This window comes from Phytophthora infestans, genomic scaffold (genome assembly GCF_000142945.1).
Source record: "Phytophthora infestans T30-4 supercont1.6 genomic scaffold, whole genome shotgun sequence".
Classification (NCBI taxonomy): Eukaryota; Oomycota; class Peronosporomycetes; order Peronosporales; family Peronosporaceae; genus Phytophthora; species Phytophthora infestans.
The window spans coordinates 2,358,382-2,423,781 of record NW_003303753.1 but is presented as its reverse complement, the minus strand read 5'-3'; the positions used below and the strand labels follow the sequence as shown (position 1 = coordinate 2,423,781).

Here is a 65,400-nt window from a genome sequence, read left to right as displayed (position 1 = left end):
TTCTCGCTCGATCCTCGTCTTGATCCTTGCCCGTGAACTCTCTTCAGATCTGATATGGCTGAGATCCGTACCCTCTGGATCATGGACGATCCACCCGCCCCGGCTTCGGCTGTTGCTACCACCGCTGACGAAGGGGATGGTCCATCCAGATCATCTGGGTCGAACTCATCATGGGAGTGGTCTCCCTCCACTGACTATATCTCCACGTCTCGTGCTCCATGTTCGTGGAGCACTGGCGCTTGTGGCACGGGCGCTCTCATACCCTGTTCGGCCAGAAACCGACTCATCGCAGCTTCGAAGTGTTGCTGCAGGGTGCCCGAGGAGGTATCGGAAGAGCCTGTGGCCGGCTGGTCCACTGGCGAGACAGGATCCGTGAGGCGATTACCTTGAGCCCGATCTGACGATAACCCCACTGGCTTCTTGCCGGATCTGGCTCGATCTTGGCTGGATTGTATCAGATTACGGGTAGGGCGTACTGGATCCCGAGTTTTCACGTTCACAGGGACTTCTTGTCCTCGGATCCTCGCTCGCATTTCCAGCATGGATGCCTTGGAGGGTCCTAAAGTCATGCGTCGGGGCTCGGACGACGTGTCGGAGCCATCTTCCGCCGCGGATTCGTAGTTCGAGGACGCAGCTTGGCTGATCCTCGGTGACGACACTGGATCTATAGTGCGCGACCTTTCTCCGATGATGGACTAAACTCTGGCAAAGAGGTCCCGCGTCGCGGATACTATGAGATCCAGGTCTAGCTCGAAGATATCCTCTGCGTCGAACACGCCAGCTACGATGCCTATCTCCGTAAGCAAACGTAATAGATCTTTGACTGCCACCAACTTGTTCGCCGTTTTCGCTGGTGCTCTCACCGGTTCCCTTGGATCTACGATCTGTCGTGGATTCAGGATCTGCATGACAGGATCTTGATGCGGGAAGTCGCGTAAAGCTTGGTGGCGATACACAAACTCGAGATCCTTGTCGGACCAGCTTGACCTGGATCCAGCTTGGACTTCTTCCGACTCTGGAGTTTGCATCTTCTTCCGCGTAGTCTTACTCGTTTTCGTCTTCTTTCTTGTTTCTTCGACTAGCGGGGTTGGGTTTAGGTACGGGGTTGGCTTAGCCGGTGAATCTGCAAATGCATACCGTTTCGCCTTCACTTTCCCTTGCTTTGTTAGCGGATCTTGACTTGCTTCAAGATCCGCAGGGGTCCCCGAGGGGACCTGGGGAGGATAGAGAGGTTTCTCTTCTAGATCCGGATCCACATCTCTTCCGTTGACAGCGTTCCTCTCAAAACTCCATCGATCCGCGGATCTTGTTTCATTCAGCGGCGTCTTTGTCGATCCGACCTCCGACGACGCCTCTTCCCCTGGCTCAATCTTCACGTGAGCATCTTCTTGGGACTCACGGTGAAATCCCGAGTCACCAAAAGATCCGGGCACGCTCACCATTGTGGTGTAGCGGGATCAGCAAAATCTGCGAGATTGCTGGATCCAACTTACCAACTGCGCCCAGACACCGACTAACGGAGGGGGTCCCCCGATAATCCGTGTTCTACTGAACTTTCCTCACCTTGTGTACCCGTCGGTAGGGCGGGATCTTGCTCTCTCGGTAACTTCCGAAGTGCTCAAGTGATGAAGCTTGAGTGTCTTGGCGAGACGTGGGAATGGGGTGGAGCAGCAGTGGAAAATCTTCACTCTGCGTCCGTGGATGGTTCCGAATCCTAAGCGAATATTCGAGCTTATGGATCCGGGGCCTAGATTGTGGATCTGGCCGTAGGGTTGCCTTGTGGGTGTGTTCCCTAGCCTTTGCGTTGTACTTGCCGCCTCCTGTGACGGGATCTTGAGAGTTGAGAACCTCTAGGGTGTAACCGACCAAGTAGTAAATTCGGTTAACCTGTCGGATCTGCACAAGTAAAGTAAAATCTCACTAGGTTGTAGGATCTGGCCAATGTATTATCCAGTTATCACTACCAACACTAGATTCGCAATTCCCAACCTTCTCCGAGCTCGTACGGTCAATGTAGTTCCGGTTCTTGAGGGCAGGAAGGCACTTGCGTGTTACTGTGCAAATAGAAGACTGTATTGATACTTAAGCCTATACCTGCCTGGATTTCTACCTTCTATGTCTTTCACTTGTTAAATCCCTTACCAGGCTCGGCTGCATGTCCCTTCTTTCCTTGACCCATCATCCCAGCTGTATTATCTTCAGATCCACCGAATCCATGGCGTAATCATTATGGTCACCCTATTATGGGTACACTCATCCGGATCCAGGTCGCTTGGATCCACTTCACTGTAAGTGTACACTCGTCGTGGATCTGAGCTCTCCAATCATCCAACATCATCTTGCAACCGTCTGTGATCTCCATGGTCCCACGAAAGTTCGTGATCCACTACCTCCATCATCCCTGTATCCCGGATCCAGGTCGTCCTATGCGGGATCCTCCCTCCTTGGATCCGAGCTCGGAAGTATGGGATTCGGGACACCTCGCGGTGGATCTTGACGTCTTGTTAGCCGTGGTTACTAGATCCACCTTCAGATGGCACCTACCATCTTCCCTTTATAGGATCCACACTCGATCCACCCGTATATAGTATATCCCATATCCATCTAAGTGAGTCCAGGTAAGGGTGGACCCGAGATAGGTCTTGGTGGATCTTGCCTTCCCGTACATCACTCATACCAGATCCACCGTCATTTCATACGGGGTGCTGCTCGTCATGGCTAATCCACCACAGGCAACTTGCATCCGTGCCAGACAATCCAAATCCTCTCTAATCACTTGAAATTGTCACTGATTCGGGATAGTGACCCTGCGTCAGGTCCATTCTCTTATTTCTGAGAAAGCACTTCACCACAGCAGTGTGGACCTATGTTACCCACCTGGTGACTGCCCTTCGGCACCGCCACTGTCGAAGCACATACGGTGCGACAACCTTCGGTATCGGGATCAGCTGGCGTGGCAGACCCGCACACACACCGGGCATAGTTGGTGTCCACCGACCGAGTCAGTGGAGTTCGGGCTCTGGACTCCGAGTTGCTTGAAGCGACGTCGGTCAGAACAAGGTTCCGGCCCGACTTGTGGCGGTGAACGGGATGTGGCACTTTGTAACCCAATTCGTGATGTCTCGTTGAGGACATCAGAGGCACTCGAGACCTCGTGTGGCACTGTGTTATCCACACAGGAAGCGCATTCAGCGCCTTCCTCTTCAGTTAAGGTATGGGCGACCGTGTGTGGGTCCGTGTTAGCCACACAGGAAGCGCATTCAGCGCCTTCCTCTTCCGTTCAGGTATGGGCGACCTTGTGGTCCTAAGTTATCCACCTGGTTAGCGCTTATACGCATAACCACTGTCGAAGCCCGTACGGCGCGACGGCCTTCGGCATTGGACGCTGCTGGTGTAGCAGGTCCACCCGCCGGGCAAAAGACTCATGCGTAGCATTGCCGCAGTGGAGCATGGTCTTGCTGTACGCACAACTGTCAGCGCGTTGACAGCTCCAAAGCGCTTGTGCGTCCTGGCGGTCTGTATCGGACGCCTAAGTCATGACGGATGTGGGAACATGACTCACCAATGCTCCGCCATAGACCTAGACTGGTAGGCCCTTCTCAGCCTTGCCACACCAAAGTCCGGGCTGTGCTTTATGTTCGGCACAGCCATGCTGTTCATGGCGAGAACTGCAAGCGACACCGAGTGCGCGAGTTCATCGAACCCAAACGCTCAGGTCCGTCAAGGACCATTGGTACTTCCTTCACCGTACCAAAGGCTAGTCCACCAAGGACCAGCCCACGCCCGCCACTCTGACATAGAGTGCAGTCGGATGTCGCTATGCCAAGCGACGTTCCGGCGGCGTATCAATGCCCCAGAACTCGTCAAACGTTCAAGGGGTACCGTACCCCGGTACACCGAGTGTACTACCAGCAGCCCCTTACTGCCCTTTACCAGTTTGAGAGAACCACGTCTCTCTGGGCTAAGTCCCGTGGTGCGCACAACCTGCACACCCATCACAAAGGCTTAGCGCTCTTCAGTAGGGCATACTGCCTCTACTGGTGGCCGGGGAGTCTTCGTCCACCTGGCCGTGGCCTGCGCCACAGGACCTGGAGTCCACGGGCTGTCTTCTTCCCGAGGACTGGCGAGGGACACACACGCTGGTAGTGTCCATGCCCGCCGCATCCGTAGCAGCAGACCATACACTTGATCGAGCTTAAGTCATGGGCTCGGGCTCGCTGCACGCATCGGTATCAACGGGCTGCGTGACAGCAGGAGCAACAGCGTCATTGCGGCGATGCTCCGCCTTCCGACGAATGCCATCCTCATCATGGCGACGTTCCTTTTTCCGAGGAGTACCAGCCTGCTTGTGGCTGTACTCTTCTTGGAGGGCGATTTGAATCGCCTCCTCCATAGTTGTCGCTTGCACCCGGAAAAGCTGGGTGCGAGCCGGACCGACCTTCAGGCCATCCATGAAGACTGTTGTCTTGACGTCTTCAAGCAGAGGATTCCCTGCCAGAGATGCCACCAACGTGCGCATCTCTTGCGCGTACTCTTGCAGCTCACGTTTACCTTGCTTGCACGCGAGAAAGCGTGAGCGCTGACGGAACTCATTGTTCGCCGATAGAAACGCGGACCGAAGCTGCCCACACAGCTGAGCCCAGGATGTAAAACATCCAGGAGATGTCGTCTCCCTGGTGTATGCCCAGTGTTTGGCACGTTCACAAAGGCTGGACAGGGCAAAAGCCACCCGAAGTGGCTCGTCCGAGATGAGACCAGCCTTTATGGCAATCTCAGCCACCCGGACCCAGAAGTGACGGTTCTCCCCTTCCTTCCCCTCAAATGCGGGGACCTTCAGCCATACCGGCTTAGGCCTGGTTGCCTGGGGAGCGGTCATCGAGGCCTCCAAACACCCGCGGACATGAGCGATGAGACCACGCTCGTAGATCTTAAACGCAGTCACGCGTTCGTATTGCTCGACAGGCGTCGCCGCCGCCAAGCTGCGAAGGACATCTTGTCCAAAGATGCCTCTCATCTTCCGAACAGACTCGTACTGTGAGTCGTTTAAGCGAGCTAGCTCCCTTCGGTCCATCGTGGCTCAAACGCTGAGCGCAGAGGATTCGGGGTAGTTCAATCTACCCGCGAAGGTGTAGGATTGACTACGAGAGCTACCGTGTGACGGGGTCACACAGCACCTTGCACAGAGGAAGTGCTTAGGGGTATTAACTACCCGAGTGAGTGCCAGTCCACGTGTTGCCGGCCTCAAAAGAAACGGTTTGCTAGTTAGAGGGGTAGATGTAAGACTGATGTATTTATAAGTAAGATAAGCTTGGGTCTCATACAAACTAGGGATACCTATAGTGGAGCTAAGTAGTTATGCACTGACTGGCCCCGAGAGCACCTGGTACCGTGTACCAGGTGTCCACAAGAGTGACGGGTCACACTTTATATAATATGGGGCACACTGGATTGTACCCCGCTACAGAGGTCCTGCATAGTCTGGTGGGGTCAACACCGGCCGAGCAGCTCAAGCGCGTCAATGCGTTTGACGTTTACGAGCAGGGGCTCATCGCACATGTGCGGGAGCGCCTGCAGGCTCCGGCGGCGGAGACAAATCCGCCACACCTAAGCTAACACGGCTGAAGGCTAAGCCGTATGGAGGGAAGGAAGGTGAGAACCTTCACTTCTGGGTCCGAGAAGTAGGCCTCGCGATGGATGCGGCTCTAATCTCGACCGAGCAACTTCGTGCTGCTTTTGCACTCTCCTTAGCGGTCGTGCTAAGAGCTAGGTGTACACGCTCAACCTTAGCGGTCGTGCTAAGAGCTAGGTGTACACGCGGAAGGCAGCATCCTCTGGATGTTTCACATCCTGCCCAGCTGTGCGAACAGCTCTGAGCCGCGTTCCTACCGGCGAGCTACGAGTATCGCCAGCGTTCACGCTTCCTCTCATGCAAGAAAGGGAAGCGCAAGCTGCACGAGTACGTCCAAGAGATACAGGAGCTCACGGCGTCCCTAGTGGGAACCCCACTCAACGAACACGTCAAGATGACTGTGTTCATGGACGGCCTTCGAGTGGGCCCAGTGCGCACTCAGCTGTTTCGAGTGCAGTCGAGCACCCTCGAAGAGGCGATTAAAGCCAGGCGCGCACGCCGGCCTCAGCATGGCCTGGGAATTCCTTGTCGAATCCCGGTCGAGCAAACCCCAACAGACCAGTTCCCTTGGAGCTCGGGTCCGCCGAGCAGCGCGACGTTCGCCGCTTCGGCTGCGGGAAGCCGAGCCACTTCAAGCGCGACTTCCCCGCAGAGGACTCCGCAGGCAGACTTTCACCAAGCCCGTCCTGAAGGGTCGCTGGCAGTAGCGAGGATCCCGGGGACAGGGTAACGCCGGAGGTCAGTAGGGGCGGGGCGCCCTACTGGGGAAGAACTAAGTATTCGTGTAGGGTGCGCGGGTGGCGCGTACCACGGAAACTTAGCCCCTGAGAGTCTTCGCACTTTCGAATCGGCGAAGAGCAGCGGTGGGTTGCTCGTAGTACACGAATGTGTACGGGGATACGATCACCCCTTTAGAATCTTGATCGATTCTGGGGCGTCGAAGAATTTCGCACGCCGCCAGACGGTTGCTCGTAATAGCAACAAGTTGACCAATGCTTTGAGAGAAAGCAAGAGCAACGGGACGGTGTCAGTGCAACTGGCCGACGGGAAGGTCGTCACTGTCCCCAACGTCCAAGTGGATCTGGCCGTCAATTTGAAGGCTTTGACAGCCTCGAACAGCTTACTGTTCTAGATATGGATACGTACGATATGATCGTGGGCATGCCCTGGCTCGAGAAACACAAGCCCTGGATCGACTGGCGAGGCAAGACAATCGGTGCCAGCCGCCCTGCGAAGTCGGACAGAGCATTGGTGAGTCATGTTCCCACCTCTGTCAGGACCCGGGGCGCCCGCTAGGATATCCAGGGTACCAAAGCATCCGGCAGATGCTTGGGAGTCGTCGACGTATATGACGACTCCGAGGATACTTTGATGGTGGCCGCGCCCAGAAGAGGCGCCGGCCAAGTGGGTAACTTAGGTCCACAGGCGAATAACTTAGTTTTGCAGACAGCTGCAGCTGTAGTATGATGATGGCAGCGCCCAGAAGAGGTGCTGGCCAAGTGAGTAGCTTAGGTCCACAAGCGGGTAGCATAGTTCCGCAAACAGCTGCAGCTGCAGCTGTCACGAACGCTGACAATAGCGTGTTCAAGGTGGGTAACAGAGCTCCACACACGGTTACCAGACCTTAACTGAAGTGGGAGACGTCGGATACGCTTCCTGTGTGGGTAAAATAGTGCCACACACGGTCGCCCAGTCCTTAACTGAAGCGGAAGACGTCGGATACGGTACCTGTGCGTGCCACACGCGGTCGCCCAGACCTTAACTGAAGAGGAAGGCGTCGGACACGCTTCCTGTGTGGCTAACACAGTACCACACGAGGCCTCGAGTGCCTCGAATGTCAGCCTCCGACATCCCCAGACGTGGGTAACAAAGTTCCACGTCACGGTCCCCGTCGACGACGACGCCGCCACCGCCGAAAGTCGGATCTGAACTTTGTTCAGATCGACGTCGCTTCAAGCGACTCGGCGTCCAGGGCCCGGGTCCACTGACAACGCCGGCGGGAGAGTGTTATCACATCTTCGATGGCGAGACCGGCTTACCCGTCAAGGCATCTGGTTTTCACTTGTGTAACGGGCTAAAGACAACCCGTTACTAAGCACACACTGTTGTGACAGGAAGCAGATAAATTAAACTATGATTGATGGGCGTGGCGGCATCAAGGCCGTCACAGCCATCAACGATAGTCTTGGGATCTGATTGGCCACCATGCGCTCACGATGGCAACCGTTTGACAGAGCCCCGTCACAACTTGAAACCGTTGCCAGAGGCTGCACAGATACTGAACCTCGAGGAAATGACGGTCGAGTCTTTCCTGGCCAACCTCAAGGCTGGAAAGGTTTCCAAGATGGTACTCATGAGACCTGAGGCCACTCGGGAGGAGCTGAACTCCTCCTCTGTCTTGGACGAGAACGTCCTGGAAGACCTGAACAAGCAGCGTCAGACGCGCTTGGATTCTGAGATCCTTAAGAACCCCAAGGATCCGGTGTATCCTTTGGTGACGGAGTATGCGGACGTGGTGAACAAACACCCACCGACCCAACGTCCACCGGATCGAGACGTACGGTACAAAGTATTGTGTCACGAGGCAATGGCATCTCCCCCGCGAACAGTGCGAGGTCATTAATGCCTTCTTCGCCGCGAAAGCGAAGGCAGGCATGGTGCGGGAATCGAAATCTCCGCACTCGACGCCGACTTTCTGCGTTCGGAAGCCGAACGGAAAGTGGCGTCTGGTTCACGCTTATAACAAGCTGAACAACGCAACGGTGCCGGCCCAAACACCGATCCCACGAAAGGATGTGTTGTTGAACAACATGGCCGGGAGCGTACTGTACAGTGCGCTGGATTTGGTAGACGGATACTACCAAATCCTGATGCGAGAGAGTGAGGCTCGTCATGCCGCAGGGCTTGTCTAACGCCCCGGCGACGTTCAATCGCCTGGTGACGCAATTGTTCCGCCCTTTGCGTACCTTCGTACAGGCGTACTTCGACGACATATTCGTCCATAGCCGTGCCGAGGGAGGCAAGACGGCCATGGAGGTGCATCTAGGACACCTCCGTCGAGTGTTGGACGTGATGCGAGCGAACAAGCTCTACGCCAACATCGACAAGTGCGTTTTCGCGTCACCAGAGATTAAAGTTCTCGGTTGCTTCGTCAGCAGCGTGGGCGTTCGGGCTGATCCGGACAAGGTCAAGGCCATAGCAGCATGGCCGACGCCCCGATCCCAGAAGGATCTTCGAAAGTGGTTGGGCTTGACCAGTTACCTTCACAAGTACAGCGCAGGGTACGCGGGCTTCGCTAAGCCCATGTCGGACCTCCTTCCGAAGGACGCCGACTGACGCTGGGAGAAAGAGCACCAGGATGCATTTGACAGCATCAAGGCCAGTCTCCAAGAGACCCCTATCCTGGCCCTGCCGGACGAGACGAAGCCGTTTAGCGTCGTCTGCGATACCTCCGACTATGCCATCGGGTGTGCACTGCTGCAGACCGACACAGCTGGACATGTACGAGTCATTTCGTTCCAATCCAGGCAGCTCAAAGCCGCCAAACGGAACTACCCTGTTCACAGCAAGGAGCTCCTGGCAATGAAGTATGCCCTTGTGAAGTTTCGGGTTCACCTTCTGGGCTCACGGCCCTTCATGATATACACAGACCACGCATCCTTGAGGACGACGACAAATTCGCCTCCCCTCTCCCAACGGATGGTGAGGTGACTGTCTTTTTTCACGGAGTACAGCTTCCGCGTCGAGTACAAGCCGGGCAAGGTTAACGTGCTTGAGGACGCCCTCTCTCGGCGTCCAGACTACGAGTTGGCCCACATCACACGGGTGACAACAGATCTATATGAATGGATACGCACGGCGTATCTGGACGATGCGGCTGGCGCGCCTATCGTCAAGTTCCTCACGGCAGTAACGAGCGCGAAGTCCGACTGGCTTTCATCCCGACAACGCTCCCGGCTCCACCGATATGAGCTGAAGGATGGCCTCCTCTATTACCGGGTGGAGCCCGATGAACCTCCACGGGTGGTCGTACCCAACGCCGAGGATCTGAAGCTCGACATCCTCGCGGAGGCGCACGACGCGCCCTCCAACGGCCACTTGGGCCGCGAGAAGACAGCCTGTCGGTCTCTCAGGCCTTCTGGCGGACCCACATGTACAAGTGGGTAGCCCGATACGTGAAGGCATGTGAAACATGTCAGTGGGTCAAACCCGCCGGGTAAGCTTCGGCTCCACTACAGAGCAGCCGGCTCCGGCTAACTGCCGGAAGTCTATGAGTCTTGACTTCATCTTTGGATTTCCCGCCGACGGACACGGCAACACCGGGATTTGTGTGGTCGTGTGTCGGCTGAGCAAGATGTACCATCTTGCTCCAGTTCCCGTTACCGTTACTGGCGAACAAGCCGCAAGGCTGTTCATCGATGGCGTGTTCCACTATCCCAGTCTCCTGAAACGATTTGTCTCGGACCGAGACTCGCGGTTCACGGCTGCGTTTTGGACAATGCTGTTTTCTTTATTGGGAACTCGTCTGCAGATGTCCACTGCAGACCCTTAACAGACAGACGGCCAGACAGAGTGTCAATCGAGTGCTCGAGGACAATCTGCGCAGTGTGTGCGCGGAAGCACCACGTACGTGGTCGACGCAGCTTCCAGTTGTTGAGCTTGCGCTCAACAACGCGGTGCACGCGTCCACGGGGTTCACGCCGTTCTACTTGAGCGGCTTCCGTCACCCCAGAGTGCCTATCACTCTTCGAGGAGACACTGACTCCTCTATTCTAAGTGAGGGAGAGGCTCGGAAAGCCCTTTCCTCCCAGGTCTCGGATGTGAGACCAGTTTCGCTGCGGAGACAAGTGAAATCCTTTGTGGATACCAAGCTGACCGTTATCAGTAGGGTCCGCGATGCCATGGCAGCGCCTCAGGACAGACAAAAGGAGTACTCTGACAAAACATGGAAGAGGAAACTTAAGTGTAATTAAGGTGGGGGGTGGGGGCTTAGTGCTATTAGACACGAGGAGCCTACCGCTAGACACTATCAGCTCTGTCGGCAGCAACAAGCTGAAGCACGGCTTCATTGGACCATTCGCAGTACTGGCCAGGCATGGTGTGTCGTACACCATCGACCTGCCTAAGTCAATGACGACACCCGACGTTCTATGTTGGACGTCCTAAGCGGTACTTTGATCCGCAGGGGGATGCTAACTCGCAGACCCACCTTGGCCCAGCTCCTCGAAGCGAGGATCGGCCACAGACGTCGACGAAGGCGTCGGAGCAGGCACCCAAGCCTCGGTCTAAACGGCAAAGCTGCGGTCAAGACCGTACGCAGGAGGGGCTCCGTACGAACGGACCCCGGAGCCATACGCCGAGTACGTTGACTACGCCAGGTACGCACCATACGCGTATGACTAGGAGTGCGCCGAAGGCGGCTCCGGACGTGACAGCAGAGCCTCGATACGTCGGATCATGCGAAAGGCCTCGTCCAGATCGGACGGAGAGGCTCGTCGGTCCACCCGCAGATGCAGGCTCGCGACCTCACGCTTCAACAGGTCCAGGCGGCCCGCAAGACGGGCGAGCACGCCCTGATTCCCGGTCTGGGCGACAGCATCCCCGCCAGTCCTAACGCCAAGTGCAATCTCAAGCACGAGGACGCGTTGACGAAGGCGGTCAACCTCAGGGCCCTGAGTCGGACCCGCAGGAAAAGCACTCGGACGAGAGTAGCGTTCGGGAGGCGCCGAGTACTCGTACTACGAGGGCACCTCCACCCCTGCTTGACCGGAATGAAGAAGGCAACTACCACGTGGAGCGGATTCTTCAGGAGCGGCGGCGTCGCGGTAAGCGACAGCTCCTCGTGAAGTGAAGGAATTATGCCCAATCCGAGAGCATGTGGGAGCCGATTGAACGGCTCCTGATTGACTGCCCGAAGGCTGTCGCAATCTGGGAACAGAAGCGGCGGCAGCTTCATAAGTAGTCCGGGGCTTCTTGCCCGAACGGGGTACGAGCGATGAATACATTCCGTACCCGCGCTCATCGTGAGCGCTGGAAGCCGCGCGCTTCATGATGTCCCTTGGCAGCATGCGCTTGCTGACCAAGTGGCCAAACCTCATACGAAGATCACGCTGGTCCAGGATGCGGGACAGCAGCTGATCTTCATGGAGTTCCCGTAACTCCGTGGGTGAGTACTTAAGCGACGACACCCATGCCCAGAACATGTCCTCATAAGAACTCCACGTGGGACAGTTCTCGAACATAACCCAGGGGTGTCCCCAGAGAGGATAGAGACCACCCCGGGTCTCGGGCTTCTTACGACAAGTCGTGAAGTCCTTTAGGGGAATGCGGTGTGGCGCGAGAAGCACACACCGAGCAGCCTCCAAGTTGTCAACAAACAGCTGTTCTTTCTGGACAAGGGCACGCTCGTAGATGCCCCTAGAAGTGTGGCCGCCCACAAGGCCACGAGGAGCGACGAGAAGCTTTAAGAAGAGGTCTGCCCCAGAGCTCTCCTCGGGAGGCCAATACCCTCTTGAGTTGATGGCAGCTTCCTGGCTGACGGGTGCACGCACACGCTGGGCAGCTTGGAAATCCTCCTGCTGCTGGTCGACGTCATTCGAGACCTCCCGGAGCTCAGAGATAGCACCCTCCTCCTCTTCTTCTTCCTCTTCATTCGAGGAATCAAAGAAACCCCGATGGAAGTACCCAGTCTCCTTCTCCTCGCGGAGTGGAGACTTCGAAGCCGTACGCTTCTTAGAGGGCTTGGCGCCTTCGGCTTTAGCGGCCTTAGTACGCGCAAGACCCTCGGCAAGCGAGAGATGTTTGCGAGGTTTCTCCTCCTCGTCGTCGCCAGTTTTGGGAGTGCCCTTAGCCTTGGCGGCCGGGCTCTCAGAGCGCACTGACGTCCTGAGACTGTGATCCCCGTGATCACTAGCAAACGACTGCACGCTGTCGTCTTTGTGCTCGCTGGGCACTGGGCTGTGCCCTCCCGTAGAGCCCACCTGAGTGGCCTCCTGGAGTGCCGAGCCTTTGCCGTGAGGCTTAGTGGTCTTGGCTTGCGCATTTCCGTCAGCAGCCTTGAAGCGTGTCTTCGCACCGCTCTTCGCAGTGCCACGAGGCATGACAACGGTCGATGGGGAGACCAAGAAGAGGAGCGCACAGACTGCTGCTCAAGGCTCTAACTGTGAAGTGAGCCTCCGCAGCGCTCGCGCAGCCAAGCCGATGTTTTTCGGCTTTGAGAATGAAAGTTTGTGACGTACACTTTTTCATTCTGATTGGTCGGAAAACCGAACCTAAGTGGAGGAGGATGTAACGGGGTATGTAGCTCTAAGTGTACCCCTAGCTTCATGAAATGTGATACGTCACACTTCGGGATATTTGATATAAGGTACCAAGGTCGTCCAAAGCCAGCCATTGGCTGATGACATTGCTTTCCTATAGGTGACTTATAGTTTGTATTTAACTCAAGCTTAATCTACCTATCAATATACTTAGTTTACAATCTACCTTAAATTGGTCACTTCGCTCCAATTCGGTAAAGGGGGACCTGTGAACTGCCGTTTACTGAGAGTTAGTAAATTCTCGGAAGCCAACTTCCTCTAGCACAAGGTGCTGTGTGACCCCGTCACAATCTCAGTGTACAATTCCGCCAAATGCGTGACCATATTTGTCTCTTCTACACGTTCAGTTAGGATATCCGCAACCTCTTGGGGGGAGGGGGGGGGTAGTGACGACCCACTTGGAACGGCAGCAACAGAAGCCGATGTCGTGAGCCACTTCGTCCTGCTTTAACAATTCGATCAGATACAGAACAATATAATCATCAAAACGGGCGTCGTCACCCGGTTCTCCTGTCCGTTTATCTGACCATCGACATCTCAGTGAAGCCGCATGAGATCGGTCATGCGCGCCTCAAGGTTGATCGGAAGAAACACCTTCTCGGTGCGATGTGTCGTAAAAAGGTTAATAATATCGCGATCTCTACGCTCAATGCTAGCCGTAAGGCGTTCGATGTTGCGATTGGCGGCTCGCAGCTTGCGTCTCAAGGACTAACTCTCGGCTTTGAGGACACTCACGGGTATTGTGGTGGGTGTCTGGGTGCGAAATTTTCAGAGTGAGCGGAGGCTGGCTAGGAGCTGGATCTAAGCTACTAACCGCATTGTGAAGAGTATTATTTATTATAGGGTCATATGTTTGAAATTATCCAATCGCCAACGAGCCAGACATTACTTTATGTGCTTGGCGCGTAAATCCCTTTGTGAAATTTCGCGCGCTTTTCTTGATCGGTTTCAAACACCAGTCTCAGCTTAAAAGCAAATTCTTACAATTATCAACCCTTCTAGCCCGAGGTTTTATTCTATATTATATAGAAAAAGTAAATATCTTGATTAAAGTATATTTTCAAACCTGCGAGAGTTATGCTATTTTATCCCCCTCCGCTAGCTATGTCTTAGGAACGGGCAAGCCAAACACAAACAGCGACGAAAGTGGACATAATATCACCAATGTATCCAACATCTGCGAGGGTATCAATCTTCTATTGGCTGGTTTCGTGTAAAAATAGAGGCAAAACCTGCATGTCTAAAATACCTGTCGATTCTGTTGTAGTCGAGCGATAGACTGGAGCCATTCATTACTGTGGAAGTGGCCCACACGAAATGAGCACGAAGGGGGGAAATCGCCCAGTTCCTAACTAACGATAAGTGAGGAGAAGCTAGGCGATTTTTCCCAGCAGAGGCGACGATAACGTGCCAACGAAATCATACAAGTGAGTCGCACTCATGCGTTAGTAATCTGCCAATACACAAAGTCTCTTGGCCTTGCCGGATGAACCCTCGCTACAGAGCTTCGAACTCACCGACAGCCCGAGGTTTTATTCTATATTATATAGAAAAAGTAAATATCTTGATTAAAGTATATTTTCAAACCTGCGAGAGTTATGCTATTTTATCTTCCTCCGCTAGCTATGTCTTAGGAACGGGCAAGCCAAACACAAACAGCGACGAAAGTGGACATAATATCACCAATGTATCCAACATCTGCGAGGGTATCAATCTTCTATTGGCTGGGTTCGTGTAAAAATAGAGGCAAAACCTGCATGTCTAAAATACCTGTCGATTCTGCTGTAGTCGAGCGATAGACTGGAGCCATTCATTACTGTGGAAGTGGCCCACACGAAATGAGCACGAAGGGGGGAAATCGCCCATTTCCTAACTAACGATTAGTGAGGAGGAGCTAGGCGATTTTTCCCAGCAGAGGCGACGATAACGTGCCAACGAAATCATACAAGTGAGTCGCACTCATGCGTTTAATTTTTACTTACATCTCCTCTCGCGGAATCGGATCTTTTTAGTTAGCTCAGATGGAATACTCTTACCATTGTTCCAGATTTCGTGCCACACCTCGTAACATGTACTTTTGTTCCCTTCATCCTTGCGTCGGATACTATCGCAAAGCGGCACCCGACCGCCAAAGATTTCGCTGCAGTCCTCGCAGTAATAGCTGGTTTCGAAAGACTTCTTTTTCGTGGCCGAGAACGCCGAACACACTTTACAAAGGTACTGTCGCCGCTTGGTTAGCTTGCTCGAAGAATAGAAGTCAGCTGTGTTCACCCACTTGTTTTTTTTTGTGTTGAATAGGTACAGTCACCGGGTCTTCGGCATTTAGGTGGGTATCAAAATTGATTGTTTGCAGCGCCAGCAACTGGTTGTGCAGCCGGCGCAAATAATCGGCGTGGGTTGGCGGAGCAAAACCTTTATTCTTGAGCGTAATACATTGAACGATGCATCGATTCACTACTGTCATGTCTACAATGCATAGAAATATCTGTCGGTAGTATTTCCGTAGTGCAATGCACTTCTGAATGCTGTAACGCTGCGGCCTGAGCTGATCGTGGACGTCTACGCCTCCCATGCCGAGGCCGTAGTCCACCACCAGCTGTAGGCAAGGTACTGTACTGCGGCTGCCGTCATTTTCCGCGCGATTAGCGCTTGTCAGGTTTGTACTGCAACCTGTCGCCAGCATGTTCACCGGATTTTATTCCATCCAGCTGAGCGCAATAAGCTGAGGATGGTCACGCGCTTGTGCTATGTGGTAAGTACCTCGTGGCATTTTCTTCGGTCTCGTCCTCTGCGTGAACTCAAGCGGACACCAGCCTAACCGGTCTACCCGCGCAGTACCGACGTGATACAACCCCAGTAGGTCAGACTCAGTGATACGGATGAGTAGAAGCTGTTCGTGACGATGTGTCGTTTTGCCAGCTGGTCGGCGAGCGCCTTGGATATGTTGCTCATGACGGCCAGAGGCCCAAGTCCCAAAGTGTCATGATTCGTTTTCTTTTTTTGCTTCTTATTCTTGTCTGCTCCACAGTAAATCTCCACTCTAAATCAGTAGAATACAGAATACCATAAGCGCATGTTAGTTATTCTGTAGCACCTAACTAAGATAATTCTAGACAAATAGAAAGATTCTCACCTCGCGCAGTATGCGGTCTCGGCGCAACACGTCACGTAGAACTTGGTTCCGTATTTGCTGGGCTTGTCCGGCATGAACACTCGCATCGGATTAAATTTAATGCGGATTGGCATCATGCCTTCGTCAAAGGAAACGAGGCGATAGCCTCGCCGAAATGTATTCTCCACTGTATGTAAGAGCGGCCTGATCTTCCAAGCCTTATCCCGATGTGCTTCTTCGTCTCCGTTATTGCTAAAGTGCAAGAGCTGCATGATAGCCTCGAATCTATCTCGCTTCATGAATCTCGAAAGTGTTATAACTCCATTTTCATCAATCGACCAGTGTTTGGCAAGACCATCCCGAATGGGAGCAATGAATCGTGCAATCAGTAGGGCTACCACGTGCACGATTTCTTGTGGCTGAATTTGCTTGAGCTTGTTCAGTCGTTCTTCGTATTTTTCTAAGCTCGAAATACTCACTCTTGGGCCTTCAGCCTGACGTGCGAGTATTTTAGCTCGACGGGAAGCCGAGACAGCACCAATAGTCTGCTGTCGGTACCGGTTAGTGTCGTTGGCAATTCGAACCGGCTTGACAACTGGCATGACTGCTTCAACAATGGTCTCAACAGCTGGTTCGGCGATGGCTTCAACAACTGAATCTGGTTCTACAATCGGCTTGACGACTATTTCAGGAACTGATTCTACAACGGGCTTATCAACCGCAGTGAATTTACTCACGTGACCGCGATGGTTCCAGCAGCAAGGTGTAGCCTTGTAGCATTTACGGGTACAGTTTTCGACAGAGCACATTTCCTGGCGCTTTTTCGTCTTTGCCTCAGCAGAGGTGACTCCTGGAAACAACAACTCTACAGTATTAGCCATAGTTGACGTATCTAAGTGCTTTAGAACCCTCAATTTGTAGTCGTAGGAGACAGCAGTTCGTTTGTACTGCTTCGGACGAGATCCAAAACCGGTCGGACGCGGCCTTCCCACAATCGCCATCTTTGCCAATGCAAGATGAGAAATGAACAAGCAAAAGGAAGCAGGCATGCATTGTTAATTGATGGCTGGGACGGGGTGTGCTTTATCAGATATTCTCCAATGTAAATTTCAATAAAATCGGGTGTACTTTATGAGTTATGTTTATCTTGTTTCCAACACCTGAAGATCTGATTGGCTTTCGCTGAGTACGCTTTAAGAGATATGTGCGCTCTATGAGATCGGTTATGCGGTACGCGAACTCCCACTCGGCATGTTCTTCTATTTCTTGCCAGGGAGCTGTAGGTGTATGCCTGGAAGAAGGCCAGACAGGTGATCGAGACAAAGTGCAACCAAGGTGCCCGCTTTCACCAGCGTGACCGTCGCGCCGGCTTGAGCACGACCCTTTCCGTGCAGGCGGAGGAGCAGTTGGTGCGGTGGATAAACTCACTCAGAGCCGACGGAGTACCCGTGACAGCCTTGATGCTCAAGCTGCAAGCTCAGGAAGTCTACCGGAGCAGCAGCTCGTCATCGGCTGATTTTGCAGCGTCTCGGAGCTGGAGAAAGCATTTTCTCCGCCGCCACAAATTGTCTATCCGTCGCCGCACTCTCGAGGGACAAGCAACATCGGCAGACGCTGCCAAGAAAGCTGAGGAGTTTAGCAGGGAAGTCCGCGCCAAGATGCAAGAGCTAGGGGCGAGGCGACTCTACAATGCAGACCAGACAGGTGAGTTTACTACTCTCTTATCAAGTTCATATGGATCACTAACAGTATAATGCAGCTGTAAACTACGAGTATGTGCCGTCACGCACAATTACTAGCCGCGGTGCCAAGACCGTGTGGGTCAAGTGTGCTGGAAAGATTAAGGAACGTGCCACTGTGATGCTACTAGCTGCTAGTGATGGCACCAAGATGGACCCGTTCATCGTATTCAAGACCAAGCCGTCCAGCGTCCCGGAGACGGCACGCGAGAACGTGGCAATCCGCCATGGCTTTGGGCGCAGACTCTGGCGTGAACTCGAGTGCCTGCAGCGCGGCACTCGCATCTACACTAACGGCGCCGGCTGGTGGAATAGCGAGCTATCCATCGACTTTTTGGCTTGGCATTTTGGTCACCGAGCCAATATGCACGAGCCAGTCCTCCTGTTGTGGGATGACTTCTCTGGACACTGGCGCAAAGATGTGATGATCTTTGCTCGGCTTCTCGACGTGCACCTGATGAAGATTCCACCAGATTATACGTATGTGTGCCAGCCTGCTGATGTTGCTTGGAATCGACCGTTCAAGAACCATTTGCGAAAGGAGTGGATTGATTTTTTTTCACAAGCTAGAGCTGCTTGAGCTGGCGTGGCTTTCAAGATGGCGGCACCGGAGCGCCACAACATCGTCAGCTGGATCAAAAGCGCGTGGGCCTCCCTGTCAAGCGCTACTATCACTGCGGGCTTCCGAAAGACTGATCTCTGCGATACCGTCACGCCATCGCCGCCTGCACGCGAAGTTTCTCAAGAACCAAGTTGGCACGAGCTGATCGAGATTCTGCAGCAGCATTGCGTGGCAACGGAGAGCATTGATCCATCCAGGGACATCGAGGCGGCTGACGTAGATGAAGACCTTGTTGTGGTAGTGTAGCTTGTCGATAACGAAGAATACACTGCTGAGAGGAAACGAACCTCTATCCTCCCCCCACAAAGGGAACTTTTCCATTAGTCTTGGGGGGCCTACACAGACACGCACGCGCAGTTAGAGAATCGTTGTGACTGACCAAATAGATAGAGCCGTACTGACATTTTCGTGTTGGATGGAGCATTAACCATAATGGCGACAACCCTGCGCTCTATGAGATCGGTTATGCGGTATTCAACAGCCGAGCAGGTCGGCCCCCAAGGTCCATCGTAATAGTCTGTCGCTGCGTTTAATTGCAAATTACCTGAGAAAGTACTATATCGTATTATACAGAATTAGCATTCCAAAATTGATAATAGTATGTATACTTTAACTTACCACTACGTTCTTCATCGTAAACTGTCCAGCCTGACTCCGCAAAACCCGCAGTTCATCGGACGTCAAGTCAAATATACCGTTGTCTGGATCACCTTCATTCAGTGCCACATCGTCGACATCTTGTACGTCTGCTACGACGAGAGTATCTAACTCATTATCAGCCATGATGTCTCCGTCGTCGGCATCAGACTCGGAATCATTGTCGTTAGATTCTCCATCAGGTTCACATCGTCCAGATCTGTATCACCGAACAGCTTCTCCGACCGTAGCCCCTTCATGAAGTTATCGTTATCAAATATATCAGGATTCGCAGGACCTGATGGTGCATCGAGAGCCGTGCTTACGCTTTCGGCCCCTTTCTGCTCACTGTCGCTCTGACATTTACGTTCCTCGTACTCTGTAATATCCGGAACACAAGTGGCAGTGACAGCTTCTTGTTCTGTAGAGGCCAGAATAGGAGTCGAAGACACAAGCAACCTTCTCCCAAAGACGGAAGCTCAGGCTCGACTGAACGCTGGTGTAATGTAGATGGCTGCTCATTCGTATTCACCGGACTGGGACACGGACATGGCTGCACTGTCGTAACTGGTTCTGGCGCGTCAGCATGGGGTGCCAACTCTGTAGGAAAAGACATCGGAGGCTGAAGTCCTGCGTCAGCGTTACACGCTTGTTTGCCTTTGGGAATACTGGTATGGTATGCATCACCATCAAGCGACAGCTGAAGGCACCCAGAGCGTCAGCCATACGCCATTAGTTCTTCTTCGCCTGTTAGATCATGCAGACATTAGCGTAACACCCGGACTGTTAATACAGCCCACGCTTACCTTCAAAGAAGTCCTCCCCACGTCTCGCTTCATCTAGACGACCCTTGACCCCAGGCCTCACGTAGCGGTGGTGCTCTAAGCTGACTATTACCCTTACTAATCACTATATGCGAAGAATCGGTTCGTAGCCAACTTTGTTGAATATTTATTACTGTAAAACTGCTTATTCTGTATGATACAGAATAACGGGCTAGAAGGGTTAAGACAACCGCCAGTAGATCATTCGCCCGAATAAAAGCCCCCTACCGAATAGTGTCCTGTGGGGTGCTACATGCCTGCACTATAAAAATACAAGCCCCTCCTGAATAGAGTCCCTATAAAAACTACCAAATCTGCTGTTACAAACTTGCTGACCATCCATTCTACAGAGAAAAACACTTTCCCGTCATTTCCAATAATGCCTCATCAAAGGCAGTCAGTTAGCATTGGGCGTAAGCAAGAGGTGATCAATTTAAAGATGTCGTTTCAAGGACCTACTGCACATGGAAATTAACGCTTGGAAAGATTCAGACCGAGTCGAATACACTCGCTTTGGTAACCCACGTATGCCAAGTGTTGACACCGTTTGTGATTGGGGCCTCCGCGCGTGGCGAGACACGGATGAGGCAACAATCATGCGGAGCGTTGAAATAGCAGGCTTCTCGAGAGACCCCTCGTCGTGGTTTATATCCAAGCACGATGTGTAAGACGCAAAATTTCGTGAAAAGTGGTCGAAGGAACCGCATATGAACGAAGACGTGGATCTGTTAAATCTTTCAGAGTTAGATGATGCGCTAGACGATATTAACCCTTTCACTACCAGCCAAATCTGGGCTGCTTAAAGGTCCGCAGCGAACCTCTAACAGCCGTACTAGCTGTCAATGATTGGCTATATTTCATTTTGCGAGGGTAGGGCGTCGAGCTCACCACGACTAACAGGTCTGCAGCGGTCCTCTAACAACCTATCCCAACCACAGTACTATGACGGACACAATAGTTAGGGGACCTGTTGGAGCCTCTACCGCACAAATTTTGCCGCCTATCCGCAATTTCACAATAAATCCGCAGCGCCGACTGCACTTTGCGTTCTTCCTGCAGCAATGGACATCACAGTGCTGCTGAACGACGATGAATCAGGCGACGCGGACTGGGACTTTGAAGGGTCTGATACTGAAGAAGAGGGGATCGGTGAAGCTAATGACGTGGACGAGGACAGCATGCCCGACAGCAGCATGCCCGACAGCGAGGCGGAACTTCCAGCCGCTGAGAGACGCACTGGCAACGCGTACGTGGATCGCATCATCCATGACAGCGGCCTGCACATAATTCGAATGGCAGAGGTCAAAGCTGCTTTCAAAGAGCGGGGCGAGCTTGGGCTGTTCTCCCTGTTCTTCACACGAGCGTTTCGGGGCTCGTTGCACATGTGGACTAACGAGATGCTCAGAGATAAAGGGCAACGTGAGGCGACTGTGTGTGAGCTGGATGCTTACATCGGGTTAGAGATTGCAATGAGCTTCAATCCTGTGACGGAAATCAAGGAGCTATGGTCTCAAAAACCATTAATGGGGCAATCCGACTTTGTAGCGACGATGGCGAGAAATCGTTTTGAGCATATCCGAGCCAGGTTTCAAGTGCATGCACCTGGAAGTGTGCCTGTTACCCGGCGAGAGCAGGATCCTTTGTGGCACAGTCGGCGACTAATGAGGCAGATTCAGCAGAAGTTTGCAGCAATAGCCGTCCCGGTCGGTGCGGTGTGTTTAGATGAGAATACTGCACGCACAAAAGCGCGATCTTCGGCAAGGACGTTCCTGCCGTCAAAGCCAGACAAGTATGGCGTCCGCTTCTACGCTGTCGTTGGCTGGGAGAGTCTTTATGCCTACTCCGTGTGGGATAATGGTTCTGGCAATCGAACTAACACAACTCCAGCTGACAGATACGTAGATACGTTTCCTGAACTCAAACCCGCCTTGTTTAGGACTATAGAGCGTGAAGACGTCCCTATCAAGCGCAAGGATGCTAGCTCGTTGTGGATGGCGATGTGCGGCCACCTCACCAAGACGTACCCAGCGCCGAATCAGCACCGCTTGCTCGTATGCGATAACTTTTATACTCGCCACAATCTAGCCAGGACGCTCACAATGTTTACGGACGGCGAGATGAAGATGCTAGGTACTGTCCGAATCGGTTTGCAGGGCAAGTGGATGGCCGAGCGGTTAGAGGCGTCAAAGGGCAGAATCGACCATGCTGAGCGAGGCTCGTGGGAGCTTCTCGCGGCTCTCGATGTTCCAGCCGACTGGGAGAAGCAACAGGAAAAGCACAAACGCGCACAGAAAAAACTTCCAGCACATCTACAGACGCCGTACGTTCCGCCAACTACGACAGCGATAAACGCAGGCTACATCGTCTTCCGAGACAAGAAAACTGTGGTCTTTTACACTAGCGATCTGGCAGGTACTCCGTCGCAGGAAGTACTGCTTGGTGACTCACAGGAGGCGATCCATCTATGTCGTGGTCTTGCTCCACTTCAGCGATGGACAGGAGATCAAGTCATGCACCGCAAAACCTTCCAGGTACCTGCAATGATCGTCGCATACAACCTCTTCATGAACGGGGTCGACCGAGTCGATCAACTAAGGAGCACCAACCCGATCCGTCGAAAGGAGAGACGGCTATCCATGAGTATCCTTACGTGGGCACTAGATCTCGCACTCATCAACGCATTCTCGCTGTTCCGAAAGGTGGCAGGTGATGCTGCAGCACGTGTATCGCTGCGCGAGTTCAAGCGGCGAGTAGCGGATAAGTTGACGCATGTACAGCGAACACGGCTGCAGAAGGAGCGACATCAACAGGCAGCTCCAAACCAGCCCATAGAAGATACTGTGGGAGCTGACGACAGCACTCATGCAATCACACCCAACTCAAGAAAGGACTCGAAAGGGAGGCTCACATGTTATCTCTGCTCGCTGCGTGGGTTCAAGAGGAAGGCTCTGTTTGGGTGCACAGGGTGCCACCGAAGTTTTCACGTCTCCTGCTACAGCGCATTTCACTTCCGAGACGCTCTTACGTCTGACACGCCAAACGTTCGATCAGCACTGTACGCAGTGTGTGCTAAAGCGTCAGGAGACTCGGATGTACACACGCGTCTGAAGAAGAACAAGACAATTACGTATCTAGATCAGCTTGACCTGCCGTAACCAAGAGAGAGTAGCTCTGTATACGTACATTACAATACTGTTGAGGCGCGATATTTGCTTGTCGACGCAGAGCGGGAGCTCGATGTGCTTCACCTTGCACAGGCGTCCATACTTCCTGTAAAAATAGAGTTGCGCTAGAGCCTTCTTGATTCTTCGCGGTGAACGCGTCTTCTGCTCTCTTGTCAGCATGCGGAGCCTGCTGCCAATGATGTACTTGCCGTACTGCTCCCATTCACACGGCGTGTCCCCGCAGTAGCTGCACGTCTGTCGCGGCGCCGCCAGCGTCTCCACCCCTTCGAGCGCCCCCAGCCCGTTAACCATCTCTACCTGTCAGTTTGAATTTTCAAATTATGAAGCAGTACCGTGAGTGACTTCCCTCTGCGAATTCACGAACCACGTGGGAATATGGTGAGGTCTCATAGGCTGTTTTAGTTTTGCTGCTATAGGCTTAGTGGTCGAGGTAGAGGTCCGCAGCGGACCTCTAAAAAATATCTGGTAGTGAAAGGGTTAACCTGGTACACGAATCATTTCAGCAAGGAATAAAGTCCCTACCCGTTTAAAGGCCTCTCTGTCACTTTCGTATTTAATATAGTCCGGACTCTAATAGGGCGCGTCCGTTATTTGTAGTTATACCCCAAACAGAATGTGTGAAGTTAAAAAATCAATTTGAAAAACCCATTTATTTAATGTACTTCAAGTTTTTAGCAACGGCCCTAAAAGGGCTGCTCTTAACAGAGGCGTGATGTAAGCCTTAGGGCCGTTCTTAACAACAAATAACCCAGTAGAGTTTTTTACGGTACCGGTACCAAAAAATACCAATTATTTTGACTGGGCCAAACGCCACCATCGATTCGCATTCATGTTGTCGCGACTGACGATGCTGCGGAAGCTGAGCGCTCGCCTCGCGCCGGCCGCCGCTGCTCCAATGCTTTCAGCCAGTTTCTCTTCACCAGCCGCTAGCCGTCGCGCACGACGCTTGCGTAGATCCAAAACTAGCGCCAAAGCGGCTGATAATTCGTCTACAGACCCGCGAACTCCTTCCATTTTGGCGGACATTAATGAGCTCTCGCGAAACGGCCTAGCGCGGCGTGTGGAGATGCCAACGGGGCTGTTGGAGCGTCTTGCATCCGTCGTACGCAGCCGCACGCACTCGCAGCTCGAGATGCTACGCCAGAAGCACGTAGGTGACCGCCGGAATACGCGACAGGTGCCACTTGACATGAGCAAGACACCTCTGGGCTGGACCATGGACCGCAGCCAGCAGATCCCGCCCTTTGCCTACGGACCGGCCGAAACGCTGGCCTTCCTGGCCTACGAGATGGAGGCCACTTACGCCTGCACACACGCTGTATTCACGGAGCTGCAGAAACGACTACCCGACTTCAAGCCTAAGTCCGTGCTGGACTTCGGTTCAGGACCCGGTACGGCATCTTGGGTGGCCAAAGATTTCTATGACCAATCACTGGATAAATATCGCGTGGTGGAGCCCAGCCAGTCTATGGTGGACGCGGCTGAGGTCGTGCTCGAGGGATTTCCAGGCTTGAGTATGCGTCGCAATATCACCGACTTGTCCAGAGACATCGATGCTGGCAACAAATACGACCTCGTAGTGGTGAGCTACGTGTTTTCAGATATCACGAACGACTTCGAGCGTGTCGCGACCACCTCAGCACTATGGGAGCTGCTGAGCGAGGACGGGTGTCTGGTGATTGTAGATCGTGGTAGTCCGTGGGGGTCGCATCACGTGCGATCCGCGCGTCAGTTTGTGCTGGACTTGGTTGCTGAGGATGCAGATGGCAAGGAAGGTGTGCGCATTGTGGCCCCGTGCCCGCATCATGATGAGGTAGGAAGGTGAAGCAGCTGGATATGTGTCCTTGTTGGTGTTTAAAACGTATTGCTTGTGCTGTTGACAGTGTCCAGTAGGTGGAAACACGTGGTGTCACTTTGTGCAGCGCTCGCCTGTAGTGAATCGCCCTCGTGAAGTGACTACTAAGCGCTGGCATGGGCAGAAGGGCTCCAAGTTCTCGTACATGATCATGCAGAAGACACGCAAAGGAATTGAGGAAGATGCCGCCGCGAAGAAGAAGAAACCGATTGCACGCTTGCTTCTAGACCCACTGCTTGCTACCCGCCACGTGCATCTTGACCTGTGCACTCCGGAGGTATGGTGCATTACCTGTAGCTCAGTTTGTACTGCTGAAATTGAGTTTCTAACGAGGTTTTGTAATAATTTTGTAGGGAAAGCATGAGCGTCGTAGTGTAACCAGAGGTAAAGCAGTTCGTGAGGTGTATCGTGCGTCGCGGAAGGCACATTGGGGAGCGTTATGGCCAGCTGACGAGTCCAGTTACCTGAAGGACAAGTAGAATCCGAATTGCCATTTTTGATGCAAAAATAGATGCAGATGACCATAACAAAGTGCCTCTTTCGTATCAGAAGTTAGCACGCTCGTTTTTTAGACAAGTTGACTGATGCTGTTTTTGCTGGGAACTAGAAGTGAAGGATTCAAACAGGATCTTCGGCAACAGAAGAGAGCAGCTTAGTGACGATAGTGCTCGGGACAGTTGGGGTTTTAGTGCTGCGAATGAAACATGTACGTGCCGACGAAGCAGCCTTCGTCGGAGCTAGAACAGCATAAGTCTTTTACCTCTAGCCCCATTTTTTTTTGTCACAAATTAACCTCCACTTCTAGTATTTAAAACTGGGTAGAAAAATTCTGCGCTAGCTATTAGCATTTTTTAAATAATTACACCGATCATTGCAGCGCTTTACATGGCAATAGCGCTACCGGAATTAACGGTATTTTTGCAACCGATCAATTTTTTGCTTGTAAAAAGTCTGCAGCACCAGCAAAATTAAAAAAGTTTGTCATCAAAACTGTGTCCCAGTTAAAGCGCGCTATTGCTTAAAATACAGTCGTGCACCTCGTATTCGGCGGGGTGGACCATATAGAGTCTACGAGCTGCGAATATTTATAGAGGAACAGATGGAATCCAAACGTACTACTATGTATTACCTTAATTAAGTACAAATCTTAAATCCATCTTTGACACAATACCAGTGTGATTTCAACAGTTTCGTATGGTCATTGTCGATACGTCTTGCCAACCTTGTGAGCACCACTTCATCGCTGTATAAATATTGACGGGGGTATACTTCTCGCCCTTATAAAACATGTCCAGCTCGGCCTCCTGCTTCTTAGCACGGTAGTGGTCCTTGAGACTTTTTATAATCCCTTGATTCAACGTAGAATAGGCGGACGGGCGACGTGCCATGGCGTTTTGCGACAAAATTTATAATGAGCTGAAGTATGGTGAAGTGATTGAGCTGATGCATCGTGGCGGAAGTGCGGCGTTTCATCCCTCCTCGAGGAGGAATACCATTGAGGTTATTTGGTCCAAAGGAGATGGGCAACTCATTTGCGCAATGCATGGTGCGCAATCATTAGATTGTGCAGGTTATTAAGCCATACCGGGGCCGAAAACGAGGTGCACGACTGTATTGTGAGCAAAGCGGCGGTTTCAAATGGGTACTTTTTACACGGTTGCAGAAAACACGTTAATTCCGGTACGCAAATCTCCTCCTCCATAACTTCTATATATGTACCAAATTTGCCCAAAGTCGAGCAAGGTACTGTACTGGTGTGACGTACTATATAGTACGTCACACCTCCCCTCTATTCGTTCTCAGAGGTCTAGAGGTCCGCTCGATGCTGTTTTATGCACAGGCAGAGCGGACGAAGCACACATAAATGACACACTTGTCCGCTGGTGTACGTTAAGAGGACGATCGCGCATGTTCTTTCCGCAAAACCAGATTATCTCATTCAAACGATTACATCTCTTCAATACTTATGCGTGTTCAATTTCTCCATCGACTTAGTCAGCTTGTCCATCACTGGTCGGAATGCCTGGCTTGCCTTCCACGCATTGACTTCCGCAGTTGATGGGTGACGACTTACCGCAGCATCATGTAGAAACGATTCAACGAGGCGACTGGTCTCATCATAGATGGCTTCGGTTAGATCGTACTTGCGAAATAGAGTCAGCGCGGTGGCTTCAAGCGGCGAAAGCTTCATCGTCACGCGTCGAGCCAATTCGTCCAAGTGAGCAGTGCAGTACTTCTTGTTGGCTGGATTGAGTGGATTTCGGCAAGTTCTATCCTCGCTTTCAATCCAATGGGTGCATTTTCCCGCTCGGGTCTTCACTCGAGCCTTTCGCGCGCTCTTCTTGGACGTGCTCTTCTTGACTCGCTGCTGATTCTTGCGTGTGGGCGCCATGATCAGTGCATGAATGAGAAAATCGTGCTTGATTCCGCAGACTGCGGACCAGAGCGGTGAGATGTGGATCAGATTTCTTGTGGTGTGGTCCTCTGAACCGCTCCAGCCAGATGTCTCTTAGCAAATATGATAACCTCTTTAAAACGATGATGCAATCAACGTCATTGGTATCACAATCAATAGAAACAGCGTTTTCTGATACTGAGGAACACCTATATGTGGCATCCGTCTGAAACTTTATGTGTTGGCCCATGCGTGACAAGGAAACGACACAATAAATAAAGCACCCTGTTTAATGGCCAAATCGTTAAGAACCACCCTAGAATACGAACCAACCACTTCTGATTCTAAGCAATTAGTATCAGTATATACCGACCAAACACAAAATACCGGTATGGCATCAGCGATTGTTGCTCTATTGATATCGACACCGAGACGATTCGGTGTTAAAATCGTTATGGCCCCGGTAAAAATCAATCATTAAATCTATAAGAAACATCAATGAGTCAATCTATAAGAAACATCAACGAATCAGTGTTCAAACGATCAATCTATAAGAAACATCGAGCAAATGCCGCGATGTTGCTATATTGATTTCGATACCGAAACGATTGATAGACATCAAAATCGTTATGGCCCTAGTAAAATTCATTGTCCCAGCTTGGACCTGGATGTTGCTGGGACATAAGGTTTATTAATTATGCAGGTTAGAGATCTTCTCGTTAGTCTTATAGTACTTTTATATTCTTTGGACCTATGACCCTACAAAGTTATACTTGTCTAAAGAGATATCTCAGTCAATGATCCATCATCATCTATCACTTTTTTCTAATAGTGGAGACTACAACTTCACTTTTTCCTGGGACAAAATGAATTCGCATTATGATCGCTTCTGGTGTAATGAATCGATATAATTTTGCCAGGGACTACAATCTGTTTTCCTGGGGACAAAGATATTATGCATTTCTTCAACGGAATCATATGTTTCTAATCAAATCGCTATCGATTCAATCAAAGGGACGGATTCATCAGACACAGACAAGTCGAAAATGTGTGGGTTCGTGATGCCACAGCCTTGTAGCACGTACTGGCACAAAAAAACATAGCAACATCGTAAGGAAAACGTAATGACAACATGATGAGAACATGACAAGAACACGATAACAATTGCAAATACACATATGTCCAATGTTTCGCTTGCAATCTAAATTCACTCGTCTTGCATTAGTTGATCTAACTCCTTCTTCAACCTTGGGCAGTTCGAATTAACGAACTCATTCTTCATTAGCCAGGCAATGTAACTCCTATCGTTTTCAAAAATCCACTTGATACTTTTGGCGCGGTATTTTCCCCATGTCATCACAAATGAAAGGTCAGATCCACGAAGCTTCTCATCGAGGAACTTCTTGATTTCGGGGTACTCGCCAATCAAAATGTCTTGTGGGTACAGCCACTTCGCGTATTGTTGATCAACTTCCCAGATCTCAGCAATTTGTTTGCCTCGGTACTTTCCAAAATTTACTGTGAGTGTATCCATTTGTAGCCTATACCTATAGACCGATACCTCTATGAAATAAAATTAATAATACAAACTACTAGCGCGAGTTAGCTCACAAACGCGAAATGTTGATCGATCAATATCGCTATGGACTTTATAAGACATAGTTAACACCTTGCTTACGAACGTCGTATAAGACGACATATTATTTTTGTTACGTCGTATATTACGACATTGCACGAAGGTCATTAGCAAATGGCTCGGAAAAGTTTTTTCAATACTTTAATCAAGTTACCACAAAAATATAATCTGCGAGAGGTCATTTTGCTACAAGTCAAAACCAGGCCAGGGGAAGGGGATCAGCCACGTCGTGAACAGCCACTCATTCGACATTTTGCTGGATGGTGCGCATACGGAATAGTCGACGCGAGAAGCCCGCCGTGCCGGCTGCCGCTACACACGATATTGACTTTGGCCACTTATGGCGGCAGCTTCGGGCGGCGGGGTGGAAGTCCAAGCGTCCGAGTGGCCTCCAGACTGAGTGGAGCTACTCGAGTCCTGACAACACGCACGTCTTCGTGGGGGAGAAATCAGTCGTGGACTACGCGTTCGACAGTGGCTTGGTGGAAGAGGCGGATGCTGATGCTCAAGTCCGAGATGAAGAAGGTGGGGAACTAGACCAAGCAGGAGCTGGTAGTAGTGGTGAAGAGCAACAACACGAGGGGGAAGACGTCGTTCGGCCTTCCCAGATCGACACGAGTGTCCTTCTTTCGCAGCATACCATTGATCGAATGTTCGGCACCCCAAGTGATGATGACATCGAGCTGTCGCAGACTGCAGTGAGCAGAGCATTCAATCTATCCTCAGGAGATCTACAAGACGGCGGTGCCCGCGAGGCCGCTGCTGGACTGCATTTACTTTCGGAGGCTTCTGGATTAGAGAGCGAGGGTGATGTAGACGAAGAAGAAGCCGCTGCGTCTCAACCTCGACGACGGACACTTACGCCGTTATCAGGCAAAGAGGACGTGAATGTTTTGCTGGATGGGGAGAAGCCGAGTGACTACGAGAACTACAGCTCGGGTGATAGCGACGACGACGGCATGAGTGATATTAACAGCGATTCCGGAGCCGGGATGTCCGAGGAAGATGACGACGTCCTGTCCGACAGTGACGCAGTTGAAATGGACAAGGCTTTCATTGCGGCACTACAGGTGGGCAATAACGCACTTAGCAGAACCGCTGCAACGGAGAGAGAGCAGACACTACGAGGAATGCAGTGGACGCCAGTGTCTTCGGAGTACGAGACAGATGCTGCTGCGTACCCTGGACTTGGCACCGAAGAAGCAAGGCCTGTGCCCGACCTGCTGCAATTATGGAGATCGCCAATCCTCACCTTCTTTTATTTCATGCCGAAATCTCTGTGGGTTTCTATCGCGGCTGAAACGAACCGATATGGTCTACAGCAAGCTGGCAAGCGCGCCCGTAACATTCAGGCACGGCAGACTGACCTTCGGCGTGAAACTATCAAGCAGATTACACGTCGTTTGAAGGCTAAGGCAGCATACTCTACACACGAGATTCTTCACGTTGTTGGACTCCTCGTTGCACGGATGCTCTGCCCTCAAAAGAAACGATTTGGTGCGCACTGGAGTATGGTGGAAGACGGTGCTGTTCCCGCCGGTCTTTTCGGGCGGTTCATGACGCGTGACAGGTGCCAGAGTATCATGCGAGACTTGCACTTCGTAGACAACACGATTGACCACGGTAACGATAAACTCTGGAAACTTCGCCCCGTTGTTGACAAGGTCCAAGAGCGCTTTTTGCTGGGGTGGTCTCTTTCTGCTATTTTTTCGTTTGATGAGGGTATACTGCCGTCCACGTCGAAGCGGAACACGACCCGGATGTTCATGGCCGACAAGCCTCACCGCTACGGGTCCAAACTATTTATGGTCTGTGACGCGCAGACGGCATACTGCCACAGGTACGTTTAAAATTTGTATGTCGTAACTATCTACTTTGTGTTTGCCTGACAACAGTGGATGTCGTAACTATCTAGGTTCGAAGTTTATGTGGGTAAGCGTGCATCTGCTGGTGGACCTGACACCTCAGTTGACTTTAAGACTGGAGCTGCAGCCGTGGTCCGGAATTTGAAGATTGTTCTCGCCCAGTCTCGTCACAAGTGGCATACCGTCGTAATCGATCGCTACTACTCGTCCGTGCTCCTTGCGATTGAGCTCCTGAGTATGAAGGTGTATGTTATTGGCACGATCATGACTAACCGGCTTGGATTCAGCCCGAATCTCAGGGCTACGAGCAAGACACGCCCAGTGAGCATACCCCACGGTACATTCTCGTTCTCTCGCTCTATCGCCATCCCGACCATGATTTCCTGTGTTTGGTGGGACCGGAAGCCCGTCTATTATCTCTGTACGGGCTCCATTATGGCGGCGTCGACAATTGAGCGAAAAATAAAACGTATCGGTGCGGTTCGAGTGCCGTGCCCCTCTGCTGTAAATGACTACCAGAACTGGATGAGCGGAGTTGATGTCCACGATCAACTCCGTCTCCAGTCGTATTCACTGCAAATGTCGACGAGGTTCACGAAATATTATAAGAGCCTATTCTTAGGTTTGCTGGACATGGTCATGGTAAATGCGTATCTTACGCACAAAGAGGGGGCCAAGATCAAGGGGATGGCTGCTATGAAGCGCTCAGAGTGGTTTTGCGTCCTTCAAAATCAACTTCTCCAACTCAAAGCCGAAGATTTTGCTGGAGTGGAGGCAACACCGCCTCCTGCGAGCCAAAAGCGCCAGCGCACCCCAGTACGCCTCACGCACGCGCTGCAGCAGTCTGAAGATTGGGTTACCGTTACTGGGGTCCAGAAACGCCGGCAGAGATCGTGCAAGGTCTGCGCGCTCTTGCGTACTGAAAAGAAGAAGTCCTTCGCAACAACGTTCTTTTGCGAACGCTGCTCCGTTGATAATGCGAAATGCTGGTTGTGCAACCGTATTCGACGGGAATACAAGGGCGTTGCGAAGACATGCTATGATATCTGGCATGATGACTTCGACGCCGGGCAAGCTATCCCACCAAACTTAGGGAAGCGCATTGTGCTCCGTCGGCCCGGCCAGAAAGCTGGCCAAAGAAAGAAGACGCGACGGGAACTTAGACTTGGGCACGATGCTGGCAGCGACGACGGCAACGGTGGTGACAACGAGAATGGTAGTGATGACGAGTGAGCTTGGTTGCGTGTCAGTTGATTAGTGATTTGTTTCAAATACACAGCTTCTTGAACCATCGTACCTTCGTCCTTGCGTTTCTTGATTTAAGTGGACTGCCTGTGAAGCAATTTAGCCATCTGTTGACTGCACTTGCAGTCAGTTACGACATTGAGCAGGCAATACTGTCGCTGAATCCCGTCAGAGTTACGACATTGAAAGAAAAACCTGTTGAAAATTAATGCACCTAACCTCACGTCAAAAAGTGCACCCATACAAATACGTAGTAACATTGATATACCGTATCTTACGACGTGCGCTTACGCGTTCTGGGCAAGTACCGTCCGGACGCAAGGTGTTAATCTACAAGAAACATCATCAAATAGTGGCATCCACTAGATGTTACTTTGCTTGCTCAAAAACTGCACACAACACCATCATTAGTGGTAAGTTTTATTAATCGATATCGATATGACCCTTCAATCATCGATATGGCCCTTCAATCTTTGACTACAAGAAACTTTGGTCAATCAATCTATAAGAAACATCAATCAATAGTGGCATCCACTAGATGTTACTTTGTTAATTTGCATACCGAGAGTATTAATCGGCATCGTGGCCCTGGTAAAATTCATTGGACCTGCTTGGACCTGGATGTTGCTGGGACAAAAGGTTTATTAATTATGCAGGTTAGAGATCTTCTCGTTAGTCTTATAGTACATTTATATTCTTTGCCCTACAAAATTATACTTGTCTATAGAAATATCTCAGTCAATGATTCATCATCATCTATCACTTTTTTCTAATAGTGGAGCTACAACTTCACTTTTTGTTGGGACAAACAGTTTCAACACGAAACGCGGGGGAATCGGCGTTGCGGTTGCTTCTCGTATAACGAAACGTAATAAATTTACCCAGGGACGACAATCTTTTTTCCTGGGGACAAAGATATTATACGACGCTTTAACGAAATCATACGTTTCCAATCAAATGGTTAATGATTCAATCAAAGGGACGCAATTTGTCACGTTCAAGGGACATAAGAAATTCCTATTCCGATGTTTGTATATTAGAATATAGCATAGAAATGACTTACTCAAGCGACCATTATCAAATCCATAGAGAGCCGATGCTTGAAGCACAAAAACGCTACTATCGGAAGAACCGAGACGCTAAGTTGGCCAAGCAGAAAGAATACAATGAAAGAAACAAAGACAAGATTTCTCAATATCAAGAAGCGTATAGAGCGCGCAAGCGGGCCGAGAAAGCCCGAGTAGAGATTAGATCGTGAAACTCGAATAGTTTTTTTTTCGAGAACAATCTTCAGGTCTGAGAAAATTTTCTATTCTGATGTTTGTTTATTAGAATATAAGAAATATTAACCCATCGAATATTAAATATTGGAAATGTGCTCTGTCGAAAACTGTACCCGTAAATGCTACAAGGCTACACCTTGCTGCTGGAACCATCGCGGTCACGTGAGTAAATTCACTGCGGTTGTTAAGCCCGTTGTAGAATCAGTTCCTGAAATAGTCGTCAAGCCGATTGTAGAACCAGATTCAGTTGTTGAAGCCATCGCCGAACCAGCTGTTGAGACCATTGTTGAAGCAGTCATGCCAGTTGTCAAGCCAGTTGTGCATTCAGTTGCTGAAGCGGTCGTTGAGCCAGTTCTTGATCGAAATCTTGATTATGAATACAACTATGTCCATCGCGGGCGCCAATACGAACATTGGATTAAGAAGCACGCTAGTGGCGTTGGTAATGTAAGCTACTCACTATATGGAGAAGGTAAAGAATATCTCTATGATGTGAAGAATGCGCATTGTGCTGCAGGTCGTTGATGGTAAAGGAAAGAATCGTCGCTTCGTTTGGCTATACAACCATGTTGATAGATCTGCATTTGTTAAATTTGCTCATGAGCAGTTGAAGCATGAGTGTCATGAAGTATTCATTGGCAATCGCAAAATTAAGTTCTTTATCGATTGCGATCAAAAGCTCACTGATGCGGAATTCAATGCATATGAGATGACGACTGATGAATTGGTTCTTCAAATGGCTACTGATTATATGGTCGCGTTTAAGCACGCACTTGAATATATCGATTGCAATTTTGCTATCTACGAAGACGACCTTGACTTTCTTGTGACGAATCGATCGCGTAAAATGGACGGTGGCGTCAAATTATCCACGCATATTGTTACCAACATCGGATTTACTGTTGCAGAGTGTAAGGCCATTGTCAAATACATGCTGAGGGAGTCTTTCACACAAATCAGCGATGTTGGAGACTCTTACATCGAGTTTGTAAAATCGTGTATTGATCTTCAGCCATATCGCAGCAATGGATCGCTTTCACTTCCAGGAGGAAACAAACGAGGGAATGTAAATCAAGTAATCAAACCATTCAACTCTACTTTCAACACGCCATTTTTGTTGGATACTGCTGCTGATATGGCATACACTGATCACGATTTGACCAATGATTTGGAAATCAAGTCAGCTGATAAGCCGCAAGAAATCTTCGCCGAGTCGAGTAGTGAGTCATTGACATAAGCGATTCAGAAGATCAGCAAGATCCCCGATTACGATCCATTCAAATTTGATGTTTATGGACGGGCTCCCAAAGGCAACTTCGTATATGTCAAACGTACTGGTTCATCGTATTGCTCTGTTTGCGACCGGATTCACGAATCAGACGATACGATGCTTCTAATCTTCAATGAAAAAAAAGCAATGTGCTTGGTGGAAATGTACTCATGCTCCTAAAGAAAAAAAAGCGATTCGCTGGTTTGGACGTGGAAAAAATGAGATCTCAGTTGATGAGGATGCGTTCGCACCAGAAGATATTAAATCCTTCACTGCTATAGCTAAGGAAACAGTTAAACCCCAAGCAGAACGCAAACTTACTGAAGCTCAGCGGCTAAAGTTGAAGTTAATCAAAATCGTTGGCGATAAATACAGACGCTCATATGGCTCAGGGGCAATATATGAACGCCAGACGGATTATTATTACACCTACAAGTATAGTGATCCAAAGCTATTTCTAAACGATATCTTGGCACATGACGATTCATATCAATTGTCGTCGAAGAAAGAATCTGACGAATTGCTCCATTTCATTAAATATACGGTCCATCCAGGGTTTGCATTCATGGCATTAGATCATAACTAAATTGGTTTCAGCAACGGCGTTTATGATTTATCAACCGCTAAATTTATTAATGCAACAGATGTCCCAAAGGGAATTCAGGTTCGTAAATACATCAATCAGAAATTCGAAATCACTGAGACCCCGCTATTTGATAAGTACTTTTCTTTTCAATTCACGGAAGAAGAGGACCGCGAGTTCATTTACTTCCTCATTGGTCGATGTCTAACAGTTTTGGAGGACAAGTTTGACTTCATGCTAATGATTCATGGACAGGGAGGATCAGGTAAAAGTCTTTTGGCCAATCTCATAAAATTTGCATTTGGTCAAGATCAGATTGGACTTCTAAGTAACTCAATGCAAGAAAAATTTGGCCTGAGTGAATTCGCCACGAAGCAAATCGTTTGCTGCGACGACATGCCTCATAACATCGCTAAGACGCTTCCACGATCAGATTTCTTATCAATGATGACTCGCGGTTCGATTTCGTGCCCCGTCAAAGGGAAAGGCTCAATTGAAGTGCTAGATTGGAATATTCCAACTCTAATCAACTCGAATCATATGCCGAACTACAAAGACGAAGCTGGCGAAATCGTTCGTCGTCTGATGATTGTTGAATTTGGCAAGCAAGTCCCTGATGACGAAGTAGATGTGGAACTTGAGCAGAAAATCAAAGATCAAGAGTTCGCAACGCTCTTGCATCGATGCCGTTCAAAGTATATCGAATTCAAAGACAAATACGCAAGCAAGAAGGTGACAGCATTTGCTCCACAGTCATTCATTGATAGAAGCAATGAGTTTCGTGAGACTGCTAACAACAGCTACGGATTTGCTATGGGAAACGTAGCATATGAAGAAGGGGCAGAAATATCAAGATCTGAAATGCGGAGACACTTGCTCGTATGGATGCAAGAGAAGTTCGGATTGGATAAACTACCTAAGGAACAGTTAAAGCCGCAAGAGATCGAGCGCGCTCATAGTAAAATCAGATATGTCGAAATGAAAATCTGCACGCATTGTGGAAATAAACATACGAAGGATTGCTGTAAGGACTACGAATGCAATGCCAGAAGCACCAAGCGATATTGTCAAGACTCATCATTGAGTAAGACGGGTACTCTTGATCGATACCGGTATCATTTTGGAGCCATGCTGAAGTATCGATAGTCGTTGAAAGACGAAGACACACTTCAGTCCCTTAAGTCCGAATTGCTACAGTACTATCGATCGATACCGATACTTTTTTGGAGCCTACTTGAAACCGGTTTTCGAACCGAGATTTCAACCTCAGTTGAGGTTATTTTTGCCATCATTCCAAATAAAACCCTGAAAGTGAGGTGACAGAGGATTTCTTCAGTCACAAAACAAAAGGAAAGATGGTGAAGCTTTTCTGTGCGTTGGCTGGAGCGGCAGGAAGCGCGTTCTCTGTGCGGGTTGATGAGAGCGACACGGTTGATGACTTACGGAACATGATCCGAGACCACCCACAGTTTGGCCACCCCAACAGCAAGCTTCAGCTGTTCTTGGCCAAGAAAGGCGGCGCGTGGCTGAATAGTGATGGCGCTGCGGCTGTGACGCTCGATGAACATGGAAACCCTCAAGGCTTCGATAAGGAGATCCAGCGATGAAGCAGCTTTTGCGGAATGCCTACACATTTAAGATCACTTTTGAGAATGAAACAACCGACAATTATGGCTTCTCCGACCCCCGCAAGATGATGGGAACTCGGATGCTGTACCAACTGCAGGATTCGGTCGTCTGGGAGGAATTTCTGTTGGATCATGCGAATCATGTTGTCCCTACACAAGTATTGTCAAAATTATCGACAATCACCGGAACTGATTCGAGCCAAATGTGCGTGATTCTCTGTGTCGACAGCTTGCAAAAGCTTCAGCATGAACCAGGAAGCAAGCGTTCCGAGTTTTATACGGCGTTTGCGTCGCTGTGTGGCCTCGTCAATGCCTCCAAGTGCTGGCTGATTGTGATCTGCGCGGCGACTATTACCCAGCCAGTGGACGAATTTCTGGCCGTTTCGCCACAATGGAGAGAGATGCTGCAGACGACATCATTGGAGCGCCCGAAGATCGACGGTAGAGACGTATTTGATACATTCGACTATGGCAATGGAGCTTTGACGCAGCTATTGGTGAATGACATGGGCGGGCATGGCAGAGCATTGGAAGAATTGTTCAACGTGATGCTGCAAAATCAGGGGCAAGCTTTTGAATTCATTCCGGTGATGCACAATGTGCTGGCTGCAATTCGACAAGCGTACCCTGCGATTGTTGCCCAGATGCAGAGTATGAAGCAAGCATTTCTTGCGGTGATTTCTCGTCGGAGGGTCGATGGAAATTCGCTTTTCGAAAATCTAACGCTTGATCAAGTTATCTCGTGCGGGTTGATCCGACTAGATGGAACCCACCTTCAATGCCCGTTCGTTCTCTATATGCTGCTGGAAACGCATGATATTCCATGGAGCAAACATGCTACTTACGCACCGGCAGAACGGTTGGAAGACTTGAAACCTTGGCAACTTTGGGAGCAGTTCAACTGCAAGTTCCGAGTGTTGAAATCGCAAGCTTTCGCCCAGGAGGAATCTGTGCTGTGGACGGATATACATCATGGGGCACGGTTTGGCGATGGATGCAATCGACGCGTTATTGAGCGGCAATTGACGTATGCGCTAGCTGACAAGCGGATGCCAACGAAGACCAAAGGATTTAAGAAAGGAAGGTGTTCTAGCGGTAATGATCAAGGGAAGTGCTTTCTGTATCAGCCTGCAGACGGGTCTCCATCCGGAGATGCATTTCTGTGTCTGGAAGATGCGACGAAGGGCTTCTTTCACGAGGTTCATCAGTGTAAATGCGTCGAAGGGAAGCTATCACTGGACGTTTTCGAGCAAGAGCGGTCGAAGGCTGCAGGTCCCGACGACTTATTCATCATGTATTGCACGAGTCAAGTGACGGCTGACCTACGTATGCTGCCAAATTCCGCGTTTGTCGATGCCACCTGCTGGGAAGCGTACTACGGTCCATTTGCTACTCGTGCACACTTCATCAAGTCTGTTCCGTTACCGTGCATCAACACGAGCTCCGAGGTCCAACTGGAGTTCGTGGAGGGTGTAGGCCCGGCCTACCGTGCCCGAATCACAAAGAAACGTCCATTTACGAGCTTGGAAGATGCTTTTGTGAAGACCAAGATTCCAGTCAAGGTTCTTAGACGATTCAATTTCAACACGGATTCGCGCTAGCCCCATGTTGGGCATGGGGTGATATGTCCTTTTCAAGAGAAAACATATCTCGTTCTCCGTTCTACGCATGAATCGATCGCACAAAGGTGGTGGTTGATTCACCGCCGACATCGCAATTGAACCATTTTTCGCTAGGCACGTCTTTGCCGTCGCAGAATCGTGAAGAAGTCACTAAGATCTGTGAATGCATGGCCGAAACGCGAGAAGAAAGTTGAGGAAGAGACTGAAAACGAAAAGTGTATTTTAGGTTTGGCAAAAACAAAAAAACGAGTATCCAAGCCAGTCATTCTCGCAAGGATCAATGTATGGTTTTTTGTACTTCGAAGTATTTGATAACCAGTCCAAGACTGATGTTGTGGAGTCACCTTTGCCATCGTGGGCAGACAGTGACATATCGGTACTAAACCCGGTACCAAAAAGATACCGGTATCGATCAATGTAAAATCTACTTCTGCAGGTTATGAGCCCAAAGGCGAGCTCGACTTTCCGGGGCATCTAAATTAGGGCCATTCCCGAAGAAAAATCTAAGACGAGGAACATCACTCACTTGTCAAATGTCAAAGTGCAGAATTGGCGCTTACTCCACCATTTGTCCGTGGTATAAAACTATAACAAATAGTATGACACCAGTCTTACTCAATGATGAGACAATATTTTAGCATTAATGAAGTATCGCTTGGTGCTTCTGGCATTGCATTCGTAGTCCTTACAGCAATCCTTCGTATGTTTATTTTCACAATGCGTGCAGATTTTCATTTCGACATATCTGATTTTACTATGAGCGCGCTCGATCTCTTGCGGCTTTAACTGTTCCTTAGGTAATTTATCCAATCCGAACTTCTTTTGCATCCAAACAAGCAAGTGTCTCCGCATTTCAGATCTCGATATTTCCGCCCCTTCTTCATATGCTACGTTTCCCATAGCGAATCCGTAGCTGTTATTATTATAGCAGTCTCGCGAAATTTATTGCTTCTATCAATAAATGACTGTGGGGCAAATGCCGTCACCTTCTTGCTTGTATTTTTCTTTGAGCTCGATATACTTTGAACGGCATCGATGCAAGAGCGTTGCGAACTCTTGATCTTTGATTTTCTGCTCAAGTTCCACATCTACTTCGTCATCAGGGACTTGCTTGCCAAATTCAACAATCATCAGACGACGAACGATTTCGCCAGCTTCGTCTTTGTAGTTCGGCATATGATTCGAGTTGATTAGAGTTGGAATATTCCAATCTAGCACTTCAATTGAGCCTTTCCCTTTGACGGGGCACGAAATCGAACCGCGAGTCATCATTGATAAGAAATCTGATCGTGGAAGCGTCTTAGCGATGTTATGAGGCATGTCGTCGCAGCAAACGATTTGCTTCGTGGCGAATTCACTCAGGCCAAATTTTTCTTGCATTGAGTTACTTAGAAGTCCAATCTGATCTTGACCAAATGCAAATTTTATGAGATTGGCCAAAAGACTTTTACCTGATCCTCCCTGTCCATGAATCATTAGCATGAAGTCAAACTTGTCCTCCAAAACTGTTAGACATCGACCAATGAGGAAGTAAATGAACTCGCGGTCCTCTTCTTCCGTGAATTGAAAAGAAAAGTACTTATCAAATAGCGGGGTCTCAGTGATTTCGAATTTCTGATTGATGTATTTACGAACCTGAATTCCCTTTGGGACATCTGTTGCATTAATAAATTTAGCGGTTGATAAATCATAAACGCCGTTGCTGAAACCAATTTAGTTATGATCTAATGCCATGAATGCAAACCCTGGATGGACCGTATATTTAATGAAATGGAGCAATTCGTCAGATTCTTTCTTCGACGACAATTGATATGAATCGTCATGTGCCAAGATATCGTTTAGAAATAGCTTTGGATCACTATACTTGTAGGTGTAATAATAATCCGTCTGGCGTTCATATATTGCCTGTGGTGTAGGTATTTCCAGATTCGACCATACGCCGACCTACTTTAGGTCAAGAATCGGCTCGGTCTGATAACCCAGAGTTTAGGAGCCAAGGATCACGGTAAGTACTCGGCGATCTGTCCGGATATGCTATCCGGACAGCCGCTGAGCTCAACGGACGCCGGAACTCAGCTGAAAAGTCGGTAGAGATCCGAAACGACTACATTTCATTAGATATTTGTATGAGAAGCATAGGATTAAATAGGGGGAGCCAAAAAGACTCCCCGAAGATAACAGAGCAGAATTTTCCTAGTCCAAGACACGTGTACACTTTTCCGGTAAATCCCTGCATAGGGCTGGATTATGCCTGCCGTCAATACTCGAGAGGCATAGCTTGTAGGGTATTGGTTGGTAGCGCCAAGAGATTAGGTCGGTCCGGGTAGGACAAAGTCTCGCTACGCGCGAAAGAAAGCCCCGCATACTCAGCGGGCCGGTACGTCGGATAGCCCGGGTGCCGTAACACTTCTAGCCGAGCAGCCTCTGCGCTCGGTGACCTGTAAAAGCGCTCGCGCGCCGTCGTCCATCCTTTGGTGGAGGGCACAGGGTTGTGAACGAGCTCAGCCGAACCAAACTCGGCGGAGCCTCGGAAGTGATCTGGCTTGGTTAGTCGGAACCGAGTGGAAGCGAGCCACTCGTCTGTCCCGGAAGGGCCGGACCGCGAGGGGACCACCCTCTGCGCAGGCCATACAACCGCCGACCTAACTCGGCGATTCGTTGTGGTTTGTGTAAGGAATCCACATCTGACGGTATTTGTGTGTTCTACTACACCACAACTGGTGCCGCGACCCGGGAATAGGAGTGTGTGCTTGTTTTTATAGGTGCCAGCTAACCAAGTTAAGAGGAAGAGAAGAGAAAGAGAAGAGTGAAGATGGTCAAGGGATCAGCAACTCCGAGCGACGGAAGCCCAGCGACGGCTGGAGGATCGCCTCTCGCGGGGTCGGACCCGGCGGATCAACGACTCATCGCCATGACGATGGAGGTGGGACGAACCGTCCAGTTCGACGAGGATGGCCAAGACCAGGAGAGCGAGAACGGAGATGCAAGTGAAGGAGAGTATGAAGAGAAGGCCGAGACCGCTGAGCTCGGAGAAACGAAGACTACCGCCGAGCTACTTGGCGAGGTGGAAGAGTTGACGCTGCAGGTGGGACGCATGGGAGCCCCACGTCCTGTCGAGCGCAACTTATCCGCCGAGCTCGACGAAGGTGCGGACGATGAAGAAGATGAAGAAGAACATGGCGTTGCTCAAGGGGACCGTCCGCCCCTTATTCCGAAAGCGACGAGGAACGCCGATACGCCGAGCGCCAATAAAGTGTTGGCTCGACTCGGCGAGGAGGTGAGAACGAGATCGGAATGGATGATGATGTTCGCGCCTGTAGCGATGGCGCAGGCGAAGTGGCCGATGTTGGGTCCCGAGTTAGCTCAGCCGGTGCGTGCAGCCAACATCAACCAGTTGGTGGAAGAAACTGTGTTGCTGTTGAAGGCGATGGGCTATCGGTGCAACAGCCGACCAAACAGCCTCATCCTGTCCGACTGGAGTCTGACCCGTGGCGAAGCCGAGCTCTGGCAATGGAAGAAGAAGCTGAGAGTGGCGTTTGGATTGGAGAAGGCCCCTGGTGGAACGAAGAAGGTGTACAGCCGAGTAGCCGAGTTCAAACCACTCGGCGAGGACCCGAGCAAGATTCCTTTGCCGAAGACCCCGGAGACGAAGAGACGTGAAGTGTTGCGCGCTACGCAAGGAACTCCGTACTTCGAAGACTCTCACATGCTGACTCCACTGAAGCTAAACCCGACTCAGCGAGCGCCGAGTCGTGGGCAGCGAAATGTAGGTCGTTACCGTGAATTGTATGACGCTGCAGATGAGGCTGAGGCTTACGAGGAGGATGAAGAGGACGACGACGCCTTCGACGTGAGAGGTAACCGTGAAGAAACCGTGAAGGACTACATCCGAAACTTGAGCTTTGACGCGACTGAAGAGGACTCGACGCAGTACCTTGAAGTCCGAACCCACGCCTCGCTCGACAAAATCGCCGAGTTCGAAGGAAAGCGCTACCGCTCTGACGCGTCGCTCCAGTGGCTCAAGCGTTTCATCTACGAGATGAAGAGCACCAGGATGCCCCAAAGTGCATGGTGCGAGCCTTTCTCGCTATGCTTGGGACGCCCGGCGAAGAGTTGGTACAGGCAGCTGCCGAAGAAGACTCAGCGATGTTGGAAACTACTCAGCGAGGCGTTCCTGGATTATTATTGCTCACAGCTCGACCAATCCGCCCGCACTCGTTACTACTCGGCGAGACGTAAAGTCAACGAACCGATCTGCGACTTCCTGATCCGACTCAACGGGTATGCTCGGACGGCCAAGATCCAGTACGAGAAGGGTGGCGCCGACGCAGCTGACCACGTCGAACACTTCTTGCTGCATTGTGGTGATGACGATGTGATGGATTTGATGTACCCCTTGCAGTTGGAAGACATCAGTAAGGTGGAACAGATAATCAATCGTCGGATCCTCGGCGAGAAGCGCAAGAAGCAACGCGACCGACTCGTGATCGCACGAGGCCGAGATGACAAGCGGAAGGATCAGAGCCGCCGAGATGAGAAGCGAAGTCGCAAGGAAGAAAACCGCGACCGCCGAGTCACTGTCGTTGACGCTGACTCCGACGGAGAGGAACTCATCGATCAGAACCCGCCGAGTCCGTACAACTCCGAAGACGAATGGGATGATGAGGGCCAGTCCGGAGGACACGACTCAGCGGAAGACGACGACTACATGGACGCCGGCGTTTCCAATGATAAAGGAAATACACCGGACCGCCGAGAGAACTCGGCGGGAGACCAGAATGGCTCGAACCGAAGCTGGAAAAACTCAGCGAACCGACCTCCGCGACCGTACAACCAACGAGAACAGTCGAACCGTGGAGATGGATCACGCGACAATGCCCAACGAGGACCTTGTGCAGCTTGTGGAAGAATAGGGCACTCGGCTCACTACTGTCGACGACGCTGCAAATTCTGCAGACAAGTCCATGAAGGCGGCCAGTGCGAGCTGTTTCGTCAATATGAGAAGCTGGCTGCGTTCGTGAAGAACTCTATCGACAAGTCGCAAGTGCCAGAAGACCTGCAAAACCTTTACGCGCCGAGTGATTTAAACTCGACGGCCCGCCAACACTGACTGGGTTGGAATATGCCGGGCTGCCACAGTCAGCTGAACCTGCAGTTGAGGCGAACTTCTTGTTTGCCTTCGTAGGCGAAGCAGGACGGCCCGAGGGAAGAAGCGGGGATGGCAATTGGATGTGTGAAATCGACGGAATTGAACGTGAGCTCGGTGAGTTAGATGATAACAACCGAGCGATTGCAAGTGTAACTCGGCAGTCAGACCAAGCTGTGCATCGTACCAGGATAATGAAGCTGCTTCCGGGAGAACGGCTGGGATGGTGGTCAGCACAGACGTCTGATCGTCGAGTTAGAATGAGAGCCCTCGTATTGGGTGCAGTGAACGACCGAAGGACCAAGATATTATTGGATACCGGAGCAAATGTCTCGGCGATAGGTGAGTACTTCGCGAGGAAACTGCGTCTCAAGAGAGTGGCCAGCAGAGATAAGCGAATTGACATACAAGGAATAAGTAAAGACAGAATGGTGACAGCGTCAAGAGCAGTGGTGAAGGTGACACTCGGCTGGGAAGTGGCATACGAGTTTGAAGTATGGATAATGCCTCATCATGCCGGAGTCGATTTGATTCTCGGCACCGACTTCATGATCCCAGCTGGAATCCGTCTGGATCTGTACAACTCGGCGGTAAAGCTACCCGATGAGATGGTGATCCCACTCATCCGATCAAGTAATGCACCGACCAAGACCGAGTTCGGACCAAATGTCCCATGCGGGCCACCAGACGGGTTGACGATCGAAAGTCGAATGACCGCTGAGTTCAAATTGCCCAGGCGACAACCCAGTGAGTCGACGCATGACTTGTGGGTGCGACGGACGAAGGGTTAGATTCCGACGGTTGTTTTTAATCGCCGAGGAAGACCAACCCATGTCCTGATTACGAACGTACGACAGACGTCAGTCTGGTGCCCACCTCACTTTTATGTGATAAAATGGCAGCCACATGGAGTACTGGCCAATGAGGGATATAGCGTGAACTCGGCGAGTACCGTGACTGGCAGATATTGGCCTTTGAGTCGGCGATGGATAAAGATTTGCTGCAGAAAGAAGAACGACTGTACGACGACTGGCTGTCACATCAACCGCCAGCTGTGGAAAGACGAAAATACCCAACTCCGACGGCGGTGGAAAGACGACCTCCTCCAGTGGAAAGTTGACCAGAATTAACATGCGCCGAACGCTGGAGAAGGATCGAAGCCGACACTGAAGCCGGCGACTACGAGAAGCGTCGCGGTAACGCAGACGTCATATCGACTTCAGGGGTGACAAGGGGTGACCCGGCTATAAACTCAGCGTTCAAGCTGGAAGACGTCCGAGCGGACCGTACGTCGGTGCTACACGATGGCCAAGATGTCTCCTATCAGCTGTCCAAGTTTGAAGACGATGGCGCCATTTCTGACGTCAACACGAACTCAGCGATTGAAGGAACAAGTGAAGTAAGGGCCACGGAAGACGTGTCGGCGACTGAAGACTCAGCTATAACGGAAGGAGACCTTGAAGAACGCTCGGAACACGCCCTATGTGACGCTCAACCCGTAGCTGACAGCCGAGCCAAGTTTGGAATAATTAGACCAAGTTCTGCAGCCGCGGTGAACTCAGCGATGGGTACACCGGAAGCCTGCATTACCCAGTCGGCGGCGGTGGACTCGGCGTCAGGAGATCTAAACACTGAGAGCGCCTCGGACGTGGGCACAGCATGCGGTGAGGATGCCAGCTATACCGAAGACGCGTTTGCATGCACAGAAGTTAGTTCTGCCGTCACAACCAACTCAGCGGTTGATCACTCCGATGCAACCAAGGACTATGATAATCGGGAGGTACTACTACCTGAAGGAATAAAGCCGAACGACGACCCAGCTACGGCGGACTCAGCGTTGGAGACTATGGAGGCTGAAACCGGTTCGGAAGTGGTTAGACAGCACGACAATGATACCATCTACCTCGGAGACAAGTTTGAGCACGCAGGAGTCAGATCGGCCATCGTAGTGATATCAGCGAATACGGGCCCTGACGCGGACGACACCTATGATTTATCAGAGGTATCACTGTTGAGAGGTACTGGAACTGAGATCGGAGTAACGAGCTCGGCGACGATGGTGTTCGACCCCGGCGGAATTGGCTACAGGTTAGAACACGCTGTGGATGAAGAAACAGCTTCGCAGAAAGCAGGTCATGTCAGTGGTACAGACCCTAAGACCGTGACCAAGCTTGCCACCGCTGAGCTCAACTGGGAAGATGATGAATGCAACGAGTCCCTGAAATACCTCGCGCCTCCCTCCAAGAACCGGGCGACAGTAAGAATGAGCCCAGAGCTGCTATATGCCCGAATACCAGCTGACTTTGCAGGATGCGTGCTGTCATTTGATGGCTCAGCGAAGACGGCTAAATACGGCGGGTATGGCAGTTGTTCGTGGATACTGTGGCGCCTTCCGAATTGGGACATTGAGATTGCTGCGAGTGCGTACCTGTCGTCCACCACAGTCAACATCGCCGAGTACACCGGCATGAACAATGGAGTCTTGGCGGCGATTGACCGAGGGATAACCGATCTGATTATCGTGGGTGACTCCCGGCTTGCAATCCAGCAATCCATGGGGGTGATAGCATGCAAGAAGGAAACGTTGCAAGTGGAACTAGCTCGGCACAAGGATCTCACGAAACAACTCAACTCGGTCCGGTATCGACACATAGCGCGACACTATAACGCAGCGGCTGATTCTCTCGCTACAGAAGCACTGGAAGCTAAAGCTGGACGAGTAATTCTTGGGACGGATAATAAAGCAGAGCTGAGAATGATTAACCGCGTAGCCGAAGAACTGTACGCCACAGACAACCCAGCGGAAACACCGATTGTCACGGCAGTCACTCGTAGCCGAGTACGCCGAGTTCACTTTGAGGACGAGCTGGATGAAGACTCGGCTAGAGCAAGAGGAGGAAGTCAGGATCATGAAGCCATGTCTACCAATCCTGGAGAATCCGCGTTTGAAAGCAGTGGAGATGAATTCGAACAAGTCAGCAGGGCGTCGACTCGGCGGATTAACCACACGACCCCGAATGTCGAAACAGGGTCGCAGATGGAGTCAGCCCAGACAGCTCAGAATGCCAACGACATTGATCCAGTGACAGTACAGACTGAGCGGAGACGATGAATCGCGAAGGCACAAGATGAAGAACTCAGGTGGGCCGATCTGAAGGCGTACCTGAGAGGTGAATTGGAGGACCTTACACACCGTCGAGCTCAGAATGCCGGCAAAGTCGCAGAAGTCTTTGTACTCAGCGAAAACGGCCTGTTATACCGCCGAGATGAAGCCCGCCGACTAGGCGAACTCGGCGAACCGAACCTCTCATTGAGATTGGTGATTTTGTCAACCATGGTCGACGAAATACTTCATAACTGCCACAACTCGATCAAAGGAGGGCATCAAGGCATCGTCAGAACGTATCACCGAGTCAAAGCCGACTACTACTGGATTGGTCTTTACGCCGACGTGGTGAAACATGTTAGGGCCTGCGAGGACTGCAATACTAGTAAGAGCAAGCCACAGTTGAGAGGTTATTCGCCGGGAAATGTGGTGTCAGACCATCCATTCCAAGTCTTGTCAATGGATTTCGTGATTTTCCTTCCTCGAACTCAGCGGGGCAATACTGCACTGCTGCTGTTCCAGGACCACTTCACGGGGTTCGTTATCGCTAAGGCTATGAATGACACCGGAGCAATCGAAGTGGCCAAGGTATTTGAGGAATGCGTCTTCAGGCAGTTCGGGGCTCCGTCTCTGATACGGCACGACCGAGATCCAAGGTTTATGAGTGAAGTGTTCCAAAAGTTCTCCGAGATGATGCAGTCGAGATCAAGAGCTACGCTGAGTTACCGACCACAAGCTAACGGTCAACAAGAGAGGTCAGTCAAGACAATGGTTCAGACTATACGGGTCTACGTAGAAGACCCACTTCAAGCCGACTGGGATGACATCGCCGAGAAGATGGTACACGCTATCAACAACTCAAGAGATTCGACTCGGCGAGAAACCCCTTTCTATCTGGTGCATGGTTGGGACGCCAAGTCTACACTCAAGGCTATGACGAGTTCAATACGACGTGGACAGGGACGCCCAGTCAACTCGGCGGACGCAGTCGAGTGGCGCCGAGAAGCGAACAGACAACGAGAAGTGGCACTTCGATTAGCAGCTGAGTTTCAAGTGCGAGAGAAAGCACGACGAGCTCGAGAGCACAACGAAGCGTTGAGCAAGAAGGAGAAAAGATCCATTCCCAACACAGCAGATGACGAAGATGAAGTTGCCGAACCAGGCGATGAATCCACCAAATCCTTGTTCAAAGAAGGAGATCAAGTCTGGTTGTTTATGGAGCGAGTCAAGTCGGGCCTGACCAAGAAGTTAGCCCACCGATGGCATGGACCATTCAGGGTGAAGAAGAAGGTGGAAGAATTCGCCTATGAATTGGAGTTACCCGACAAGAGTGGATATAGGTTCTACCCAGTGGTCCATGTATCACGTCTGAAGGCAGTCACCGAACTCGGCGGAAGACCAAAGACGAGGCTAATCGCCGACCTCGAAGAGACTCAGCGATTTGACTTTGATGAAGAATTACTGCCTGAAGACAGCTGGGAACTAGACACAAGTACAAACCAGTATGAAGTCGAAGCAATTCTCGACGATGAGCTACCATTATCCACAAGTACGTCACGATCACAACGGAAGTTTAAAGCTAAGTGGGTCGGCTACGATGAGCCTACTTGGGAACCACTGTCGAATTTGTCATGTGGGGGTCTCCTGTTTGACTATCTACGACAGAAGAAGCGCGAAAACCGTCTGCAAATGGTGCAAGTTGCAGATGAGGATTAACAGCTATTGCACAAAAAGTTACACCAACTCAGCGGACGACACAGGCCGAGTTGAGACGGAATGCTACTGTGTCGAAACTACATATACTGAATAATTACGAAATGAAGTCCTGAACGATACCTACGGGACGCCCAGTCAAAGGAAGAAAACTAAAAAGTCGGCGATCCGGATTCCAAGTGAGCTGAACCCGGCGGAGACAACTGGGAAAGAGCTCAGCGGACTCGACGATTGGGGGCGTGGCGTCGTAGCAGACGTCATCCCTTGGGAACTTGCGGAAGGAGACGCAACATTCGCAGCCGTGGCAAGAAGTATCATCGCCGAGCTAGCCAACGAAGCTAACGCCGAACCAGGTGCCTCAGGACCCGACGCGGCGGAAGTGGGCTGAGGATCCGTTCCACTGGGGAGTGGGGTGCCGAACGGAGACATACTCGGAGATGCGCCTCGGAGATTGGGAGAACCCAACCCATCGTCCGCCGAGTCGTCATCAGACGCACTCTCGCCATCTGAGCCGAGCTCACCGATCGAAGACCCAGTGAAGATATGGATGCCTTGACGATTCAGCCGAGTTGGAGCACCCGGGGCATAGGCAGGAGGCGCTTGTTCAGCAAGATCGAAATCTTCTTCAATCGCGTCGTCAACAACCTGAGGATCCATACCGCCCGGAGCGAAAACCAAGAAGTCCACGCTCCGAGCGCGGAAGCCGGTATGTGCGGATGGACCGCCGGGCCAGCAAGCCAGCCAGTTTTCTGGGCTCGGCTAGATCCACATCGTGAGCACACTGGACCCAGTCTCTCCCGGAAGGAACCCACGAAAGGTTAACGGGAGAGTAATGGGGAACGGACGGATCAAAATAAACCTCTGCGTCCACCAGTGGAGCAGGTTCATCGCCGAGCTTCTGAGTGACCGCCGAGTAAAGCTGGTCGTAGACAGCAACAACCAAAGATCGCAACGTGTCACTACGACGTTTGCGCTCGCGCTTGTACACCAGCCACAGCTCGTATACCTCAGCAAGCTGGGCGGGCGTGGCAGCCGGGTTGACGTCAGGATGGAGACCCATTAACACACTCGACTCGACAATCCAATGACGACGCTCATAGAGCTACGAAGTAACGAGTCATTTGGCCATCTGTCTGGATGGGCCTCCCCGCCGAGTCCAAGGGACTGTCGCCACGAAGCTTCACCCACATATCTCCAAGAACTTGCATCAAAGTTCGAGGCCGGGTTTGAGAAGCCAAACATCGCCGAGCTTCCTCCAGTATCGACGGAGAAAAGAAGAAAGGAAGCTCAGGGAGCATCCGCCGAAGACGCTGACAATTATGGCTCGGGTCGAAAACGGCCATGAAAGCTCGAATGCCGTCAAGAGAACACGGCGTAGGTGGAACACGACTCTTGCCCCCTACGAGCTTCATCTGCACCCCTCCGCTCAGTGTATCCAATAATGCATTCCAACAACGAGCTGAGCCGAAATGCATGAATGGTACCTCGCGGAGTTGAGCCATGTGAAGAGTCAGGCGACAATCCTTGGACACCGCTTGCGAGGCCCGAGTCCGTAACGTCGCCAGCGGGAGTGTAAGAGCGCTGGGAAGTGCGACCACAGCCGGACGTAAAGCAGTCGAACTCGGCTGAGAGAGAATCGATATAACCGGGAGCCTACTCGGCGAAGGAGCAGCGGGAATGGACTGAGCCGGAGCTGGATCAGGAGTCGACGGAAGCTGCCGATGCTTGTGGTGTCGGTGCGTCTTGTGATGCTTCTTGTGCTTCTTGTGCTTCTTGGATCGCTTCGACCGATGACCGGTAGGACTCGACCGAAGCACGACGTTTGCGATGCTGCTGCTTCCCCGAAGCCACCGCAGAGGCAGAACTCGTCCCGTCACCAGAATCCTTCGATGAAGGCCGCGAGGAGTGGCGATCACTCGGCGGCAAGGACTCATCGCTCATCTCGTCGTCAGACCCGAAGATCGCCGCATGAAGACTGCTCGCTTGGGCAGAACGACGAGCATCTGCGGTCGCTGAGTCGGAAACTGAGGGACTGCCAGCCGAGTTCTCTGATAAGAAAATGGGATCCAAGAGCGACCCAGCGGCAGGATTCGTCGAGCCGGTGGACGGTACAGAACCATCACCAGGCCCTAACACCTCGTCGTCGGACGCGTCGAGATCCTCAAGCAGCTGAGCAGTCACAGTGCGGGCGGTCGCAGCAGATCTCCGGATAGGGCGCCCAGATGGGGACGTCAACACGACCGTGGTCACAGGGAGAGACGGTCTGAGGACACTCACGGCCGGAGTCACTAGGTCAGTCGGCGTGGTGGATATGCTCAGACCCCGAGAAGACGACTGGGAGCGCCCAACCACCGCTGGCACGACGCTGAGTGGTGCGCTCGACTGGGGCAACCCAGCGGAGATGGGCGAAGTCGAGCCTGGGGCACAAACGCTCGTAGCCGGGACAGGCAGCGAAGCCGCGACATCGGATGAAGATATCTGCGGTGAGGGAGTAGCCGCGACTGACGAAGTCACCGGAGGACCAGAAGACGAAGAACCCGCCGAAGTCGTCGAAGCAACCGCAGGAACGGTGTCGGCGGGCGGCTCAGGCAACTCAAACTCGAATTCAGCTTCGCTCGAAGCATCATCGTCGTCTTCAGAGCGAGCAGAGACAGCGGGCTGAGTTGCAGAACTCAGCTGAAGGTGACGAACCTTCTACCGCCGAGTCCGACGACGGGACTTTCCAGAGCGAGGCCTTCCTCCATCGGATACAGTAGCTTGAGGTGAACTTGAGTGCAAAAGGGTACTGATAGCCTCGTGTCCATCCTCACCGGGAAGTGGACAAGCGTACGGTTGAGGCGGATGCGGCGCCGGTGCACGATGACGAGGACCTGCAGCAGTGGGAGACTTGGGGTTGGCATAACGCCGAAGCCGCTGAGTCGAGGTCAAGTTTGCCAAAGGCGTACGGTGAAGCTGAGCAAGAGTCGGCTCAGCCTGGGTTGTTACCGCCGCTGAGCTGACTGGAGCCGCAGCCGAGTCTGCCAATGAAGTCGCCGAAGACGCTTGACTAGCTGAGGGAACCACACTAGGACCAATAATGGAACTCGCTACTGGAGCGTCTCGGCGAGGATGGACAATCAACTCCAACCGCCGAGTTTCACCAGCTGGGATGCTGAGAACCTCTGGGAAGCGAGACTCCAAGACACGACACAACCGAGCGTTAAGGAGAAGGTCGGACGGATCAAGTCCAGGAACCTGCAACCCACCGCCAGCAGCAGCAGCCATGTGAGGATCGTGCATCGGAATAATACCATTCCGACGGATGAGCCGCTTCTGTCGCAAGATCACCGCCCGCTGCTCAGCGATCACCGACTGAGCGTGCCGCAAAGGTTGAGTGCCGGTGGAGCTGTACAACCGCACCGACTCCTGCAGCTGTTCGAAGTGCTTGGAAGCAATGCCCTGAAGAGTGATGAACGCCGCATCCCTCTCAGAAATGGATCGGAGAAGGACGTCGATCTCGGCGTCCCGATCCAAGACTTGCTGATGATGGAGCTGGGCCTGACCCAACGCAGCGTCAACCTTGCTCTGCTCAGCTGCGATGGCCCGAGCAAGTTTTGCCTCACTCAGAGCTACAGCCTTTCGCAGCGACGCGAGGAGATTAGCCGATTGCGTGGCAGCAGCCTCCAATCGAGACACTTGCTGTTGAGCCGACGAGAGCTGAGTTGACAAGTCGACATTGCTGAGAGCAAGCGAGTCCAGTCGCCGAGTCAGTGCGCGGTTCTCCTCTTGAACAGCTTGATTGTCAGCTTGGAGATCGCCGATGATCTTTGGATAATCAAGAGCGGCGTAGTTGCCTTTCAAGATATCCAACAGTTCCCCCGCGGAAGCAGCATGCAAGATCGCTCGCCGCTGCACGGGATCGGAAGGCTCCACGGAACGAGTAAATCCGTAAGCCATGAGCCTCGCCAAGAAGGTCAATTCTTCTCGGCGCTCATACCCTTGCTCGTTAACTCTGGCCATGAGGGAGTCAAGCCTCACTGGAGCAGCCGAGCTTGGCTGACTGGTGGCGCCCGAAGTGGTGGCGCCCGGCAAGCTCGGTGGAACAGGAAGCCGTACGCGAGAAGATCCCGCCGACTCCGCGTCAGACTCATGAGAAGTTGTCAGGTCGACCAACCTAGCCTCAGGCCGGTCGCTGACCCCACGAGTACCGACGGGTCGAGGAATCGACTCAGCTGGCACGCCTTCACCTCGACGAGAAGTTGGAGAAGAAGGATGGCGCCGTGAGTTGTGCTGGAGTAACATGCGAGGAGTAAGGAGCTGCCAAGGGAGTGACAGCGGAAGCAACAAACGTACCGAAGAAGGTGGTGGAGAGCCGCGAGACGTCATCAGCCGAGTATGGACCAACGGTGGCAGAACCAAATGAAGGATTAAGACACTCACCAGCTCGGCTCGTATCATAACCGGGGCAGTTGTGGTGTAGGGATTTCCAGATTCGACCATACGCCAACCTACTTTAGGTCAAGAATCGGCTCGGTCTAATAACCAGAGCTTAGGAGCAAAGGATCACGGTAAGTACTCGGCGATCTGTCCGGATATGCTATCCGGATAGCCGCTGAGCTCAACGGTCGCCCGAACTCAGCTGAAGGGTCGGTAGAGATCCGAAACGACTACATTTCATTCGATATTTGTATGAGAAGCATAGGATTAAATAGGGGGAGCCAAAAAGACTCCCCGAAGATAACAGAGCAGAATTTTTCTAGTCCAAGACACGTGTACACTTTTCCGGTAAGTCCCTGCATAGGGCTGGATTATGCCTGCCGTCAATACTCGAGAGGCATAGCTTGTAGGGTATTGATTGGTAGCGCCAAGAGATTAGGTCGGTCCGGGTAGGACAAAGTCTCGCTACGCGCGAAAGAAAGCCCCGCATACTCAGCGGGCCGGTACGTCGGATAGCCCGGGTGCCGTAACACTTCTAGCCGAGCAGCCTCTGCGCTCGGTGACCTGTAAAAGCGCTCGCGCGCCGTCGTCCATCCGTTGGTGGAGGGCACAGGGTTGTGAACGAGCTCAGCCGAACCAAACTCGGCGGAGCCTCGGAAGTGATCTGGCTTGGTTAGTCGGAACCGAGTGGAAGCGAGCCACTCGTCTGTCCCGGAAGGGCCGGACCGCGAGGGGATCACCCTCTGCGCAGGCCATACAACCGCCGACCTAACTCGGCGATTCGTTGTGGTTTGTGTAAGGAATCCACATCTGACGGTATTTGTGTGCTCTACTACACCACATGCCCCTGAGCCATATGAGCGTCTGTATTTTTCGCCAACGATTTTGATTAACTTCAACTTTAGCCGCTGAGCTTCAGTAAGTTTGCGTTCTGCTTGGGGTTTAACTGATTCCTTAGCTATAGCAGTGAAGGATTTAATGTCTTCTGGTGCGAACGCATCCTCATCAACTGAGATCTCATTTTTTCCACGTCCAAACCAGCGAATCGCTTTTTTTTCTTTAGGAGCATGAGTACACATCCACCAAGCACATTGCTTTTCTTCATTGAAGATTAGAAGCATCGTATCGTCTGATTCGTGAATCCGGTCGCAAACAGAGCAATACGATGAACCAGTACGTTTGACATATACGAAGTTGCCTTTGGGAGCCCGTCCATAAACATCAAATTTGAATGGATCGTAATCGGGGATCTTGCTGATCTTCTGAATCGCTTTGTCAATGAACTCACTACTCGACTCGGCGAAGATTTCTTGCGGCTTATCAGCTGACTTGATTTCCAAATCATTGGTCAAATCGTGATCAGTGTATGCCATATCAGCAGCAGTATCCAACAAAAATGGCGTGTTGAAAGTAGAGTTGAATGGTTTGATTACTTGATTTACATTCCCTCGTTTGTTTCCTCCTGGAAGTGAAAGCGATCCATTGCTGCGATATGGCTGAAGATCAATACACGATTTTAAAAACTCGATGTAAGAGTCTCCAACATCGCTGATTTGTGTGAAAGACTCCCTCAGCATGTATTTGACAATGGCCTTACACTCTGCAACAGTAAATCCGATGTTGGTAACAATATGCGTGGATAATTTGACGCCACCGTCCATTTTACGCGATCGATTCGTCACAAGAAAGTCAAGGTCGTCTTCGTAGATAGCAAAATTGCAATCGATATATTCAAGTGCGTGCTTAAACGCGACCATATAATCAGTAGCCATTTGAAGAACCAATTCATCAGTCGTCATCTCATATGCATTGAATTCCGCATCAGTGAGCTTTTGATCGCAATCGATAAAGAACTTAATTTTGCGATTGCCAATGAATACTTCATGACACTCATGCTTCAACTGCTCATGAGCAAATTTAACAAATGCAGATCTATCAACATGGTTGTATAGCCAAACGAAGCGACGATTCTTTCCTTTACCATCAACGACCTGCAACACATGCGCATCCTTCACATCATAGAGATATTCTTTAGTTTCTCCATATAGTGAGTAGCTTACATTACCAACGCCACTAGCGTGCTTCTTAATCCAATGTTCGTATTGGCGCCCGCGATGGACATAGTTGTATTCATAATCAAGATTTCGATCAAGAACTGGCTCAACGACCGCTTCAGCAACTGAATGCACAACTGGCTTGACAACTGGCATGACTGCTTCAACAATGGTCTCAACAGCTGGTTCGGCGATGGCTTCAACAACTGAATCTGGTTCCTATTTCAGGAACTGATTCTACAACGGGCTTATCAGCCGCAGTGAATTTACTCACGTGACCGCGATGGTTCCAGCAGCAAGGTGTAGCCTTGTAGCATTTACGGGTACAGTTTTCGACAGAGCACATTTCCAATATTTAATATTCGATGGGTTAATATTTCTTATATTCTAATAAACAAACATCAGAATAGAAAATTTTCTCAGACCTGAAGATTGTTCTCGAAAAAAAAACTATTCGAGTTTCACGATCTAATCTCTACTCGGGCTTTCTCGGCCCGCTTGCGCGCTCTATACGCTTCTTGATATTGAGAAATCTTGTCTTTGTTTCTTTCATTGTATTCTTTCTGCTTGGCCAACTTAGCGTCTCGGTTCTTCTGATAGTAGCGTTTTTGTGCTTCAAGCATCGGCTCTCTATGGATTTGATAATGGTCGCTTGAGTAAGTCATTTCTTATATACAATGCTATATTTTAATATACAAACATCGGAGTAGAAATTTCTTATGTCCCTTGAACGTGACAAATTGCGTCCCTTTGATTGAATCATTAACCATTTGATTGGAAACGTATGATTTCGTTTAAGCGTCGTATAATATCTTTGTCCCCAGGAAAAAAGATTGTCGCCCCTGGGTAAATTTATTACGTTTCGTTATACGAGAAGCAACCGCAACGCCGATTCCCCCGCGTTTCGTGTTGTAACTGTTTGTCCCAACAAAAAGTGAAGTTGTAGCTCCACTATTAGAAAAAAGTGATAGATGATGATGAATCATTGACTGAGATATTTCTATAGACAAGTATAATTTTGTAGGGTCATAGGTCCAAAGAATATAAAAGTACTATAAGACTAACGAGAAGATCTCTAACCTGCATAATTAACAAACCTTTTGTCCCAGCAACATCCAGGTCCAAGCAGGTCCAATGAATTTTACCAGGGCCATATCGATATCGATGCCGATTAATACTCTCGGTATGCAAATTAACAAAGTAACATCTAGTGGATGCCACTATTGATTGATGTTTCTTATAGATTGATTGATCAAAGTTTCTTGTAGTCAAAGATTGAAGGGCCATATCGATGATTGAAGGGTCATATCGATATCGATTAATAAAACTTACCGCTAATGATGGTGTTGTGTGCAGTTTTTGAGCAAGCAAAGGAACATCTAGTGGATGCCACTATTTGATGATGTTTCTTGTAGATTAACTATGTCTTATAAAGTCCATAGCGATATTGATCTATCAACATTTCGCTTTTGTGAGCTAACTCGCGCTAGTAGTTTGTATTATTAAATTTATTTCATAGAGGTATCGGTCTATAGGTATAGGCTACAAATGGATACACTCACAGTAAATTTTGGAAAGTACCGAGGCAAACAAATTGCTGAGATCTGGGATGTTGATCAACAATACGCGAAGTGGCTGTACCCACAAGACATTTTGATTGGCGAGTACCCCGAAATCAAGAAGTTCCTCGATGAGAAGCTTCGTGGATCTGACCTTTCATTTGTGATGACATGGGGAAAATACCGCGCCAAAAGTATCAAGTGGATTTTTGAAAACGATAGGAGTTACATTGCCTGGCTAATGAAGAATGAGTTCGTTAATTCGAACTGCCCAAGGTTGAAGAAGGAGTTAGATCAACTAATGCAAGACGAGTGAATTTAGATTGCAAACGAAACATTGGACATATGTGTATTTGCAATTGTTATCGTGTTCTTGTCATGTTCTCATCATGTTGTCATTACGTTTTCCTTACGATGTTGCTATGTTTTTTTGTGCCAGTACGTGCTACAAGGCTGTGGCATCACGAACCCACACATTTTCGACTTGTCTGTGTCTGATGAATCCGTCCCTTTGATTGAATCGATAGCGATTTGATTAGAAACATACGATTCCGTTGAAGGAGTGCATAATATCTTTGTCCCCAGGAAACAGATTGTAGTCCCTGGCAAAATTATATCGATTCATTACACCAGAAGCGATCATAATGCGAATTCATAGTGATTTAGCATATTTCAGTTTGTCCCAGGAAAAAGTGAAGTTGTAACTCCACTATTAGAAAAAAGTGATAGATGATGATGTTGGAACATCCAGCTTGAACACGTTTAGATGGATGTGCTTCGGCTTCTGAGAGAGTGAGGTTACTAGAATGGATAGATGACAGTGACTCTCTCTCCTAGGACTTAAGCCCTCATGAATAATAATCACTTCCTCATTTCCCTTAACATCCACAAACACCTTTTATCCAAGTGTTCCAACAGGTTAACAGCCGCCAGGTGCCCTAGCTGAGCAAGAACACCTGAAATGCAAGACGACCTCGCCTCACAAGGTCTGTTTCGAAGCCGTGCAGCGGATCCATATGCATTCAACCCTGGTCGAGGAGACCAAAGCGATCCTCTGCCAATACCAGCCCAAGCAAGCCAGCAGCAAGGCGGACCCAACAACGATGCTCAACACCGCTACGATCGAATCGTCAAAGCATTTTCGATTGAGCCATTCGACGGGTCGTCGTTACCCGGTGCGGTCGATGCAGGTGCGGCAATATGGCTACAGCGTTTTGAAGCTTTGGTCGCAACGCACGAGGACCTCGCGGGTGTCCAACTTCCGGATAACATCAAAAACGCTCTCTTTTTCAAGCAGCTGAAAGGAACGGCAAGTCAATGGTACATCGCAAACATTGTAGACCTCCGAAGAGGCTCATTTGCTGAAACTGGTCGTCGTCTCAAGACAGAGTTTGGATCTAAGTTACCAAAGCAGGAGGTCCTTATCAAGGTCGCGAGTGAACGCAAACGATACTCAGAGACCTACCACGAGTTTTCCCTGCGTCTAAGGTCAATGGCGGCATCAACTACCGCAGATGGTTTGGAAACGGTCGAGTCAAATAACTTTGCGCTGAGCGCCTTCATCTCGAACGCATGGCCCAGACAAGCCGACTCACTACGACTCGTCATTAACGAAGACAATCCTGAACCTCTCACGGAGATGAACCACGCTATTGCTAAGCTTTGTACCATCTCGAGGAGTCATGGGGCAGCAGCCATCCGGCCCATTTCTGGTGCAGGAACAAGCACCACGGGATTGAATCAAAACCGAAGGCAGCACCACCAAGACAATCGGGGGGTGCAACGCAAAAGAAGCGAGCCTGGTGACGTTATCAAGAAGGAGCCCAGACTACGGGAACAGAAACGAGCGCGTCGCGAGCCTCGCGATTATTCCAAAGCACGCTGTGATGAATGCGGGGAACTTGGCCACACGACCGGTTACCACAACAAGCCCGTGTCCCAACATCGAGGGTTGGCGCACGCAGCAAAGCTAACTAGAAATGGAGATGAAGATGAACGGAAAGACGACAAGGGCGACTACCGCCAGCACGAAGACCAGGACATATCTGAATGAAGACCGCGGGACCCGCGTCCAGAACACCGAGACCCACAACTTGGCCCCGGTATTCAACGCGGTGCCCCGCTCATTGACTCAGCATCGACGTATCATATCACTGGAAACCTGTCAATACTTTTTGACTTAGAGGAGTGTGAAGTACATGCAGTGGAGATTGCCGATGGTCGATTAGTCACTGGAAACCAAAAGGAAAAAATGATGATTGACGAGATGAACGATGTCCTCCTGAGCGATGTCGTGTACGCCCCTGGGTTTAGCCAGACGCTGATATCCGTGAAGCGACTAATAGATGATGGTATGAAAGTGGAATTTACCACATCCGGGTGCAATGTGTATGGCCCACCTCTAATGCAGGGAGTGGTGAGCCGTGGAGTATACACTCTAAAGCTTCCACCACGACTAGCAGCCGTCGCGCTGCAGCCAAACTCTATTGAGGATTGGCATCAACGATTAAACCACCTGAACTACCGCGCTATAGCTCAACTGGAAAAATCTGATGCTGTGAGAGGACTGAGGATCGTCGGCCCGACTACCCCACGGAAACCATGTGAAATCTGTGCTCTGAGCAAAATTCACCACGCGACAGCGCCTTTATCAGCAACCCGATCGAAGGAGGCACAGGATGAAATTTGTCATGGTGATCTCGCTGGGCCCTTTAGGCGAAGTTACAACGGGAACCGCTACTATTTTGCGCTGAAATGGATGGGACACACAACGGTTTATTTCCTAAAGCACAAAAGCGAGGCCGCGTCATCCTTTCGAGCATACTTGAATGTGGTGAATCGCAGGTTCTTGAAAAAGAAGAACATTGCGATTTTCCGGTCCGACAACGGAGGGGAATTTATTGGAGCTCCTTTTCAGCAAGTATGTGAAGACGAAGGCATCACGATCGAAATGTCAGAACCTGACGCTCATCACCAAAACGGAAAGATTGAAAGGACCCATCGCACGATCACAGAAAGTGCCAGGGCTATCATACTGCAAGCAGAGTTACCTCACTATCTGTGGGAATACGCCGTACGCAACACGGTTTTCTCACTGAATCGAGTACTGAGCAAAGCTAATCCGATTCAAACACCTTTTGAGAGATTTTGGGGACGCCGACCGGACCTGAAGCACGTGCGAACGTTTGGACAACAATGTGTCGTTCTCATTCCGGACGGGAAGCGTTCCACTGCGTACAAGTTCAGACCAAAAGGCCAAACCGGTGTTTTTCTGGGTAGTGATCCTCAGCGGAAAGGTTACTTCGTCTACGTAACTGGTCGTGGTCATCACGTCGTTCACAGCCGAAGTGTTGTTCTCCTCGGGCCGCCGACCCATTCACAAAAGAAATTGAGCAGTGACGATGACCCAATGGCAGAAGTTACCGAGCCCGTAAGTGACAGTGACAACATGAGTGCAGATGAAGGGGACGACGATGGCACTGATTACAGTGACAGCAATCCAGAAACTAAACCTGCTCCGAGTAGCACCAGGAGATCCATGAAACGAGGCGGGCTAGCACTGCACCCACGCCAGCCACGTCGGACCTCGAGCGCAAATCTTGTCGTCCTTCGCAGATCACCCCGCACCACTGGAGGCGTGGGTACTCCCCGTCGATCCGCGCGCATAGCGGGACGTGCATTGAGCGCTGCAGGAGCGACACTCGATGAGATTATTCAGGCACCATTGAACCTGAGAGAAGCACGTGCATCTCAGCACTGGCCCAAATGGGAAAAAGCAATACAAGCTGAGATTGAAGCATTGCGTGAAAATGACACATTTGAACTCGTTGATCCTCCTCCTGGAGTGAACATAATTGGCTCAATGATCGCCTTCCGAGTCAAAGAAAAAGAAGATGGCTCAATAGAGCGCCTGAAAGCACAGATTTGCGCGCAGGGGTTCACACAGGAGTTTTTAAAAGACTACTTTGAGACGTACGCGCCCGTGGCCCGATTGAACTCGATCCGCATCTTCTTAGCGATAGCCACCCAACTTCGGTTGCGTGTGCGGCAGGGCGATGTACCCACAGCTTATGTGAAGGCGAGGCTAAAGGAAGTCATACATGTACGACAGCCGCGCGGATTCGAGGAGGGCAGTCGCACAAAGGTCTGGCGGCTCAAGAAGGCTTTATACGGCTTAAAACAAGCCGGGAGAGAATGGAATGCAGAATTAAACGCTTTCCTCTTGCAGTACGGCCTGGTTCCAACCAAAGAAGACCGATGCGTGTACACCCACCCGGAACATGTTCTCGTAGTACTAATCTATGTTGACGACATTCTCGTAGGCTATCGACGCGAAGATGTGATGCAAGACTTCATGGACGCCATACAACACAAGTACGGGGTCAAAGACCTTGGTGAAGCAAGGTGGTTCCTTGGAATCTCACTACAATTCGACCACGAAAACGGGATCACGACACTCAACCAGACAAAGTTCGCGGACGAAGTCACGAAGCGCTTTGGGATGAACAATTGCCGGCCTCGAAAGACTCCGATGGACCAAGGAAAAATTCTGTACAAGCGGGCCGAAGACGAGGAGGCCGCAGGGGACGTTCCATACAGACAAGCTGTTGGCGCCCTCCTATATCTCGCCCGCGTAACCCGACCAGACATATCCTACGCAGTCAATCCGGTTGCCGCACATGCTGCTGACCCTTCCAGAGCACATTGGATCGCAGTAAAGAACATACTTCGCTACGTTGAAACCACTAAGTCAATGGGACTAGTCTATCGCAAGGCGAGAACAGAAACCCATGTGCGCGTCTACACAGATGCTGACTGGGCCAACAATGAACAAGGCCGGCGATCAATATCCGGGGCTGTTGTTCAAGTGTTTGGCTGCGCTGTTTCCTGGCAGACCAAACGGCAGCGCATCGTGTCAAAATCATCGACAATTGCCGAATACATTGCCGCAGATGATGGCGTGGAGGGAGCACGATGGACCATGTGTCTAGTAGCGCGACTCATGAAGATCAGCAACGCCATGAAAATTACTGCTATGATCGACAACAAATCAACCATCAAACGCCTCACGAATGGAAAGAACTCGGATGCACAGAAGACTGTGGACTGCAAGTTCTTCTCAATTCGAGAAGCTGTAGAAAACGGGGAACTCGAACTAACATACTGCTCAACGACGGTCATGCTGGCAGACGCATTCACTAAAGCACTACCAACAACAAGGTTTCAGGAACTAAGGGACTTACTAGGCGTCGCACCCAATCAGCACGCGTCCAGCACTGGAGGGGACGTGTTGGAACATCCAGTTTGAACACGTTTAGATGGATGTGCTTCGGCTTCTGAGAGAGTGAGGTTACTAGAATGGATAGATGACAGTGGACTCTCTCTCCTAGGACTTAAGCCCTCATGAATAATAATCACTGCCTCATTTCCCTTAACATCCACAAACACCTTTTATCCAAGTGTTTCAACAGATGATAGATCATTGACTGAGATATCTCTTTAGACAAGTATAACTTTGTAGGGTCATAGGTCCAAAGAATATAAAAGTACTATAAGACTAACGAGAAGATCTCTAACCTGCATAATTAATAAACCTTTTGTCCCAGCAACATCCAGGTCCAAGCAGGGACAATGAATTCTACTAGGGCCATAACGATTTTGATGTCTATCATCGAAATCAATATAGCAACATCGCGGCATTTGCTCGATGTTTCTTATAGATTGATCGTTTGAACACTGTTTTGTTGATGTTTCTTATAGATTGACTCATTGATGTTTCTTATAGATTTAATGATTGATTTTTACCGGGGCCATAACGATTTTAACACCGAATCGTCTCGGTGTCGATATCAATAGAGCAACATCGCTGATGCCATACCGGTATTTTGTGTTTGGTCGGTATATACTGATATTAATTGCTTAGAATCAGAAGTGGTTGGTTCGTATTCTAGGGTGGTTCTTAACGATTTGGCCATTAAACAGGGTGCTTTATTTATTGTGTCGTTTCCTTGTGACGCATGAGCCAACACATAAAGTTTCAGAGGGATGCCACAAATAGGTGTTCCTCAGTATCAGAAAACGCTGTTTCTATTGATTGTGATACCAATGACGTTGATTGCATCATCGTTTTGAAGAGGTTATCATATTTGTTAAGAGGCATCTGGCTGGAGCGCTCCAGAGGACCACACCACAAGAAATCTGATCCTGGTCCGCAGTCTGCGGAATCAAGCACGATTTTCTCATTCATGCACTGATCATGGCGCCCACACGCAAGAATCAGCAGCGAGTCAAGAAGAGCACGTCCAAGAAGAGCGCGCGAAAGGCTCGAGTGAAGACACGAGCGGGAAAATGCACCCATTGGATTGAAAGCGAGGATAGAACTTGCCGAAATCCACTCAATCCAGCCAACAAGAAGTACTGCACTGCTCACTTGGACGAATTGGCTCGACGCGTGACGATGAAGCTCTCGCCGCTTGAAGCCACCGCGCTGACTCTATTTCGCAAGTACGATCTAACCGAAGCCATCTATGATGAGACCAGTCGCCTCGTTGAATCGGTTCTACATGATGCTGCGGTAAGTCGTCACCCATCAATTGGCAAGCCAGGCATTCCGACCAGTGATGGACAAGCTGACTAAGTCGATGGAGAAATTGAACACGCATAAGTATTGAAGAGATGTAATCGTTTGAATGAGATAATCTGGTTTTGCGGAAAGAACATGCGCGATCGTCCTCTTAACGTACACCAGCGGACAAGTGTGTCATTTATGTGTGCTTCGTCCGCTCTGCCTGTGCATAAAACAGCATCGAGCGGACCTCTAGACCTCTGAGAACGAATAGAGGGGAGGTGTGACGTTACATGATCATAAAATTCCTAACTCACTGTCCGTTTTATTTTAAATTTTAAAAATTGTTCCCTACAAATCGGGCACCAATATTGACAATAACGTCTTGATTCGTCGGGGATTCGTCAAAACTGTCGTTGATTTTTACCAATCCTGCGCAGCCTACTGTGAGGCTGTGAGAGCCGCACACGCCCTCACTACCAGAAGCACAGAAACGCCCTTCTTATTGCTATTGTATCTACATCGCCGAGATGCTTGCGTCGTCGTCCTCCAAGCTCGCGGCACGCGCGTCGCGCTCGCTGTTCACTAAGGCTAGCGCCATGCCTAGCGTGGCTTTGAACGAGGAGTTTCCGTCGGTGCCAAAGTCGCAGCCGCAGGCCGCCACTGCCGCTAAGCTCACGGTGTCCACGGCGTTGTCGGGTCTTAAGCTGGGCTCGGATGACCGTGCCGCCTCGGTGGCCACTATTGGCGTGCAGCTTAACACTGGTGCGCGTGATGAAACCGAGGAGACTGCGGGTTTGTCGCAGCTATTCGCCAAGATGGCCTTCCGCGCCACCGAGAACCGCTCAGATCTGCGTCTGTACCGTGATATTGAGGCCATTGGCGGCGTGGTGAATGCTCAGGCCGGTCGCGACTTTGTGCGCTACAGCGTCAGCGTGTTGCCCGACCAACTGGAGGCGGCCGCCGAGATCCTGGCTGAGACTACGTTGGCCCCCAAGTTTGCGCTCTACGATGTCGACGACCAGAAGAAGGTGGTGCAGGCTGAATTCGAGAAGATCAGCGCGGACGCTTCGGCCTCACTGCTCGAGGGTGTGCACGCTGCTGCTTTCTACGACGACGTGACGCTGGGCCGTTCGCTCGTCGCTGCCGAGAACCTCGGCGGTCTCAGCCCTGAGGCACTCTGGGCCTACTACGACAAGTACGTGAACGCGTCCAACGCCGCTCTTGTTGGTGCTGGTGTGGCCCACAACACGCTGACTGACCTGGCCAACGAGTACTTCGGCTCGATCGCTAAGGGCTCCAAGGCCGCCAGCGCTGCGGCTAAGTACGTGGGCGGTGAGACTCGCGTCAAGAAGGCTGGCAAGTTCACGCACGTCGCTGTGGCTCTGCCCACTGTTGGACGTGATTCCGCTGACTTTGGTGCGTCGCAGGTGCTGCGCGCTCTGCTCAACGTGCGACTTAACAACAAGAAGGCGTCGGCCTTCCTCTCGAGCTACAGCGACGCCGCCCTCGTGGGTCTGTCCGGCTACGCCGCTCCCTCGGAGGCTGGTGCTCTGGTCGACTCGTTCGCCACGGAGCTCAAGAAGGCCGCCTCGGCCCCGGCTACGAAGGAGGAGCTGGCTGCTGCCAAGACCACGGCCGCATTTGAGGCTCTTGAGCAGTACAGCACCCAGGCGGGTACTCTGAGCCGCGTGGGCCTTATCGCCACCACGGGCGTCGTGTCCAAGTCGCCGTCGGAGCTCGTTGAGGGTGTGACCGCTGAGAAACTGCAGGAGCTGGCTCAGAAGGCACTGAAGGCTACTCCTTCGGTGGCTGTCATCGGTAAGCTATCTGCTGTTCCTCACGTGGACGCCGTTGCGAGCAAGCTGCAGTAAAAAGGACCAATCAGACGATCACTCAAGAGTGAGGTACATACATCAGCTCTAGCATACCGGCAATGTTGAAGTGACCTTGGGAATTGAATGGACAGGACAGGAAAGCGTCGAGTGTGAATGCAGCGCAGTGACGCGGTAGACCCCTCAGGTTAGAAAATAAGGTGGAGAGAGGGCTGCGCAGACACACACGCAGCTTGCCTGGCACCAATGTGACGAGGCAGGCGAAAAAATACAAGAAAAAGAACCAACTTTTTAACGACAAAATGCTTAAGCTGTTTAGTGCGAATCTTTTGAATAAATACTAGTAGTTCTGTTCGCAGTTCGAACATTAGTGAGAACTGTGTTGGTGGGGTACGAGGGAGTTTGTCATCTCTCAACCTTCGTCACACATAACGATCAAGTAACATTCGTCGCACATACAGCACCAAGTAACGAACGTCTTCCATGGCAGTGGCAGTGGAGTCTGGGTGGAGAAGAGGTGGTGATGATTGCATGGCACTACTGGAAAGCGCTTTGCTG

General features: G+C 50.8%; 4 protein-coding genes and 1 pseudogene across 4 annotated transcripts; 3 read left to right on the top strand and 2 right to left on the bottom strand.

The window, feature by feature from the left end:
* Window positions 1-19,185: 19,185 nt before the first annotated feature.
* On the bottom strand, window positions 19,186-20,347 carry PITG_04731 (uncharacterized protein; the record flags this gene model as incomplete). Its single annotated transcript, XM_002905414.1, has 5 exons — window positions 19,186-19,436; window positions 19,590-19,615; window positions 19,786-19,804; window positions 19,864-19,947; window positions 20,341-20,347. The coding sequence occupies 5 exons, from the start codon at window positions 20,345-20,347 to the stop codon at window positions 19,186-19,188; spliced, it is 387 nt and encodes a 128-aa protein (XP_002905460.1).
* Window positions 20,348-23,913: 3,566 nt separating this feature from the next.
* On the top strand, window positions 23,914-25,400 carry PITG_04729 (uncharacterized protein; the record flags this gene model as incomplete). The annotated part of the gene is made up of 3 exons (XM_002905413.1): window positions 23,914-24,879; window positions 24,950-25,198; window positions 25,275-25,400. 3 exons carry the CDS (start codon window positions 23,914-23,916, stop codon window positions 25,398-25,400), a joined length of 1,341 nt encoding a protein of 446 aa, XP_002905459.1.
* Window positions 25,401-26,853: 1,453 nt separating this feature from the next.
* Window positions 26,854-27,313, bottom strand: PITG_04728 (uncharacterized protein; the record flags this gene model as incomplete). Its single annotated transcript, XM_002905412.1, has 1 exon — window positions 26,854-27,313. The coding sequence occupies one exon, from the start codon at window positions 27,311-27,313 to the stop codon at window positions 26,879-26,881; it is 435 nt and encodes a 144-aa protein (XP_002905458.1).
* A 9,240-nt stretch (window positions 27,314-36,553) lies between these two features.
* PITG_22746 lies at window positions 36,554-38,310 on the top strand (annotated as a pseudogene; the record flags this gene model as incomplete).
* A 24,388-nt stretch (window positions 38,311-62,698) lies between these two features.
* PITG_04726 (mitochondrial-processing peptidase subunit alpha, putative) lies at window positions 62,699-65,145 on the top strand (the record flags this gene model as incomplete). The annotated part of the gene is made up of 2 exons (XM_002905411.1): window positions 62,699-63,016; window positions 63,469-65,145. The coding sequence occupies 2 exons, from the start codon at window positions 62,699-62,701 to the stop codon at window positions 64,879-64,881; spliced, it is 1,731 nt and encodes a 576-aa protein (XP_002905457.1).
* Window positions 65,146-65,400: the final 255 nt, after the last annotated feature.